Below are 60948 nucleotides of genomic sequence, written 5' to 3' on the forward strand. Positions count from 1 at the left end.
ACATCTACAATAGTATGGGAATTAAATCATTAAATATTTTTTTTTAAAATATAAAAACAATTAGTTATTAAATTAATTAACTTAGATATTATTATAAATATTAAAAAAATTATTATTATATAAAATATTTTTTTATTAATAAATAATTTCTAAATTGATATATAATTAACTACCAACTTTATAATATAAATAATTGTTAGTTAAAACCTTAATAAGTAGTTAAAAATCAATTTAAAAACTATTTATTAATAACAATACTTTAAATATTCTTTTTATTTATTTTTAAAATATTATCTAATTTAATCAATTTAGTGATTAATTATTTTTTATTTTTAATACTAATTTTTATTTAATAATTTTATTATGTTTAATAATTTTTTTCCATAAAATATTATTGTACTCTTTTATAAGTTTTTTTTTTCTAAAAATAAATTTAAGAAATAGTAAAGTTTAACGAGATAATGATTTGGTATTAATTTTATAATTTTTTCTTCTTATTTTTTATACTATTGATATGGAAAATAATATAACATTTTTAAAATTTAAAAATGCGTAGAGAATGATGTAATCATAAAAGTTTTAGATATTTTGGATTTTGTTATCGTAATATCATGTGCTTATTAAAAATTTAAAATAGTTTTTACATTATAATTTTTTTTGCCCTCACTGTATAAAAATTTATCAGCGAGTTATTGGAAGGAGTGAGATTTGACTTAATTTTCTTACATAAGATTTTTGTTCTGTGGAAAATAAAGTAAAAATGAAAGTTGTTTTACAACTTGAATTTCTTTTTATAATATTATATATTATTTCTCACATACGTACACTTTAGTGTAAGTATATCAATTTATGTAAAATAAAGTGGTTTGCTGGAAGAAAACAAGGTGAAAAAAGATTAATTATAGAAAAGAAAAGAAAACTATTTTTAAATAATAATTAATTTAAAAATAAATAAATGTCATTGTAATTATTATTTGTATTTGTATTTTATTTTCATTTTAATTTTTATTAATAATTTTTATTTTAAATATTTTTTATTTCATTGTTTTACTATTGCTATAACGGGAGCATTAAAAGAATTGGGAGATTAAAAAAATGGAAAAAAATATATATATATAACTGATGCATGATTTAATCCATTATCTTATTCATTAACTTATTATCTTTTCATCTCCTTCGAATTAATTTCACTATCTTTTATAGCAATTTTTTTTTATTTCCTTCTCTTCGAAACTATCCATCATTTTTTTTATTTTCATTAGTCTCTTTCCTCTTCTACTATCTCCAACAACAACTATATAGATGTAAGTTTATATGTTGATCAAACTTTTTACAATTGAGTGGATGAAAATTAGAGAATATATTAAGAAAAAATAAGGCAAAAAATTAAATATTTTTTTAAGAAAAAAAAGATGCAATGAACAAGCAAACACTTATCAATGGAGAAGTTGTGGGTGGGTGGGTGGGTCAAAATGAAGCAATATGCATTAGCTTAACCATCCCTAACTACAAGATTTGACTACTAAAAATATTGATTTGGCTTCCCAACCCATTTACACATCCAACTTTTCTAAAACAACCTTTGTGCATTTACACTACTTTATAATTTTTCATTTCATACTTTTTTCAAAAACTTGTCATAGCATATTCAACACTTTAAAATAATTTAAAGACTGAATCAAATGTGCTAAAGCTAAAGAAACACTTGCTTTTGCTTTATGTCTAGATTATAAACTTACTTCCAACATACACCATGGGTGTCCATAGGAATTTCCATGGAAAATGTTGCATTAGATTTAATCATATAATGCTAAATATAGATCTTATAGTGAAGGACATTTTTGTGTATTGGGAACACATTCATACCCACATGAACGAAACTCAAATTCTCCTATCTAAATATGGGAAAGATTATCAAAATCAAGTAATTATCATAAGAGAGTCATGAAACTATTCAACAATTTCACCATCATTCAAGTTATTCCTAAAGTGGAATTTTAAAGAAAATATTGAACCTTGAGAAAACAATTGAATCAATTGGAATAAAATTCCTAACTTTGCTATATGACTTGTTTGACTAAAATCATAGCTTTCCATTAAATAATTGTTATATTCAACAACTGTCATTGGTTGTGTTCTGAACATGTGGTGTACCACAGATGCCATCAAATGCATAATGGTTTAAAAGACTTTTAGTCATACCAGAAGAACATTCACCTTTTTTTCCTTTTGTCGAAATATTAATATATTTTTTTTTATAAAAATTGCATTTATCAAAATATAATGAACTTTTACTTTCACAAATTTCCTTCATTAAGTGTTAATTAACAGCCTAGTTATTGATTTTTCATGAATCCTATGCTACAAGGAAACCCTAGTAGTAGTTGGAATGATTTGTATGGTAATAAAAATAATAATTGTCTTTCTTTTGATTAAAGCTTAAGGTTCTTTTTTTTTCAGTTTTGTTGAGCCTCATTGACAAATAGACTTGCAACTGGTTTGAGAAATTAATAAATATAGTTTTTCAGACAAAACTATGGCATTCATGTGTGTTTTAATAAATTTTAATTTCTTAAATAGTGATAGTTAATATTATTTTTTGTTTCTTTCACTACTTGGTCAATGTATTTGAGCTGTTGTACTATGACCAAATTTATTATGAAAAATATGATTGATGAAATGAGTGTAAGGGCTTTGTGCATATTTCAATCCAAAATTGTTATAAAAAGTTGACTATGAACAACCACGTTGAGTTTGATTATTTGAACAATGATTGTAAAATACTCCATGTTCAACCAATTATACTAAAATGAAATCATAATCAATATCCCTTCTTTCCCTAACACAGTAAAGTAGTGATGAACTTAATGACTACTATACCTTTTATATGAAATATTAATACTAAAGTGGTGAATACAAAGATGATTTCTGTCAAAAAAAAATGTAAATGACAAAAGTTGTGTTTGAAAATACAATTTCTATTACGAAGTCACGTTTTAAATATAAAAAAATTAAGCTACCCATTTTTATAAATTTTGAATTCAATTACCCATTTTGGTAAAGACTTTTGCTTTTTTCTTTTCAATATACCAATTTCGAATCTTCACTCTGTCATAACGGTGAAATGAACGAAATAGTCTCATTAATTTTTTTAAAAAGTGTTAGGGTTGGGCTGTTTCACTTTTGGAAACCTAAATTCATAAGTCAATATTAGAATGTACTTTCTATAATGAAAATTTTCTCTATTTTGGCATGCACTTTTTATAATGCAAAATTATCCTCTTCTGAGATTAAAAGGTTCCCTTCTTCCATAATGTACTTTCTCCCCTTCCAAGATGTAAAAAACAAACTATGCATAAAAATCTTATGGATTGAGTATTTTGGAATTCAGAAGGTCTTTTTGGAACCCAACTTCCAAAGGCCATTCGTCATTTTCATTGCAAATCCATATTTAATTATTCATACATCAATCACGTAACTCAACCTTCCTATATCACAATACTGCTCTTTTATAAAGAAAATTATGTAAATTAATTTTATAACATATGAAATAGATATAGGACTTTGGGTTTGAACACTTTTTTTTTATCGGCAAAGAATTAATTGAATTAAAGGGGATCACTTTAGGGGTGGTCCAACCCGTATATAGAACGGAAACAAAAAAACAACAACAGTTTGCTACCAGAGCATACCTACTGTAGTAGTAACCCACAAACCCTCCAGCCCACTAGAGGTCCACACCAGACCCAAAGGAAGCATAAAAAAGAGAACCAACAGATGTTTGAGGTCCACACCACACCAACAATGCATCCATACATAGGAGAAAAGAACTTGTTGTACTTGATTGCCTCATGCTAGAAGCACCAACCAACAACCCTTTCCCAACCCAGCTTTGGCATCACAACAGGTGCACCATTCGGGGCTCCATGCATAGGCCAACAATCCACTGCAGTTGATTGAAATTTGCTCTGCATCTAACGCACAAATCAGACCAAAAAAGGCCCCTTGAATGATGCATTGAAGGCTAAGCTACAATTTCAAGAGCATAGATGAATCCTCCTACATTTGATGGCCCCTTACTGTAAATCAGTGAGCTTCACCTGCACCCAGCCAACAACTCCATCACACAAAAACCAGCAAACTAGTAAACCAGTACTGGCAGTGCATCAAATGTGAGAAGTGAGGCTCCATACAAAGTAAACCAGCCACTTCGGATTTAAAAACATCACTACAGACAACTGCTCCAGACATCATATTAACATGGGTTTTACTTCCAGAAACCATGTGATTTGAATCTACCCTGCCTCTTCGTGTCAAAAATCAGAAAAAACCTCTCCAGACAACAACATCATCCACAAAATGAGACCTATTTGGAGCTTGTTTCACAGGCCATATAAAACCCATTGAATAAGGTGTTAGTAGCCAAACTAAGGCGCTAACAACAGTGGTCTGCATTGTCGCTGATGTCCCTTGTTAAGGTGGTAAACGTTAGACATTTCCTGCTACCTCAACCATTGAGTTAGACATTCCATGAAAAACTCCATCAACCCTTCTATGGTTGCTGCAGGCCCCATGATAATATTTGAAAAAGTATTCCTTCTTCATTTTCCTTCACATGAGCACTAGAACACCTGCACCTCCTTTTCCTCAGTTCCTTTTACAACTCAGCTCTCCTGACAGATCTACAACAGCACAGACAACACCAACAAATTGGTTTTGCTACAGAGGTCGATAAATTCCCTTACAAATGTTTAGGCATAACTCGTAGACCAAGGTTATTAGTCTTGAACATCAATAACCTACATTCCACCATCCAGTATCCAAGACCAAGCCACATAAGCTATGCATATTGCATATAGCTTTTACACCAAAAGCATATGGATTGCTACATCCAAGACATCTTTGTGCATCCAGTAACCTGCATCAGGTGAACCGCCCCTGCTTACAGATTCTGCAACGGATCTACTACTCCACCCACCTCCTTCACAGACATACCAGTTCTTGCTTCCTTCCTCCTCCAAGGCATAGCAACATTGCCCTCCCTCCTCCTCCAAGGCATCTTGGTTCCAACTAATGCCACTTACTTATACCTACTGTACCGCCCTGGTAGTCGGAAGTGATGACGTGGCACCAAGCTATTGTATAGGCGTGTTGATGGGACGCCTGGCTGGCAGAAGGGAAGGAAGTCGGGGGCTCGTGTAGTCGCCAGTTATTAAGTTGGCGTGCTCCGATCTCCAGCACACCAGAACCGGCAGTCACCGGGTTAAAGATGAAGTCGCCATATATGAATCCAGGCGACCAAGTGATTGGAGATCGCCGAAACAAGGACATCGCCGGAGATGAAGGCAGATAGACATTTCCCAGCTGGCCAGAGGATGAGGTCGGGGGACAGCTTGCTTGAGCATACACGGTGAAACAGGTGGTGCAGATCATGAAGGCGGCCGGCGAGACCACAGGGAAGGTGTGTACGAAGGCACCCTAACTCGCCAATCCAGTAGAGATCGCGCTCCAAGGCAACTATGCACTGAGTAGTATCATGCATAAGTAACTTAGCCAAAAGAGAGTCAGAAGCAGCGCCCAAGTCAAGGAGGCTCCAGATGATGGCACGTGTACAGCTGGATGCGAGCCACGTGTCCAGATGTGTAACTGCCAGGAGAGAGAAAGTGTCCAGGTATATAAGGGTTTCCCAACGAACTTCTGAGGTACGCACGTTCAGATTGTCTTCTTTACGCTTGCGAGTTCTTGAGTATACTGAGAGAGAACTGGTTCACGGTTCCTTGAGAGTTCTTGAGTGTTACTCTTAGTATTTGGTGGTTCAGTCACTGACTTGGGCGTTGGAGTGCGATCGGCCGCAGCGGCGCCGTTCTGTTCTTTTGCAGGTTCTTGAGGTGGATCGCGGTGAAGGACGGAGGTTGACGCGGCGCACACGTCGATCCAAGTTTGACGAGGCAAAGCTCCAACGTTTTGGTCAACAGGCAGGATCACCTACTAATGCAGGACATTGGATTTAAAACCCAATATGCAAAAGAGTAGTTAAAATTATGTGTCTTATGCTTCATCCATAACCACGATTTAAGTTGGGCATTTTGGAACACTTCTTCTGCATATGCAACTCCTTGGTTGAACACAACTGAGTTTCTATATTCCCACATACACTAGACTATAGCTTCCCATACCCCTTTCCAAACCAATTTTTGTTTATTACTAGTCTGAATCAGGTGGAAGCTCTCAAAGTGAGTTATAGATCTTTATGTTGGACAAATAAGATTCCAATCCATTTAAAGCACAAGGACCAAACGCATAAGGCATGTTTGCATTGCAGGAAGAGGTGTTGACAAGACTCTTCCTTGGTCTGACATAAGGCGCAAACAGTAGTGTTCAACATCACCCCTCTCCTACTCAAACACTCTTTTGTTGGCATTCTACCCAATAATACCCTCCAGGCTGTGATCGTCACATTTGGGAACGCCTTAATCTTCCATAGTTACTTGAACACATCAATTTGGGGGGCCCTTTTAGACTTGGCTAGGCATTTATAAGCAGAACTCACCGTAAAGCACCTGGATTCATCACCTCTCCACACCTGGACATCCTTCTCTTCCTTAATTACATTGGCCCTGGAGATGTGCATACCAAGGTCTACCGCTACAATCTGGGGAACAAAGTTTTGAGAGTAGAATTTCCAACCCACACATCCTCCCAAAATCTTGCTTTGTCTCCACTTCCTAGTTTCCAGTCAACTTTTTCTTGAAACCACCCATCTCCTCCTCCCTCTTTACATACCTTCAATAAATCTCTCCACCACCAGGATTGGAGTTTCACTGATGTTTGAGAGGTATCGAGTTCCCTGCCATACTTTGAGTCCAAACACTCCTTCCACCTCCCATTCTCGTTAGAGATACAACGCCATTTCCACTTAGCCAAGAGCGCAACATTAAACTTTCAAATGTCTCTGAGGCCCAACCCTCCTTCCTCTCTTGGTTTACATAAGATTTTCCAACTAACCCATGAAATCGGTCTCTTTTCCTTTCCCCAACCCCACAAAAACCTCATTTGGATACTGATGATGCTTTTGCATACTGACTCCGGAGCTCTAAACAGAGACAGGTAGTAAAGTGGTATGACCGTGATAACAAATTTGATTAAACATATTCTTCCTGCCATAGATAAGAATCTCCCTTTCCACACATTGAGCCTGGATTTCAGCTTGTGCAAACAGGCTCCCAGAAGTTTTTCTTTCTTGGATTTCCCTCAACTTCTAGGCCCAAGTAGGTAAACAGAATACCCATCTGAGCACAGTTCAAGGTCTTTGTATAACAGTCAATATTGATTCTAAGGACATTTATGCCTGCTAGCTTTGACTTATGGAAGTTGATCTTCAGTCCTGAGGATAACTCAAAACCCTTTAGGATAGCTTTCAGTGTCATCACATTGGTAAATGCATCCTCACATAAGAACAAGATATCATTTGCAAACTGTAGGATGCACAGTTCAACCTCATTTCTTCCGAATTTGAGGCTAGATAGTAGATTGGTCTTCACAGCTTGCCTTACTAGCCTGGCAAGGCCTTCGACAACCACTATAAAGAGGAAGGGGGCTAAGGGATTATCTTGTCTCAACCCTCTTGACGGTTTAAATTCCTCTGTAGGGCTCCCATTTGTTGAATCAAGTGTGTTCAAGCTTTGAAGAATCCAAATCCTTTGAGTTTGATGAAAGGCTGGATGTGCTTGCTGTTGCTGAGATGCTTTAGAATAGGATCTGGGATAGATTTTATTTGTAATCCACTCTCTGTTGAATCTAAATCTTAAGTGTTTTCAAATCTTTTAAGATTAAAGTGTTTTTCAAACTAAGTGAAAAACAACTTGTTGTTTTATCGAAACAACCGATTGTTTTATACTTAGGTGTCTTTGAAAAAGTTTGAAAACTGTTTTGGATGGTTGACTTGTGGTCAAACCCAAACAACCGATTGATTCGCTATTTCAATCGATTGTTTGTTTGGAATCCTAACAAAAAACAATTTTGGTTGTTAGAAGAGCTTTAATTGATTTCATAACTGAATACGCTTCTGCTTTAAATGCTTTGACCAAGATTTGAAAACAATAAATAGTTTGTTAATGTTTTATAACAAACAAGAAGACAGAAAAACAAATTTGAGTTTTCAAAGAGTTTTTGAAGCAATTTGAGTTTGAACTTGAGCTTTGGTTATTCAAGAGAGAAGTGGAATAGGATTACTCTGTATTGATTTCAATTCATTCTGTAACAGTGTAATTCGTTCTCAGATTTGTGTACATTCTGGTGTTGTAAAGCCAAGAACAGTTGTGTGCTCTTGAGGTTGTCAAGATCAACATTCTTGGTGGTGTATGTGCTGAGCCAAAGGAAGTGTGTGTCTTGAGGGGATCAATGTCACTTCTTTGGTGGTGTGTGTATGTAATCTGGATTTGATTATCTAGTGGATTCCCCAATGGTTTCTGGGAAACTGGATGTAGCTCTTAGGTTAAGAGTGAACCAATATAAACTGTTTGTGCAATTCTCTCTTCCTTAAACTCTTTAATTTCAGTACTGTTATTTTCTGGTATAAACAACCGATTGTTTTTGCGAAACAACCAATTGTTTTTCTGTTGCTTTTCTGTTTTGAGCTTTGTTCTTGGCAAACTGAATTCCTAAATCTGGTTTCTTGCAGAGAATTTCATTCTATCTTAAAAAGTTTGTGAAAACCCTCTTTAAACCATTCACCCCCCTCTAGTTTAAAGCCATACATTCTAACACCATTGACTAGCACTGACACAGTAGCACTTTCCTGGCATCCTTGAATCCACATAATCCAGTAATTGTGAAACCCCATCCTATGTAGCATATCATAAAGGAACTCCCATCTGACTGAGTCATATGCTTTTTCGAAATCCACTTTTAAGCACAAACTACTCCTCCCACCCCTCCTTAGATCCTCTACCACCTCATTAGCCATAAGCACGCTATCTAGAATCCCTTTGTCCTTTAGGAATGTCGATTGACTGTCATCAATAATTGATGATAGTAATTTCTTAATACTGCCAGCCAACACCTTTGATATGATTTTGTACATAACACCCACTAAAGAAATAGGTCTATATTGCTCAAGCTTAGCAAGGTCCCTTTGGGATACACCCAGTTTCATGAAAGAGAACCATCGCTGCCACAACCTCTTCCTTTATGACATCCCAACTTTACTTAATAAAATTGAAGTTGAATCCATCAGGACTTGGACTCTTTGTACCTTCACAATTCCACACAGCGTCCCTTATTTCTTCCTCAGAAAAGCCAGCTATTAGGCCCAAACTGTCCTCCGATGATAGAGCCTTAAACTCGATCGCATCAAGTCTAACTCCAAAATCTTTCGTTGATTTGAATCTATTTTCAAAGAGCTTATTCCCTTCAACGTGCACTATACTAGGTTCCTCACACCATTGGCCCCCTACCTCAACACCCTTTACTTCATTCCCGAGTCTTCTCCATCTCAAAGACGAATGATAAAATTTGGTACAGGAGTCCCCATTCTTGAACCAGCTTGCTCTAGCTTTTTGGCATATAAGAGAATCTAATATTTTTTCAGCTTCCCTCATACGACTTACCAACTCAATCCTCTTCAACCTATCACTTTCCCAAAGGACGTCATTGCAGGCTTGGTAATCAAGATCCTCTATTTCCTGCAAAATCCTCTTCTTACTGGTATGAATGTTACCAAACACATCCCTGTTCCATACTTTTAGATCACCCTTCAAAAACTTCAACTTCTCTTTGAACCTAAAAAAACCACTCCCCTGAGCGGGATAGGAGTTCCACTTATCCTTCACCATCTCACAAAAGCCCCTCTCCATAAACCAAGCATTGATGGTTCAAAAAGGTTTAGGTCCCCAATCTTTATCCATAGACATCACCACTATAGCACAGTGGTCAGAAACTTCCCTTCGTTGCACGTACTGTTTACACATTGGCCAATTTTCCACTCTTCAGAGATAAACACTCTATCTGATCTACTCTTTTCCGAACCATTTGAATTAAACAAGTGAATTTTTTTACCTACAATAGGGAGGTCTAGAAGTACATTTGCATCGATGAAGCTATTGAAGCCTTTAATCTCGCTTGATTAGTCATCCTTGACCCTAGTTCCTTTCCTGTCACTACGTCTTCTAGTGGCATTAAAGTCACCACAAAAGCACCAAACCAAATCTTGTGATGCCGCTTTAATGTTGGTCAACTCCGCCCAAAGGATCTTCTTATGGAGGCAATGTAGACATTTACCACTGCACATCTGAGATTAAATTTAAGATGTTTACCACAAACAACAATAAACCCATTCCCCATCACATGACTAATGTAACTAAAAGCTTCTTGATGCCACATAGACATCAAACTACCACTTACATTGTCTCCTTCATAATGTAGCCAACCGATCTTATTGTCCCCCCACAAAGAAAAACACTTGGTTTTCGAGAACACCTTTGATTTCGTTTCTTGCAGACATACAAATTTATCTCCCTCACAAGCTATGACTTGTCTCAAGTACTTAGCTTTGGTACTTCCCCCCAACCCTCTTATATTCAAGTTCACACTTAACATTAAAAACCATTTTTGTTACCCTCCTTTGAGCAATTCACAATCTCTGAGTCTCTCTCTTCCATGAATACATATTCTTTGACGACCTCCTCTTCCTCCCTATGATAGGTTAACCCTACTTGCTTTCCAATTTCCCACAAATTCGATGGTTCCACCAAGATACGGGATGCGCTTAAACGAGTATTACAATTGTTAATATCCCTATCAGATATTAAAGCTGATGACATACTGTCTTTGTGCTTAATTTGGGTCTAAACATGATTTAATAAAATTCAAGGTCCATTGATTAATGTAAGAAGTTAAATATATATATATATATATATATATATATATATATATATATATATATATATATATATATATGTTCCGTCTGGTTGACCGGGACGTCTTCGTGCGTGGCCTCAACCGTCAGCTAAGGACTCCTTCCCACTGATTGCCTGCGAATTCCTGCAAAAAAGAGGACAAAGAGGCGCCCTAGCGGCCGTTTGCACTCCGACGCTCAAGTCAGCCAGCAAGAAACACCAAAAAACTGTCCACCCCCGTATCTGAGCACCGCGTGTGGCACTCTGAAGGTGGTAAAAGAACTGTGTATCTGTGTGTGTGTTGTCTCCTTTAGGCAGAAATCTTCTCCGATCACTTGTACGTGACCTTAAAGCACGAGCAAGCAACCAAAGAGTTTTTCGTTAATTTGCCAAAGGTTCCAACCCTTTTTCCGACATTCTCAGCGCTATTTAAACTGCCCCCCAGCATTTAAAGCGCCTTAAAGCGCTTTTAAACTCAAACGTAACGCACTCATTAAAGCGCTTGATTACGAAACGTAGCGCATTTAAGACGTCGAAACGCTTGGGAGCCATAATAGTACCTGAATGCTGAAAAGGGAAACTGTATTGAATATCTTTAATTACCTGGCACCTGACTAGAGGGTGTTTCTATTCCGGCATTGCTGTCATATACGTGGAGGGCCTCACGACGCCTTGACCCCATCTGGGGGCGTTTCTGCCCATCCGGGGACGTTTCTACGTGTGGGTCCTCCTGCTTGGGAGTGCTACTGCGCTAGGGGTGGCTTTTTGGGTGCCAACTCATGCCCCCAAGTATCTAGCCACTTACTCTGAGAGCGTATCTGCCTTCCTCTCACACCCTGCACCCGGTTATCCTGGGCGTGACCTTCCTCTTGGGTCGTATCTGTCCCGAAGGCGTCTCTGGGGCGGCAGGGGTACTTCGCGAGTCAGGCTGCCCTTCACTGGTACTATCACTATGGCCTTGAAGCCACCTTTTCCTTCTCTTTATCACTTTCCCGAGATATCGGGACCTGAGGCTTTCCCACGACGTCGCTCCCTCCATGGTCTTTCCTACCCATGGGTATCGGGGAACCACACCGTGATTGCCTTGCTTTTACACTGTTTGATCTGGCGACGCCCTCGCCTGGGCGACGCCTTCACCTAGGCGACGCCTTCACCTGGGCGACGCCTTCACCTGGGCGACGCCTTCACCTAGGCGACGCCATGCCTTAGTGACGCCTTGTCCTGCCTTGGCGACGCTTCCTCTTGGCGTCTCTACACCTGGGCGACACCTTGAGTTGACTTTGACCTTCCAATCGTTGACTTTGACCTTGACTTAGTCAACGTCCTGATACGGGACGGTACAATTTATATTACCTAATGAAAGCTAACCTGATGGAGATTGAGAAAGAATAGAAATAGGATTTTGTCCCTGCAAAGAAGATTGTCTCATTGTTGACCATCAATAAAGGGTGTGACAAGAACAAAATTGCCAAGAGATAGATTGAGAAAAAGAGATTAAAGACGAAACTGCTCAATAAGAACTCTCATGGATTAAGGTAAGTGTTTTTCTCTATTATAATTGAATATGATGTGTGAGAATCATAATTTGTAAGATCCTTAAGATGATGATGTTCATTACTGTAGGATTTGATTTTACGTGATTTAGAACGCTTTGATTGTACATGTGGTATCAGGGCATGGTTGCTCAAATTTATGATTATCCATGAATGATGTTTTTCCCAATTTTATGAACCCTAATTTTAAAATTATGAAAATTGAAAATAATATCATTTGAGGATAATTTTGATGGTTTAATTTATCCCTTTATTTCTGTTGCATTACAAATCGATTTCAAATTAAAATAATGAAATCTCAAGTCTTTTGCCATATCATAAAAGATAAATTGTAAGGTTTAATTTATCCCTTTATTTATGTTGCATTAGGAATTGATTTCAAATTAAAATAATGAAAAATCTCAAGTCTTTCGTTGCATCATAAATGATGAATTCTTGTTTTATTTTAAATGCAAGATGAAAAGATTATGATAAATAAAACTAAGGATATAAACATATACTTTTATATATTTTTTATGAATGATATTATTTCTGGAATTATCTGTATGATAGATTTGTAATCACCAAAGTGATCAAATCTTTATGTTTTATTTAATTCCAAATTACTGATGAATTTGATTTTAAATAATAATATTATTTTTGGAATTATATAGATTTGTGCCAAAGTGATAAAATCTTTATGTTTTATTTAATTTCAAATTACTCATAAATCTTATTTCAATTAATGATGTTATTTTTGGAATTATTTGTATGATAGATTTGTTAATCACCAAAGTGATCAAATCTTTATGTTTAATTTAATTTCAAATTACTGATGAAATTTATTTCAATTAATGATATTATTTTTTGAATTGTTTGTATGATAGATTTGCTAATCACCATAGTGATCAAATCTTTATGTTTTATTTAATTCCAAATTACTAATGAATTTTATTTTAATTACCTATAGAATGGATGGTAAATTATTTATTTATGGGTAAATTGAAATTCATTATTATAAGGCATTTGTGGATCAACCAAAAGTTGATTAGTTGTCCTTATAATTAATAGATATGATTGTTGGTAGTGAGTATGTGTTATTAGTTTTGTTTGTATATCCAAAGATAACAAGTATTTCTAGTTAATGCATATGTCTTGCCAAATAATGTTAATATTATTAACATCATTATGTTTTGTGTATTAATGTATCACCTAAAGGAGAACATTAATATGCATAAAATGTTTGTTTGTTATCTGAATCTATATTGTATGTTTAGTTTATGACTCGAAGTATTAATGTTAAACATGTGTTAATTAAAGTATTTGTTCTTGTGTCTTTACATTCATATGCTAAGTTTGTTCCAATCTTTAATGGATTGAATTTTCCTAATTAGAAACATGTTGCTTTTTTTGATGCTAGCAACATTGAAGAGATAAAGCTTGTAAAAGGTCAAACAGACTTAGCATGATGTTTATGTTAAGGAACATAACAAGTAATATTAAGTTTGTTCTTCCCAAAACTGATAATACAAAATAATTTATGAAGCTTGTGGAAGAGCGCTCCCAAAATATTGATAAGTCTCTTGCTGGGACATTAATGAGTACCTTAACTACCATGAAATTTGATAGTTCTCGTACTATAAATGAACATGTCATTGAAATGACAAATATTGCAGCAAGACTTAAGTCACTTGGAATGGTAGTGGATAAACTTTTTCTTGTGCAGTTCATCTTGAACTCATTACCGTTTGAGTATGGTCTTTTCCAAATGAACTATAATACCATGAAAGACAAATGGAATGTGCATGAATTGCACAATATGTTAGTTCAGGAAGAGATCAAACTTAAGAATCAAGGAAACTACTCCATTAATTATGTGAACAATTAGGAAGTTGGAAAGAAAGTTTACAAGAAACATGGAAAGGCTAAATGACCATTAAAGATAAACGAGTCCTTTACTAAACTCCAGAAGAAAAATGACAAATGTCATTTATGTGAGCAATCTGGATATTTTCAAAAGGATTAACGTAAGACTTGGTTAAAAAAGAAAGGAAAGCATAATACTTATTATGTATGTTTTGAATCAAACTTAACTAAAGTTCCACATAATTCTTGGTGGATTGATTCTGGATGCACAACTCATGTTTCTAATATGATGCAGGAATTCCTTTCAACCGAACCATAAAACCGAATGAAAAATTTGTCTTTATAAGGAATAGAGTGAAGGTTCTAGTGGAAGTTGTCGAGACTTATCGTTTAATCTTGACATTGGATCTTATTTAGAATTGATGGATATTTTTTGTGTACCTAGTATCTCTAGAAATTTAGTTTCTTTGTCTAAACTTGATGTTGTTGGATACCCTTTTAATTTTGGGAATGGTTGTTTCAGTTTGTATAAGAGTACTTGTTTGATTGGATATGATACTCTTTATGATGGTTTATATAAATTGAATCTTGATAATTTATATGCTGAAACTCTTATGACCTCACATCATATATATATATATATATTACTTAATGAAAGCTAATTTGATGGAGATTGGGAAAGAATAAAAATATGATTTTATCTTTGCAAAGAAGGTTGTATCACTATTGGTCATCAATAAAGGGTGTAACAAGAACATAATTTTCAAGATATAGATTGAGAAAATGAAATTAAAGAAACTGCTCACATAAGAACTCTCATGGATCAAGGTAAGTGTCTATCTCTATTATAATTGAATATGATGTGTAAGAATCATAATTTGTAAGATTCTTAAGATGATGATATTCATTACTGTAGGATTTGATTTTACATGATTTTGAACGCTTTGATTTTACACGACCTCCAAAGTATGAAACTCAGTCTTGCTGATGGCATTCTCATGGAGCTCTTCTTGGATGTTGTGAAAAATGGTGCGGAAGCTATGGATTGAGATGTGCAAGATCCTCCTAGGAGCTATGGTGATCTTGAAGGTGCATGATGTGTATGGAAGAAGGGAGGTTCGGCCAACCCTATGGTAGGTGATGAAGATGAAGATTAGGTCCTAGAAACTAGGCAAAAGCAATGTATGGCACAATGTGGGCAGCATAACATTACTCTCATTAATCTTGCAAATACAAGTGATGGACTTCTCCTTTTATAAGCTAAGGAGGCCGTAAATCCTAAGCTAAGAGAAGATGAAATGCTTCCTAAATGAAATGGAAATTACTCCACATGGAGCACATGGGCACATGGCCGGCCATGTGAGACAAAGTTCTAGAATGTGCACAAAATCTAGGGTAAATCACATATAAGACAAGTTTATGCTTTCTACACTACACTAACTACTAAGCCACCCCTAATGGGCCTCCATGTAGCATGTATAAGTTCTTCTCCCTCCAATCCGTTGCTTGACCCATTTGTGCGTGAAGGTGCTTGGTCATGGACCTAGTGATAGGTCCTAGACGGTCTAGGCTTCCACCTAGACGCTCCCTTTGTAGGACTTCCTTTGAGTTGGAAATCGATCTTTGCGAAGGTGAAGCCAAACTAAGTCTCCTTCCTCAAAAATTATTTCTTTCTTCCCTTTATTGTTGTATTTGGTGTACTTCTCATTTTGTTGTTGTATTTGGATTTTAATCTTCTCATGCATTTTCTTTATAAAATCGGCTTTGATTACTCCTTCCTTATGCACAAATTCTTGTGGATTAGGGAGAGGTAACAAATCCATAGGTGTGAGAGGATTAAATCCATATACTACTTCAAAAGGAGAAGCATTAGTAGTCTTGTGGACTAATCGGTTGTAAGCAAACTCAATGTGGGGAAGATACTCATCCCAAGATTTATGGTTTCCCTTCATGATAGCCCTAAGCATAGTCCCAAGAGATCGGTTGACTACTTCAGTTTGGCCATCCGTTTGAGGATGACAAGAAGTTGAAAATTGTAGTCTTGTTCCAAGTTTGTCCCAAAGAGTTTTCCAAAAGTGGCTTATGAACTTGGGATCTCTATCGGATACTATACTTCTAGGGAGACCATGAAGTCTCACCACTTCTCTAAAGAAGAGTCTAGAAATATTTTGAGCATCATCTACCTTGTGGCAAGGAATAAAATGGGACATTTTGCTAAAACGGGGTGTAGAGTTCATGAGGCATTGTTCTAGACTTTGCTTTTAAACATGATATGCATCTAGAACAATGTCTTTGGACATCTTTTCTCATGTGTGGCCAATAAAATTTTGCTTTCAAAAGGTCTAGAGTTTTATCAACTCTAAAATGGCCCATGAGTCCCCCCTCATGTGATTCCTTGACAAGGAGTTTCCTATGTGTACCTTGGGGAATGCAAAGTTTTCCTTCTTTAAAGAGATATCCCTCGGTCACATAGTAACCTCCTTGCGCTCTATGTTGACATTGGGCATAGATGGATGAAAGTTCTTGATCCTCTTGGTAAAGCTCTCTTATGTGATCAAATCCAAGAATTTGGGCACCCAATTTTGAAAAGAGTGTATGCTGCCTTGAAAGAGCATCGGCCACTATATTGGTGCTTCCTTTCTTGTATTTGATTACATAAGGAAATTGTTCAAGAAACTCCATCTATTTAGCATGTCTCTTGTTGAGCTTGTGTTGGCCCTTTAAATATTTTAAAGACTCGTGATCGCTATGGATGAAAATTCTTTGGACACAAGGTAGTGTTCCCAAGTCTTTAGGGCTCGCACAAGAGCTTAGAGCTCTTTCTCATAGGTGGGATAGTTGAGGGTGGCACCATGGAGTTTTTCACTAAAATATGCAATGGGGTGTCCACCTTGCAACAATACTGCACCTATGCCTACCCCCGATGCATCACATTCTATCTCAAAAGTTGATGTGATTCCAATAGCCTCATAGAGAAAGGTTCTTGACCTTCTTAGGAATCACCTTGAGTTGGACATTATAGAGGCACTTTTCTTAGAGTTGGATCATTGTTCTAAGACAAGAACTCACCAAAAACTAGTACCAAATCCCAAACTCATTTGGATGTTCCAATTATAGTCAAATTGAACCGATTAAAGTGGAAGAAAAATGCAATTGCACCAAACATATTACTTAAGGAATGAATTGAACCGAACAAAAGAGCTAGAAAAACAAAGGAAAAAGATGAATGGACAGAATTATAAAACTGCCGAACCAAAAACTCATAAAAACAGCAAGAACACCAAACCAAAACTCAAGAACACAAGCTAACAAAAACAATTGAAAGAGGAGAAAGGAAGGAGAGAAGAATTGCTCATGAAGATGGAAGGATGATGGATGATCTCGCCACTAGAAGTGTGGAATGCTCCTACATAAGAGTGCTGCCGCCACTTGAGGACTCAATGGATCCATCAAGATAAGACTAGAGAAGAAGGCTCAAAAGCTCTCCAATGATCACTCAAAATTTGAGTAGAGTTTTCTTAGATTAATTCCAATCTGAATTTTACAAAGAGAGCACCTCTATTTATAGCCTAAGGTGCTGAAAATGCAAGCTAAAACAATTCAAATTTCCCTCCTAAAGCTAGCTAAAACCGGCGCCTATTTCAAGCCATGAGGAAGGTGTGACTCCTTCCTTCACTTTGGCACCTCCTATTCTACTTCTACACCTATCTACTAACACCCCCCCCTAAAGCTCCTAACTAAAGCCTAAAAGATGCTATAACAATAGAGGTTTCTAAAGTTTCCCTCTAAGCACCTTCAACTAAAGAAATTACAAAAAGAGAAAATAAATGTCCTCTAGTTCCTAAAGCTTTAAACATGCTTCTTGTAAGCCTTTGAGGTGGACTTTGACCTCCATGGGCGTCTTTCTATTTTTGCCTCCACCTCCTCTTGATCTTGTTGATTGGCCTCCTTGTCCTCTTGAGCTTGATCTCCATCATACTCCCCGAGTTGGAGAGAATTCGACCACGAATTCTGGAGACCTACAGAAAAAGGAGTTAGATCGCTGACATTAAAAGTATGACTACCTAAGAATGTATCAGGCATATCTAACTCATAAGCATTGTCATTAATCCTCTTGAGGACTTGGAAAGGTCCATCCCCTCGAGGCATTAGTTTGGACTTCCTTTGAGTAGGAAAACGATCCTTTCTCAAGTGAAGCCAAACCCAATCGCCCTCATCAAACAACAATGCTTTTCTCCTTTTATTGGCAAGTTCAGCATACTTGCCAACCTTCTTCTCAATTCTCTTCTTGATGTCTTTATGCAAAGTTTTCACAAAAGAAGCCTTTTCATCCCCATCTTTGCACAAGACATCTCCAAGAAGGGGAATAGGAAGAAGATCAAGAGGTGTTAGGGGATTAAACCCATAGACCACCTCAAAAGAAGAATGGGAGGTGGTAGAATTTACTACACGATTATATGCAAACTCAACATGGGGTAGTAAATTCTCCCACACTCTAGGATTCCCCGAAATAAAACATCTCAATAGTTGTCCTAAAGTTCTATTCACCACCTCGGTTTGACCATCAGTTTATGGGTGGCAAGTGGTAGAAAATAAAAGCTTAGTCCCAAGCTTGCCCCACAAGGTCTTCCAAAAGTGACTCAAGAATTTAGGATCTCTATCGGACACTATAGATCTAGGAATCCCATGTAAGCGAACCACTTCTTGGAAGAAGAGGTTTGCAATGTGGCATGCATCATCCACTTTGTGGCAAGGAATAAAGTGAGCCATCTTTGAAAAACGATCCACCACCACAAAAATGGAGTCCTTTCCCTTTGATGTCTTGGGTAAGCCTAAGATGAAATCCATAGATATATCTACCCAAGGCATTGAAGGGATAGGAAGAGGAGTATAAAGACCATGGGGATGCATTTTAGACTTAGCTTTGCGGCAAGCTATGCATTTATCACACAAACTATGAACATGTTTATGCATATGTGGCCAAAAGAAATGTTCATGCAACACATCCAAAGTTTTAGCAACCCCAAAATGTCCCATTAAACCCCCCTCATGAGCTTCTCTAACAAGAGATAATCTAATAGAGCATTGGGGAACACAAAGACGTTTTCCTTTAAAAAGAAAGCCATCTTGAATAAAAAAGTCTTTGTGTCCTCCCTTAAGACACTCTTGATAGATGAGAGAAAAATCAAGGTCATCACGATAAAGTTCCTTAATGTGATCAAAACCAAGATATTGAGAGGTTAAAAGATTTAGCAAGGTCTATCTTCTAGAAAGAGCATCCGCCACAATATTTATTTTGCCTTGCTTGTGTTTGATCACATAAGGAAATTGCTCAATGAATTCCACCCACTTAGCATGCCTCTTGTTAAGTTTGTTTTGGCTTTTCAAATATTTAAGAGATTCATGATCACTATGTATCACAAACTCTTTGGGAAAAAGATAATGTTGCCAAGTAAACAAAGCCCTAACAAGTGCATATAATTCCTTATCATAGGTGGAATAATTGAGATGACTTCCCTTCAATTTCTCACTAAAATAGGCTATGGGGTGGCCCTCTTGAAGGAGAACAACCCCAATACCTATGCTTGAAGCATCACACTCAATCTCAAAGGTCTTAGTGAAATTAGGAAGGGCCAAGATGGGAGCATTAGTCAATTTTTCTTTCAAAGTGTCAAAAGCATTTTGTTGTGCTTCTCCCCAATGAAAGACCACATCCTTTTTCACTGTGTCATTGAGTGGTGCGGCAATGGTACCAAAGTTTGGGACAAATCTTCTATAGAAAGAAGCAAGTCCATGAAAACTTCGGACCTCATTCAAAGATTTCGGTGTAGGCCAATTTTGAATGGCCACCACCTTTGTTTTGTCCACATGGACCCCTTTACAACTCACAACAAACCCTAGGAATTCTATATGATCAAGAGCAAACATACATTTAGCAAGGTTAGCATACAAATGTTCTTTCCTAAGGTTTTCTAAAACTTGCCTAACATGCAACCTATGGTCATTCAAAGATAAGCTATAAATGAGAATGTCATCAAAGTAAACCACAACAAACTTACCAATGAAAGGTCTAAGAACATGATGCATGAGGCGCATGAAGGTACTTGGTGCATTAGTTAAACCAAAAGGCATAACTAACCACTCATATAAACCAAAGTTGGTCTTAAAAGCCGTCTTCCATTCATCACCCGGTTTGATACGGATTTGATTGTAGCCGCTTTTAAGATCAATCTTTGAAAAGATTTTAGAACCATGTAATTCATCCAACAAATCATCTAGTCTAGGTATGGGATGCCTATACTTAATGATTATGTTATTTATGGCCCTACAATCCGAACACATTCGCCATGTACCATCCTTTTTTGGCACTAAGATGATAGGCATAGCACAAGGACTCACGCTATCTTGCACCCACCCTTTCTCAATCAAAGCCTCAACTTGTTGGCGAATTTCCTTGGTTTCACTTGGATTGGTCCTATATGCTGGACGGTTTGGTAAAGAAGAGCCCGGTATCAAATCAATTTGGTGCTCAATCCCTCTCAAAGGTGGAAGTCCATTTGGAGGATCTTGAAACACATCTTGGAACTCTTCTAGAAAATTTTCCAAGCAATGAGGACTATCAACAAGTGATTCTACTCTAAGAGTTCTAGGGATGGCTAAGAAAAGAGGATGATGAGCCACTATTTCCCTTTCAATGTCACGCCTAGACACAAGGAGTGTAGGCTTAGAACTCTTATCTTTTTTTATCTTTTTTATCTTTTTCACTCTCCCTCTTTTTCTTCATGATAACTTGGTCCTCATGGACTTCTCTTAGAGAGAGAGATTTTAAAGTAACCTTGTGACCATGGAATTCAAAAGATAGTTTGTTGGTAAAGCCATCATCTAAAACTTTTCTATCAAATTGCCAAGGCCTTCCCAAAAGAACATGAGTGGCTTCCATGGGCACAACATCACATAATACCTCATCTTTGTATTTTCCAATGGAGAAATGGATGAGGACTTGTTTATTGACAATTATTTCTCCTAGTTCACTAGGCCATTGTAATTTGTAGGGCTTTGTATGAGAGATAGTAGGCAATCCAAGCGTATCTACTACTCTTGTACTAGCCACATTTGCACAACTACCCCCATCCACTATCAAGGAACACATGTTGTTTTGAATAAGACATCTTGTATGGAAAATATTTTCCCTTTGACTTTCATCAAAAGGTTGTGAAACTTGTCCAAGAAGTCTTCTCACAACTAACAAGTCCCCTTCAAGTGGACATTCGCTCTCTTCCTCACTAGATGCATGAGAATGCAATGAATGCTTAGGAGAATCTGAATCATGCTCACTAACTACAATGCCCTCATGCATGTACATACTTCATTTGGAAGGACAATTTGCAGCTATATGACCATAACCCATACATTTAAAGCATTTAGTATTGGATGTTCTAGTGGGAGACTTAGGTCTAGAAGTAGATGGCTTAGTTTCCTTGGGTTTGAAAGAAGAATCTTTGGAAGGATGTTTAGAAAAAGAATTTTTGTTTCTCCAAGACTTGGAGTAGTATCCATCATTGGAAGCATTTTTGAAAGAGTTTTTCTTAGCAAGTTGGGCTTCCACCTTCATTGCAAGATGAACTAAAGAGCCCAATGATGAATACTCTTGTAACTCAACAATGTCTTGAATATCCTTCCTAAGACCACTCACAAACCTAGCAATCATAGCTTCCTCACTTTCTTCTAATTCAATTTTAAGCACAAGCGTCTCAAGCTCCTTATAATATTCATCCACATTTAGCGTGCCTTGTTGAAACCGTTGGAGTCTCAACATGAGATCTTTCCTAAAATGTGGGGGCACAAACCTAGCGCGCATATGATCCTTTAAAGAGTTCCAAGAGTCCACGGGAGGACCCTTGTGATAGATAATGTCCTTTACAATTCCATGCCACCATTTCATGGCATAATCACTAAACTCTAGGGTGGCTAGCTTAAGCTTATGCTCATCTTGGATCTCATGGATCTCAAATATTTGTTCACACTTAGCCTCCCAATCTAAATATACATTAGGATCACTAGAGCCATTAAAACAAGGTAGCTTGACCGAAGGAAGCCTTGACTTTGCATCATGATAGAAGCCATTGTCGTAGTGAGTTCTTTCCCCTTGGTGATGATGTCTTTGTCCATGGACTTGGGGTGGAGGTCTCCTTCTCCTATGCTCATCTTCACGGCCAAAATCATTTGAAGAAGCTCTTGTGGAAGGTCTATGATGCTCATCATGAATTGAAGGAGATGGTCTAGCTTGTTGCACCTCCATCTTTTGCAATTTCTCCTCCAACCGTCTAATGGTTCTTTGAGCTTCATGTAATTCACCAAGGATTGAAGCTTTGGATGGAGAATTCTGCTTGTATGATGCATCACTTGAAAATCCAGCCATTTTGGAAATAAAAAACAGCAAACACAAAAAAACAGCAAACACAAAAAAACAGCAAACAAGTTAAACAACAAAAATTAGCAAAAACAGTGAGTGTGGCCAGCAAGAATGCCGAAGTGAGATGAGGTAGAAAAAGAGGTCTCTCTCAAAGAAATAATGTCCTTGCACCAATCTGATCTTGAGGCCTTGGAATCCTCAAATGAAAGATGTCAAAGCAAGCACACCAATCTCAAAAGCAACCACCACAAAACCAATGAAACAATAAAGACAAACAAGAAAAGGTTTAAGCAAGGAAAGGTAATTGCAAAAGGAAAACTATATGTAAGACAAACTCAAAGAGTAAGAATGAAAGACAATCAAGAAAATAAAGAACTCAATGAGAAAAGTAGGCACACAAAAGAATACTTAAGGAAAAGCACTAGAGTAGATGAAGAAAACAAAAATTTAGCTACTGGAAATTATTTTTTTAATGCAAACTGTGCTTGATATTCACTGATTTAACTGGAATGATGTAGAGCGAACTGGATTATGAAATTTAAACCACAGAAACTTAAAGATGTTATCTCAATAATGGCACTGGAATCAATTAAAAACAGTAAACCAATTAATTGAGATAAATTTTTCAAAATCGCTGCCAGATTACCGTATTCTTTTCGGCAGAATTGTACACTTTTTTTATTTTATTTATCATTTTTTGTGTACTTTGAATTTTTGAATGATTCTTTTTTCTACTCTTTTATAACACTTTGAATATCACAAATCCAGAATTTCAGAATTTTCCAGTGAGTAAATCAATTGCAATAAGGAAAAACAGTAAGCACTTTTTTCAGAAACAGAGGAATCCTAATAGGAATAAAAAACAGAATTATGAACTAGCAAAGACATAATGGAAAATGATGTATTGGAACTTGTATAGGTCTAGAATACAAGTATGAACTCAATTCTAAAAAGAAAATGCACAAAGGATCAATATCAATTCAGAAAAATATATGACACCAAAGCAAGAAAGAATCAAAGCAATAAAAGTACTACTAGAAGTAATGACAATTATGGAATAACATGACTAAGACAAAACTTGACATGATTACAAAATTAAAAGACACATCACAAATTTTAACAACAAGTGAAAGGAAGCTTAAGGTAAACTCTAGGAAGGATAATGCCATTCCAAAAGAGCAACCATACTCATAAGAAGAATGAGTGTCATAAACCTTTTCACAAGCACTTGGTGTAAAAGAAAAACAGCAAGAATACTCAAATAAAAATCTAAAACAGAAACTTAAATTGCAAGAAAATTAAAGAAGCTCTTGAAATAAAGTGCACACAACTCAACAATTAAACAAGAATGAACCTAAGACTCATGATACCACATGATGTGATTCCAATAGCCTCATAGAGAAAGGTTCTTGACCTTCTTAGGAATCACCTTGAGTTGGACATTATAGAGGCACTTTTCTTAGAGTTGGATCATTGTTCTAAGACAAGAACTCACCAAAAACTAGTACCAAATCCCAAACTCATTTGGATGTTCCAATTATAGTCAAATTGAACCGATTAAAGTGGAAGAAAAATGCAATTGCACCAAACATATTACTTAAGGAATGAATTGAACCGAACAAAAGAGCTAGAAAAACAAAGGAAAAAGATGAATGGACAGAATTATAAAACTGCCGAACCAAAAACTCATAAAAACAGCAAGAACACCAAACCAAAACTCAAGAACACAAGCTAACAAAAACAATTGAAAGAGGAGAAAGGAAGGAGAGAAGAATTGCTCATGAAGATGGAAGGATGATGGATGATCTCGCCACTAGAAGTGTGGAATGCTCCTAGATAAGAGTGCTGCCGCCACTTGAGGACTCAATGGATCCATCAAGATAAGACTAGAGAAGAAGGCTCAAAAGCTCTCCAATGATCACTCAAAATTTGAGTAGAGTTTTCTTAGATTAATTCCAATCTGAATTTTACAAAGAGAGCACCTCTATTTATAGCCTAAGGTGCTGAAAATGCAAGCTAAAACAATTCAAATTTCCCTCCTAAAGCTAGCTAAAACCGGCACCTATTTCAAGCCATGAGGAAGGTGTGACTCCTTCCTTCACTTTGGCACCTCCTATTCTACTTCTACACTTATCTACTAACACACCCCCCCTAAAGCTCCTAACTAAAGCCTAAAAGATGCTATAACAATAGAGGTTTCTAAAGTTTCCCTCTAAGCACCTTCAACTAAAGAAATTACAAAAAGAGAAAATAAATGTCCTCTAGTTCCTAAAGCTTTAAACCTGCTTCTAGTAAGCCTTTGAGGTAGACTTCGACCTCCATGGGCGTCTTCTATTTGTGCCTCCACCTCCTCTTGATCTTGTTGATTGGCCTCAATGTCCTCTTGAGCTTGATCTCCATCAAAAGTTTTGGAAAAATTTGGAAGAGATAGAATTGGTGCATTGGTGGGTTGAGCTTTTAGCCTTTGGAAGGCTTGCTCATGCTTTTCATTCCAACAAAATGCAACATCTTTTTTAACAAGTTCATTCAAAGGAGAAGCTAGACTTGAAAAATTAGGCACAAACCTTCTATAGAAGCTAGCTAACTCATGAAAACTCCTTACATCACTTACATTTTGTGGAGTGGGCCACTCTCAGATGGCTTTGATTTTCTCGGGGTCAACATGCACCCCCCTTTTGTTGACTATGAAACCTAAGAAAACTACACTATCTACACAAAAGGTGCACTTATCCCTATTGGCAAAAAGACTATTTTTCCTAAGCACTAGAAGAACTTCCCTAAGGTGACTTAAATGGTCTTCTAGGGTTTTACTATACACTAGGATATCATCAAAATAAATTACTACATATTTACCTATGCATTCTCTCAAGGTATAATTCATGAGCCTCATGAATGTACTAGGGGCATTAGTGAGCCCAAAGGGCATCACCAACCACTCATATAATCCAAATTTGGTCTTAAAAGCGGTTTTCCATTCATCACCCTCTTTGATTCTGATTTGGTGATATCCACTTTTAAGGTCAATTTTAGAGAATATGGTTGACGCATGTAGTTCATCAAGCATATCATCAAGCCTTAGGATTGGATGCCTATACTTGATGGTGATGTTGTTGATTGCTCGACAATCACAACACATGCGCCATTTTCCATCTTTTTTGGGCACCAACAAGACAGGTACAGCACAAGGGCTTAGGCTCTTTTGAACCCAACCCTTCTCCAACAAGTCATGAACTTGTGATTCTATCTCCTTGGTTTCCTCGGGGTTTGTTCTATAAGCGGGCCTATTTGGTAGGCTTGCCCCCGGAATGAAGTCAATTTGATGTTCTATACCTCTAATGGGAGGGAGTCCAATGGGTCCCTCATTAGAGAATATATCTTCAAATTCACTTAAAAAATTTTCTATTTGAGGAGGTAGATTCATGAGTTCATTACTTGTTGCAGTGCATGTAAGTGTTCCTTTACAAAAGACTAGGCTTGGTTGTTCAACAAGAAGCAAATTTTCCAAAACGTTTTCAAAAGGCTTTTCTTGTTGAGCAACCTTGTGGGAAGGAACTGATGTGATTCCACTAGCCATATAGAGAAAGGTTCTTGACCTTCTTAGGAATCACCTTGAGTTGGACATTATAGAGGCACTTTTCTTAGAGTTGGATCATTGTTCTAAGACAAGAACTCACCAAAAACTAGTACCAAATCCCAAACTCATTTGGATGAACCAATTATAATCAAATTGAACCGAACAAATGAGCAAGAAAAGCAAAGGAACAAGATGAATGGACAGAATTATAAAACTGCCGAACCAAAAACTCATAAAAACAGCAAGAACATCTAACCAAAACTCAAGAACACAAGCTAACACAAACAATAGAAAGAGGAGAAAGGAAGGAAAGAAGAAATGCTCATGAAGATGGAAGGAGGATGGATGATCTCGCCACTAGAAGTGTGGAATGCTCCTAGATGAGAGTGATGCCACCACTTGAGGACTCCATTGATCCATCAAGATAAGACTAGAGAAGAAGGCTCAAAGCTCTCCAAAGTTCACTCAAAATTTGAGTAGAGTTTTCTTAGATTAATTCCAATCTGAAAAATACAAAGAGAGCACCTCTATTTATAGCCTAAGGTGCTGAAATATAAGCTACACAAATTCAAAAACTCCCTCCCAAAAAGCTTCTAGAATTTGCGCCTAAAACAAAGCATGAGGAAGGTGTGACCTCTTCCTTCACTTTGGCACCTCCTTTTCTACTCCTACACCTATCTACTAACACACCCCCCCTAAGACTCCTAACTAAAGACTAAAAGATGCTTTAACAATAGAGGTTTCTAATGTTTCCCTCTAAGCACCTTCAACAATATTCTTTATTATTTAATACTTGGCCTTGCCCTTCATAGGATGGACTTGGGTTTGGGCTTGGGCTTTGGGCTTGGGCCTCTCTTTATTTTATGTCTTCTTTTAATTTTTAGAAGACTAGAAGGAAGAACTTCAAGTGTGATGGTGAATTGCCTCTTCCTTCATTAATAAAAACCTCCTTTACTTGACTCTCATCATACTCCCCGAGTTGGAGAGAATTCGTCCACGAATTCTGAATCCCTGCATATAACAAAGTCAGTTTACTTTTACAATCAAAAGTGTAAGAAAAAGGAAGACATGACTTAGCAGATGGAACCAAAGGGATTGCAGAAAAGGATGTCCTATAAATCGACCAAGTTGGAAAAATTTGTTTGGGAATGATGATGTTTTTTGGAAAAAGACCTCTTAAATGGTGAAATCCATTAGGAGGTATGAAAAAATCATCCCTAACATATTTTAACCAAGGTGGTGTTGAAATAGGAACCTTGGGTAATGAAAAAGATAAAGAAGAAGAAGACCTTGGAGGGTCCATTTGAGGTATAGCACGAGTCAACATGATGGATTTAGAGGAGAAAATGGTGTGACTCGGTGTAGTACTTACTTCTTTTTCTTTCTCATTTTCTCTTTTAGTTTTCATTTTTATTTGGTCCTCATGAACCTCTTTGGGAGAGAGGGGTTTTAATATAACCTTGCGCCCTAGGAAGGAAAAAGACATTGTATTGGATAGGCCATCATGTAAAACATGTCTATCATATTGCCAAGGCCTTCCTAAAAGAAGATGAGATGCTTCCATGGGCACAACATCACATAAAACCTCATCTTTATACTTTCCTATTGCAAAGTTAATGAGGACTTGTTTATTCACCATGATTTCACCTACTTCACTAAGCCATTGTAATTTGTAGGGCTTGGTATGAGAGATTGTGGGTAAGGCTAACTTCTCCACAACTCTTGTACTAGCCACATTAGTGCAACTTCCCCCATCAATAATCAAGGAACATAACTTGTTGATAAGACATCGGGTGTGAAAAATATTTTCTCTTTGAGTATCATTCAAAGATTTTGGAATTGTGCCCAACATACGTCTTACCATCAATAAGTCACCTTCACAAGGACTTTCACTCTCATTTTCACTTGATGGTCTAGAAGGTGAAGAATGCCTAGGTGAATTGGAATCATGCTCACTAACTACAATGCCTTCATGCATGTACATACTTCGTTTAGAAGGGCAATTAGCAGCAATGTGACCATATCCCAAACATTTAAAACACTTTTGACTAGACGATTTAATTGGGGATTTAGGCCTAGAAGTAGATGGCGTAGGATCCTTGGGTTTGAAAGAAGAATCTTTGGAAGGATGTTTAGAAAAAGAATTTTTGTTTCTCCAAGACTTGGAGTAGTATCCATCATTGGAAGCATTTTTGAAAGAGTTTTTCTTAGCAAGTTGGGCTTCCACCTTCATTGCAAGATGAAGTAAAGAGCCCAATGATGAATACTCTTGTAACTCAACAATGTCTTGAATATCCTTCCTAAGACCACTCACAAACCTAGCAATCATAGCTTCCTCACTTTCCTCTAATTCAATTTTAAGCACAAGCGTTTCTAGCTCCTTATAATATTCATCCACATTTAGCGTGCCTTGTTGAAACCGTTGGAGTCTCAACATGAGGTCTTTCCTAAAATGTGGGGGCACAAATCTAGCGCGCATTTGATCCTTTAAAGAGTTCCAAGAGTCCACGGGAGGACCCTTGTGATAGATAATGTCCTTTACAATTCCATGCCACCATTTCATGGCATAATCACTAAACTCTAGGGTGGCTAGCTTAAGCTTATGCTCATCTTGGATCTCATGGATCTCAAATATTTGTTCACACTTAGCCTCCCAATCTAAATATACATTAGGATCACTAGAGCCATTAAAACAAGGAAGTTTGACCGAAGGTAGCCTAGCCTTTGCATCTTGGTAGTAACCATTACCGTAGTGATGTCTTTCTCCTTGATGATGAGGTCTTTGTCCATGAAATTGTGGTGGATTCCTCCTTCTCCTATGCTCTTCTTCACGGCCAAAATCATTTGAAGAGGCTCTTGAAGATGGTCTATGAGAATGATGCTCATCATGGATAGAAGGAGATGGTCTAGCTTGTTGGACCTCCATCTTTTGCATTTTCTCTTCCAAGCGTCTAATAGTTTTTTGTGCTTCATGTAATTCACCAAGGATAGAAGCTTTGGAAGGAGAATTCTGCTTGTAGGATGCATCACTTGAAAATCCAGCCATTTGAAATTAAAAACAGCAAACACACAAAACAGCAAACAAGTCAAGAAACAAAATTAGCAAAAACAGTGAGTGTTTTAAGCAAAAATGCCGAAGTGAATTGAGGCAGAAAAAATAGGTCACTCTCAAAGAAATAATGTTCTTGCACCAATCTGATCTTGAGGCCTTGGAATCCTCAAATGAAAGATGTCAAAGCAAGCACACCAATCTCAAAAGCAACCACCACAAAACCAATGAAACAATAAAGACAAACAAGAAAAGGTATAAGCAAGGAAAGGTAATTGCAAAAGGAAAACTATATGTAAGACAAACTCAAAGAGTAAGAATGAAAGAAAATCAAGAAAATAAAGAACTCAATGAGAAAAGTAGGCACACAAAAGAATACTTAAGGAAAAGCACTAGAGTAGATGAAGAAAACAAAAATTTAGCTACTGGAAAAAAAAATTTTAAAATGCAAACTGTGCTTGATATTCACTGATTTAACTGGAAAGATGTAGAGCGAACTGGATTATGAAATTTAAACCACAGAAACTTCAAGATGTTAACTCAATAATGGCACTGGAATCAATTAAAAACAGTAAGCCAATTAATTGAGATAAATGTTTTAAAATCGCTGCCAGATTACCGTATTCTTTTCGGCAGAATTGTACACTTTTTTTATTTTATTTATCATTTTTTGTGTACTTTGAATTTTTGAATGATTCTTTTTTCTACTCTTTTCTAACACTTTGAATATCACAAATCCAGAATTTCAGAATTTTCCAGTGAGTAAATCAATTGCAATAAGGAAAACAGTAAGCACTCTTTTTCAGAAATAGAGGAATCCTAATAGGAATAAAAAACAGAATTATGAACTAGCAAAGACATAATGGAAAATGATGTATTGGAACTTGTATAGGTCTAGAATAGAAGTATGAACTCAATTCTAAAAAGAAAATGCACAAAGGATCAATATCAATTCAGAAAATTATATGACACTAAAGCAAGAAACAATTAAAAACAATAATTTTATTATACACTCTTCTCCCACGCCTTCCTATCCCTAAGGATTTTCTCTTTTTCTAGTGCTCTTTTTTTTTATTTTCCTCATCCCTCTTTTGTTTCATTTGTATTTGGTCTTTCTCCACTTGAGAATGTGGTAAAGGACTAAGTACAAATTTCTTATGCTTGTGGGTGAAGGAAATCTCGTTAGTGAGACCATCATGCAAGGTTTTCTTGTCAAATTGCCATGGTCTCCCTAATAAGATGTGGCAAGCTTCCATAGGCACTACATTACATAAAACTTTGTCTTTGTATATGGAAAACTTGATTTCCACTTGCTTATCTACACTTAGTTCCCCATTTTCATTAAGCCATTGTAGTTTGTAAGGTTTTGGGTGAGGAACTATTTGTAGATTAAGCTTTTCCACCATTCTAGCACTACAACAATTACAACTAGATCCACTATCCACAATGAGGGAACATATGTTTTCTAAAACATTGCATCTTGTATGGAATATGTTCTCTCTTTGTGTTTCTATGGATGTGCTAGGGTGATTGTTGAGGGTTCTCCTAATCATAAGCAATTCTTCCTTTAGTGGAGCTACCCTCTCATCCTCTCCCCCTTCCTCTCTCTCACTAGGCTCATCCTCGCCACTAGTGTATTCATCTACACCCTTTAAAAACAAAGTCCTTTGGTTTGGGCATTGTGCTTGCACATGCCCTCTACCATAGCACTTAAAACACTTAACATCTCTAGCTCGGATGGGTGGGGTGGAGGTGTCTTTGGTTAAGGGTTTGGTAGGTTCTTTTTGTTTTTCTCTTGATGTGCTACCCTCCCTTCTATATTCTTTCTTGGGATAAAAGTTAGAATAGGAACTCACCCTTTGACTTGAAGTTTTGCGCAAAATTTGTTGTTCAACTTTAATGCAAAGTTGAACCAAGTCATTCAAGTCTTGGTAGGGAAGGAGTTCTACCCTATCTCTTATCTCAAGTGAAAGGCCACTAAGGAACCTAGCTATGGTGGTGTCCTCCTCTTCCCTAATGGATGCTCTCATCATGTAGAGCTCCATTTTCTGCCTATACTCTTCCACACTCATGTTCTTTTGTTGGAGTCTTTGGAGCTTGTCCATCAACTCCCTATGGTAGTAGGAAGGTATGTGGCAACGTCTTAGGTCTCCCCTAAGGTCATTCCAATATGTAATGGGAGGTTCCCTATGAAGACGTCTTTCTCTTTCGAGAGAGGTCCACCAATACATGGCGTTCCCTTGGAAGCTAAGGGCGGCTAGGGGTACCTTGCGTTCTTCACTCACCCTATGGCAAGCAAAAAGTTGTTCTACTTTCAATAAAGAAAGGTATTTTATCACCTTTACTGCATGAAAAATCTCAAGTAGTGAATGCCTTGGAAGTTTAGATAAATGAAGTGGAAATGCAATTAGATAGAAAGGTGAAAATTGTCAGGTCAGATAGAGGTGGTGAATATTATGGAAAGTATGACGAAAGTGGACAACACCCTGGTTCATTTGCTAAGTTCCTAGAGAAACGTGGTATTTGTGCTCAATACACAATGCTAGGTACACCAGAACAAAATGGTGTGTAAAAAAGGTGTAATCAAACCTTAGTGGATATGGTTAGGAATATGTTAAGTAATTCATTGGTTATCCAGTCAAAAACGTATGTTTTACTATTCTACCCATAGTATAAAAAATGTTGAAACTGGAAATGCATGGTTCATTGAAAATAATGAAACTAGTGGGAGTGAAGTTTCACAAAATGGGGAGATTAAGGAAGTTAGAGTACAAGTTCCTTTAACTAGTACCTTTACTTCAAGTATTGTTGTTCCTAATGTAGTTGAACCACTCAATAATGACGAAGAACAACAAATTAATGGTCATGAGGTTAACAATGAACCTATATTAGAACAACCACAAGAAATAGTATTAAGAAGATCTCAAAGAGAAAGAAAGTCTGCTATTTCGAATGATTATGTGGTTTATCTACAAGAGTCAGAAAATGACTTAGGCATTGATAATGACCCAGTTTCATTTTCAGAAGCCATCAATGGTGATAATTCTGATAAGTGGTTAGATGCCATGAAAGATGAGCTTAAATCAATGACACATAATGATGTATGTGACCTTATGAAATTGTTAGAAGGATGTAAGAGAGAGTTGGGTGTAAATGGGTCTTTAAGACTAAACGTGACTCTCATGACAATATCGAACGTTATAAGCGATACTAAGAAGTTTCTCTCAAATAACTTTGAAATGAAAGATGAGTGAGGCATACCATGTGACAAGAATAGAAATATTCTATGATTGATTACAAGGATTGTTAGGCTTGTCTCAGAAAGCATATATTCAATAAAATTTTAGACAAATTCAAAATGGATAAATGTTTAGCATCTCCTGTTCCAATACAAAAATGAGACAAATTTAGTCTCATGCAATGTCCAAAGAATTATTTGGAACAAAAACAAACGGAAAATATCTTTTGTGCATCTGTTGTTGGGAGTTTGATGTATACTCAAACATGTAGAAGACCGGATATTAGCTTTGCAATTGGTATGCTTGGCAGATACCAAAGTGATCCAGGATTGGATCTTTGGAAGGCTGCAAAGAAAGTTTTAAGATACTTATAAGAGATAGAGAATCACATGCTTGCCTGAATATGATTTAATAAAATTCAAATGTCCATTGGTTAATGTGAGAAGTGTTATATATATATATATATATATATATATTACTTAATGAAAGCTAATTTGATGGAGATTGGGAAAGAATAAAAATATGATTTTATCTTTGCAAAGAAGGTTGTATCACTATTGGTCATCAATAAAGGGTGTAACAAGAACAAAATTGTCAAGATATAGATTGAGAAAATGAAATTAAAGAAACTGCTCACATAAGAACTCTCATGGATTAAGGTAAGTGTCTATCTCTATTATAATTGAATATGATGTGTAAGAATCATAATTTGTAAGATTCTTAAGATGATGATATTCATTACTGTAGGATTTTATTTTACATGATTTTGAACGCTTTGATTTTACACGACCTCCAAAGTATGAAACTCAGTCTTGCTGATGGCATTCTCATGGAGCTCTTCTTGGATGTTGTGAAAAATGGTGCGGAAGCTATGGATTGAGATGTGCAAGATCCTCCTAGGAGTTATGGTGATCTTGAAGGTGCATGATGTGTATGGAAGAAGGGAGGTTCGGCCAGCCCTATGGTAGGTGATGAAGATGAAGATTAGGTCCTAGAAACTAGGCAAAAGCAATGTATGTCACAATGTGGGCAGCATAACATTACTCTCATTAATCTTGCAAATACAAGTGATGGGCTTCTCCTTTTATAAGCTAAGGAGGCCGTAAATCCTAAGCTAAGAGAAGATGAAATGCTTCCTAAATGAAATGGAAATTACTCCACATGGAGCACATGGGCACATGGCCGGCCATGTGAGGCAAAGTTCTAGAATGTGCACAAAATCTAGGGTAAATCACATATAAGACAAGTTTATGCTTTCTACACTACACTAACTACTAAGCCACCCCTAATGGGCCTCCATGTAGCATGTATAAGTTCTTCTCCCTCCAATCCGTTGCTTGACCCATTTGTGCGTGAAGGTGCTTGGTCATGGACCTAGTGATAGGTCCTAGACGGTCTAGGCTTCCACCTAGACGCTCCCTTTGTAGCCGCCCCTCTTCTTGTGCTAGACGCTCTCCTCTTGAGTCTAGACGCTCTCCTCTTGAGTCTAGACGGTCTAGACTTGGAACTTGACTTTCATAGTGTGGTGAGCTTGGCCCTCCTCCATCACTTGCCTCCACTAATCAACCATTGCCAAAAACCAAACTACACACTTTGTTTTATTTTAAATCAAATTTCCAAGGGTATTTTGGCATTTAAAACTTTTGTACAGTGTAGGTACCAAAATATATATTTCATGAAGCTAAAGCCTATGGTGAAAAATTCAAAAGTAACCTATGTGTCCTATGGTTAGGGAATAAAAAAATCTCTTCTTTTCGCCTTTGTATAAAAGATGGAGACAGTCCATTACTAATTATAAAAAGAGGATTGAAAGTGCTTGCATTTTACCTAGTCAATGAAGGAAAATGATTTCTCAATTATGACCAAGACTAACATAAATATAACTTCACTTGGGACTTTTCACTAAACCCCAATATGAATGTCACGTGACGTGCAAAAGCAGGTATGAAGATCACAATGTTCAGCCAGAAAAAAAAGCAGTAACAATAAAGCAAAGACTTAAACCCCGTTATAATACAATTTTTTAAAACAGCTTTCTGTTTTCTAAAATTTAATTGTCCCTTCTATATTTGGAAGTTTTTGTCCCATAATTCAGTATAATACCAAAGTAAAACGCAAAAAGAAAAAAAATGAGTTCTGTAGAGTGTAAGACCCAGATGTTAAATTTAATGCAACAGTTCACAAAAACAACTAGCCTAGCACAGTTCACAGTTGCTTGTCGTTCCTATCTACACCTGATTCCTGAATCCTTGTATTCACACATCTAAGAAAAACCAAAACTAACTTGTTCTATGTTCTGTTATTTATGAAGATGCTGATTTTAAAGCAGATTAATGATTATCAGAGCAGGAAGAAAGAGAAGGATACACCAAAAACAAAAACAGACAAGACTGACCTGTCACTTATGAAAAAAGGAATACGTGTCTAGACTCAATATAGATGTCATCAATATATTCTAGCTGGAAAATACAAAAACTAACATGTAACTGATACAAGTTATCTATTACCTACAATTTATCAAAAATCTATAAATACGTAAAACTTTTCTTGAACCAACACCTGTATAATTCTTCCATCGTCATAAATTGAGCTACAAAATAGAAACCATTTGTTCACAAATTGAAGATAACACAAACAAAAACAACCAATTGTACGGCATACAGTACAGTGATGAAATATATATCTATTTACGTGTGTATATATCTATTTTATGTATACCAGTATCATCATGGTATCTGGGTGGGATGGAAAACAACCGTAACTAAACTTAAACCACTTATACTTAATTTATATCTTTCTGAATAAATTTAAAATAGTATTAATCACTAATCACCATTAGCACTAGAAGTATCGGAAGACAATCGCTGCTTACGAGCTTGCGCAGTTAAGCCAGCAAACCAAGCAACCCTCATTAACTGCAGACCGAGAATTAGCACCCACCAGCAAACCAGCCCTCTAATTGTATGCATCATCCATGCCGGTGCACTGAGCTCAACCCCAAGCTTTAATCCTCTCATCAGTTGCAAGACACGGTAAGACTCGTAAATTACAGGGGTAACAAGCCAGACTGGTGATTGCCAATACCAAGTCAACATTTCTGTCAGAAACTGTACTGACAACAGAAGAAGATAGGGACCGAGTAGAACTGCAAACGGGATGAAAGTTAGTTGAGGTTGGAGAAAGCCCTTCTGAGATCCAATCATCAACAACAATGGGATAATAAATCCAGTAAGAGTTGCAACAACATTCCAGAACTGGTAACTGAAGGGAGCCTTGCTTTTGCATTCATCTGTTGGATACTTCGGCCGTGAACAAGCATCAGCCATGAGGAGAAAAAGGGTTGCACCAAGGTTAAATAAGCAATCCAGTCCAATTAAGGAAAGAAGGCTGGCTATATTGGGGCCGAGAAAGATCGATGATATTGGTAACCACAATGTTGGGACCATGCCAGTTGCTAGGAGAACAGAAGGGCCCAGAAGCCACAACGGCCATTTGAAAAACTGAAGCTCCTGGCCTGGCTGAGACCTTGTCTCTATAACCCCTTCAGCATTTGCTGTTGATGAGTCAGCTGTTTTACTAGATTCCAAAGTTTCAAATATATTGGCACTCTCGGGCAAATATTTATCACTTTGATTATCAGTAGGAGCAAATGTGACTGATGATGACTCCCATGGGGTTAACTTCGTGCAGCATATGCAGGATAGGTTAATGTGAATACTAGGAAAGGTGGATCCTGGGTGTTGGAATAGTTTTCCAGATTTCAATAATCCTTGGTTTCTAGGATGCACCCTTCTGAACGTGGAAGTCTGTACTTTATAACGGACTTGAGTTAATGAAGCCATTCCTGTGTTCATTCTTGACTGCGGACACTCTAAAGGGTTTTATGGTCTTTGTTCTCTTGCACCTGAAGTTAAGACATAGCAAACACAACACTGTTAACCTCCAAAAATCAAGAAATTGTGGACTGATGTGATAAGAAAGCATACATCGCCAACTTGGATGCCACCTTAAGAAGAGAGTTTGTAAGTCTAAGAATTTAAAAGGAAAAATGAAAAACAAATAAAAGAATTATTCAATAGACCTGAGCAAAGTGAATTGCAGGAACCTTTGCTACCTTAGACTATTCAATTCTCAAAAATGAGATTCGGACACTTTCGATTACACCAGATGTCCCATGATATTCAAGTCTATTTTCAGTTTCACTTACGTTTTCTTTTCTCACCAACTCTTAACAAGGAAAAAGTGGACGATGTACTTCAAGTGTAACAGATGCAACCAAGGTGAAAAACATAAACTTAGGCAGACTTCAGAGTAACAGTCATATAAATTGGTGAAGGTTTTAAGAATTGCACTATTTGCCAAGACAAACTGATAAAGCTGGAAGTGTGGCCTAGACTTACAGAGCAGGCCCGAGATTGGGAGGGTGTATAGGAGGAACCGGGGTGTGGAAAGAGGAGATGAAGTGGCAGTGGGTGTAACTGGATTACCAAATGTGTGAGACAGTATTGGGGCTATATGGGGGATGTTTAGGCAAGAGAATGGCATCTAGAATTTTGGGAGAATTCTATTATGGGCAGAGGGCATTAGCCTCTGCTAGGAGCTCAGCTCCGAGACAGTGGTTTCATTCTGTATTTACTTTTTGTTATGGAATAATACAAACAGTCCCTGATTTGAACCTGCATTATTCCTGACTAGAAAAACAAAGGGAATAGTACAAGAGCAAATAAGGGGCTTTGTGTATTATTCAATAACAGAAAGTAAATACAAAAGAAAACCAATCCTACTGCAACAAATCTGAGCCTTAATGCTATAACATGGTTCACCTAAACTTCTAGATGCCACACTCTATCCTAAACATTCCCTATATACACCAAAATCTGTTTCACACATTTGGCAATTCAGTACACCCACTTCCACAGCCACCTCACCTCTTTTCACACCCGTTTCCTCCTAGCATACACTCTCCAAATCTTAAGCTTGCCCTGTAAGTCTAGGCCCCCACTCCCAGCACAATTGCAAACAGAGAAAACTAAAGAAAAATCTTTTATATGAACTGGGTGTCGGTTTACTAAAATAGCACTGAATCAGATCAATAAGTACAAGCAGTTGGTTGATATATATCTCATTAGGCAATATCAATAGTTATCTAAATTATCTAGTTAGTTTTTTAAAATTTTTAACAAATCACTCAGCTCAAATTACAAATCAGTAAGCTGAAATGCAAAATAAGTCAGCCCAACATGAACTAATAACTAGGCAGCTGTAAATTCTCAGGATTATAATCTAGTTTCTCAGTGATTTTAGTCAGCTGAAAAGAAAATTTAGTTTACTGTGAAATATTTCTATTCACTTAAGATATCAAACTAGTTGAATATTTCCATGAAAAACAGTTCATATCATAAAACATTTTCTTGTCAACAATGGCAAACCAAAACTACAGAGCTTGAAGCACAATATGGCATACTGAGTTTAAGTTAGCTAGAATTATCTGAATTTGAAGATTTCAGACGTTCAAAGTTTCAACTTACTGAGATTTATGCCACCAGTTTAATTCATTTTCAAAATCCGTATTATTTAAGGGTCACTAGGTCCACTTGAAAAAACAAAAGTGACACTAGGTAAAAAAATCTTTCATTCTTAACAACACTACTTTACTGAAAATGAGATTATTTGCAATATTGTTGGATAAAGTGTTTACCAATTAAGAGTCAAGACACAACTCTTTCTACTTAAGAGTATGACAACTCAAAACTCACGATAAATAACTTGAACAATTAGACCTCCGCTCAAGACACAACTCTTTCTACTTAAGAGTATAACTCAAATCTCACTATAAATGACTCAAGCTACTACACCTTTGTTACAAGATAATTGGTGCAACCCACAACAAATATTATTATTGTCCCTAGAATTACTTTTACTTTATTCTATCAAACATTAGAAACTTTTATCCCTATTCCAATTTCCCAACGATATACAAACATTCCTCGTCCCAAAAGCCATATTAGGGCAATCACATAAGGACTAACAATATTATTAAATAGTTCTGACTGATTGTACAACAAACAACAATAAAAGTCTCTTTTGCACAAGTGAACTCGACTGCATAGATCCAATATCAACAAGTAATTCCAATTGCATACTAATAAAAAGAATTGAAAAGTAAATACATTATGCAGAGATACCTAAATGAAAAAAATAAAATTACCAAAAAAATGGACTGTCTTCTTGGCTTCCTAATGCCATCATTTGGATGGTCTAATGCTAATCCAAACACAGTGATATAAATTGTAACAAAGCTAAATACCTAAAGGTCAGTATCCAAAACACAAACGAGTATTAAATGGTCAGAGTATCATGAGAACCAACCAGCCTCCATGGTCTTAGCAACCACTTGAGCTAATTCCAATACACTTTTTAATTGAACTATTACTACAACTATGCTATTTTCGCCATTAAACATTGTAAATAAAGAAATATTATACAGAATTGCCTCGGCTTTATTGATTCACACATATATCCAGAAAAAAAAATTCTAAGAGTGAAAACGAATAGAGGAAAACTTGAAATTTGTTTCTAAACAGTTCAAATTAACTTATACCTAAAATAATTTATAAATAGCTTACAAATAAACTTGTTTCCCCCTTATTTTTCTCTTGTAAATAGAGAAGTTAGTCCGAATAGGCTATAAATTTACAACTTCCAATTCTATTAGAATATGCCGTAATTCTTCAACCTTGGAAACAATGTTCCTTGGTAATAGTCCGAATATGCCGTAACACAAACTGAATATGCCGTAAACAGTTAGCACCTAATCGAGGGATTTATATAACATCAGTAATCTAATTCCAACAAGAGATGAAAAAAAAAACAAAATCTCGACAACCAAACAGGGAAAAACAAAGATACGAAAGAAATTCAATGAAATTCAAAAGGTAAAGTTAAGCAGAAAGAAAGTGAAATTGAAACGTAAGAAAATGGAGAGTGACCTTTTGTTGAACTGAGTGGCTGAAGTAGGGGCTTCGATTCAGAGGGACATTCTGCTCCTGCAGTTGTTGCTTATCAGGTTTTACAATTACTCCACCACGACGTGGATCAAAATAATGCAACCACAAAATAAACCCAGTATTGGTTATATTTTAAAATTTGAATTTAACATTTTTAATTATTGATAATATTTTAAATATATTGTTGGAATTTAGAGAGAGAGAAAATATATTGGGGAGAAGTATCTAAGAATATCCGATATACTTGAGAAATAAAAAGAAAATAACAGTTTAAGGGAATTGGGAGAGAAAAATTGTGGTTAATTAAACAAGTTGGAAAATTACCAAGAAGAAATTATCTTTGTAATTTTAATGATTGGTTTGCTTTATTTATTAATTAATCTACTATTCCCATTAAGTTTATTAGAAGAAAGACGCAGTCTGCAGTCTGTCGTATTCATGTTTTTTATTTTTTTATAATTATATATTTGTATTTTTTTTATATATATCACAATTATATCGTTAATTATTTCTTTTATTTAAAAATTCAAAAACACTCCATTCCTATCTTAATTATAATTATTTTTTAAAATATTCTTATATCTAAATCTAGACATAATTCCTAATGATTATAGTTTAAGATAATTTAGAAAATATAATTAGCATCTTATCAAATCTATAATACAAAGTTAATTTAATTATCATTAACATTCTTAATTAATCTTATCAAATCTATAATACAAAGTTAATTTAATTATCATTAACATTCTTAATTAATGTGAAATTAAGTATAAATTAAATTTTTGTCAAGTATATAAATCATCTACTTTTGTTTTAAAGCATTTTCAATATTTCCACATTTTTTAATATTCAATAATGGATACAATTATGTGTCAATTTTTCCTTATTACTAAAGTTTCACCGCGCTCAACATACTGAACCTTTTTTAGTTTTTATTGTAGTTTGGAAACATGTTGGACACAAATTGGAAAAATGAGAGTTTGTAGTTTTACAACATTCATTCATGATAACATTTTCAGAACTTGTCATAACATCAAGTTGCTTAATGAATAAAGAAAATATTTATAAGCACCAACATATATTACTCTTTAGTATAGGAGTCAAGTAAATTTCCACGACGGATGGAAATCATCCAACTTCGAAACTTTCGGCCAAGAAGATAGACGAAGATCGAGTTTTAATGAAGAGTTTGTAGAGTCTTTTTCCTCTTCTTAGCCTTGTAAAAATTGTATAGAGTAGTTAGGAAGTTTTGGGCCTAGTATTTTAGGCCAAAGTAGAGAAAGACGTAAATAGAAAACAAAGTAAAGTGTAAAATAGAAAAAGACGGATGCAAATAGAAATGTAGGCAAGGAAGGCATGAGGTTCCACATGTCTTCTCCTAAATGGAGAGGATTTGCACCAATAAGGTGGTGACACTTGTCCCCATCTCATTTGAGAATTTTTGAGAGACTTTCTCCTATAAATAAGAGTCTCTTATACATGTATTTTTTTAAACTTGGAATTAGTAATGAAATGCTGTCTATTTTTTACCATTCTACTTGTTCTTAAGTTCTTCCTAGGTTAGTCTCCTTCAAAACTTAGCCTAGACTCTTTCCTAGTGAGTTGGCCTCACCTCTCACTCTCACAAATTCCTAACTCCACTTCAATCCATGGAAACTCCTCTTGAGTTTCTTTAATGCTTCTGCTCCTCATATCTCCTTCATCATCCATCCAAAGAAGAAATTACAAATATCACTAATAGAAGAAGAGCGTTTTTTCCCATCAACTATAGGGTATAATTAAGAGTAGAGACAACTTATAAGTTGCTTGGAAAAAGAAAGCCAAAGCAAATACATATAAACCTAATTGCGTCACAACCTTACAATGGGAAACTAGTCATTTTTCATTGCAAATGACAAAAACAAATAGGTCATAAAATGACAAACCTTAAATCAAGGTACAATTATAATAAAGTAAATGCATGACCTTGTCCATCAAACTTGAGTAATCGTATCTGAAGCACAGTGTTCTCAATTTCTCATGTATCAATTACTCACAAAATATGCAGGCTAATAATTGATATTATAGGCACTTCAAAAACACCATGTTACATGAGTTATAATTATACGAAGAACATGACTATTATTTTAGTCTTTGACCAATAAGGTACGATCTCCAACTGTTTAAGGATAAATAACATAATACTTAACATGGATATCACTAAACATTAATCCTTCAAAACTTACCAATCAAAAGTTGTTTCACTGTAATTAATAAAACTCACTCAATATTTCGTTAGCATGAATTATGTTGAAAGGAAGTAAGCATAGTCCCAAGAAAATTTTCAATTCAGCGTGACCAACCTTAACTAATTCTCTATTTTACGTTATCAAAATTATATACAGTTACATAGAGACAGAGCAAAAACTCCATAAATCTGAATTATGAAATAATGTTTGAGAGTCATATGGCAAAGTAGAGACTTTTACAGTAATAACAAATAAATAATAAAAAATTCTTAATTTAAGAGCCAGAGTCTTGGGACAGTGCCCAAAGAGAGGGAGAGAGAAACAACAATAAATTCCAAAAGTAGAAAAAACCACCAAAAAGGAGTATTCGATCCAGATTACTATAATTATCTAAGTGAAAATACAACAGTCTACTTGCTCTTGAATTAAAATACATTTTTAATTCTTTCTCTTTACAGAAATCAAAAAAAGAAAAATAAATAAATAAGAAGCATGAATGATTAAACAATGGGAATTCAAAATCAACATGATTCATTAGAAGCCTCACTGGTCAATTAGTTATTTTTTTTTTTCATTTCCTTCTTCACAAAATCCTTAATTAGGTTTGTGACAATTCTGCCATTGTTGCAAATTCGACCCTCTACATTGCAAAATCACATAATTGATTAGCTCTACCAATAACACGTTTTGACTTTTTGTGTTATTTCTCAGAACTCACATTTCTAGTAGAATGCACCATATTTATCGCGTTAACCTCAGTCAACGAAACCCCCTTTCCCTCTCCATGACCAACGACATCAACATGCACTGTTTGGTCGGGCACACCTATCATTTCCTCTCTGTCACGCTCTCCAATGACTTTGTCATCTCTGAGGTTGGTGATGGTGGCACGTTGCTGAAGCGTTTTTGCAACGTCTGGCCACGATGGTTACATGAACATGGTGGCGCTTCCTACGAATAGGTTGTTTATTGTGAGTGGTAGCACAGATGAGGTGGTGAAACTGTGGGACATGCGGAAGGAGATGTTAATCTTCATCAAGGCTTGAGTTTTTGTCTCTCTCCAAGTATTGGTTGAGCATTTGCAGAAGAATCATTTTTGCGTTTGAAAGAAAACATTCCTACGAAGAGAAAGAAGGATGCTTCACTTTCTTTAGCCTTTTTTTTATTCTTCAAAAACAATTTCTCTCAAGAACATTAAAATGAGAAGTTAAAGAGAAAATGTGGAGGTTGATGAAGAGGTGGGGAGCGGGAATTTGAAGAAAATATTACATATTACATATGACAAAGACAAAGAATGAATATTCAAAATTGTTGTGCCAATTGTTTTAATAACTGTAAATATCAAAATAATTAAAATAAAATAATAAAATAAAATAATAATAAAAATAAAATATGAATAAATTTATATAAATATCAATGACAGTTATAATGAGAATTTCTTTATATATCGGTATAAATAATAATATTTACTTGTACTGGGCAGGAGCTCAGTCCTCGGTCTTGGACCAACTACTACTCAGTTCTCGGGTAGGGTAGAACTCAGCTTGACCACGAACCTAGAGTCAAGGTAGCGGTGTTGGCCCTGTTTGGTTAATGGGCCTAATTTTCTAATGATGTGCTATGATTTAAATTCAAGTTGTATGTGCTTAAAGATAAAATATAAAGAGATATTTTATAAAGATATAAGATAAAATATAAAGAGATATTTTATCTGTTTGCTGCACGTAAAATACTTTTTTGATAGATGTTGTTAACCCTAAAAAGATAAGAAGGTGTATGTATAACAAAATGTGGCTTGCAGTTTAACACCTAAAGGTCATTGGTGCATGTGGCAGGTGGTTTTCTGTTAGATATAGGATAATGTGCTTATTTTCAGTTAATATTTGTTTATCTCAAGTGCAATTGCTCCATGTGCGGTTATAAAAATGGGTTGAAACCCTAGGTGAAGGTACGCTGTTTTTACACACTACACTGAGAGTTATTGTTGCTTTTGTAAGCGCTTACTGACTTGAGCGTCAGAGTGCAAACGGCCGTAAGGGCGCCCTCTATCTCTACAGGTAAAAGCATTCAAAAACCAAGAGAAGTGCAGATTCCAGAGGAGACCGCCGGAGCTTGAACCAGTCACCAGAGTCAACCGGCGGCCAAGTCAACCGACAAAAACACTACTATTTTTCATTATTGTAAAAAAATATTATTAATACTATAACTATTGGATATATTATACTGTCATTCTATTATTTGTGTTGTTGTAATTATAACTACACTCAATAATACTCATCCCAACTTAGAAAGAAATTGTTTTTACTATATTAATAATTTATATTATAACCATATTTAATATCTGAAACATGTAATTTTATAATACATGTATTAAATCTCTTGAACATACACAAGGAGATATTATCTAATGTAGAAACCTATTACACAAAAACATTGCCGAAAAAAAAAATTACACAAAAGCATTAAACTAGGTGTAGAAAGATTTAAACGTGCGTAGGAAAGAAATTATCTTAAATGATTGATATACAAAATTTTCAAAAAAGAATAATAATTATGGGTGTTTGTTATGCACTTTGGTTCGATTTCTTTTATTTAAAATATATTTGAATTAAATATAGAAAATATATATGTGATTTGATATCAAACGATTTCTTTTAACCAAATGGAATATTTTTTTGCTGTTTGGTTTAAGTTGATTTTTGTAGCTTAATTTTTAATTAGATTTTTTTTTCATTTATTAAATATTTACTCTCTATTTTTTATGTTTAAAATAAAAATAAAATAAAAAATATGTTACTCAAAATCTAATAAATATTAAATAATAAACTAATAAAAACATAAGACTAAATATTTAAAATAATTAAAACGTTAAATCATATATTCACCAACAAATATAAATTAAGATTTAAAATCAAAATTAAACAATATAAAATAATATAACAAATCTAATCAAGCACACTGGATCAATTGTCAAATATATCTATAGTTTCAACTGGTAGAAAATAAAACATCATCACTTAAATTTTAATTGCAACATTTTCTTGTATTTTTTTAAAAAACATATCTTATAAAAATTATCATGTCATATAAAAAATTAATTTGAAGTTACATAACTAATCAAACTCAATATTAGACTAAGGGGAGGATCTATACCAATTCTATGTACAATCAATGCTCCAAAGAACTTTGAGGAAAGAGAACTTCCATGACAAGTAAGCACTTTACCTTTTCTTTATTGACAAAAAGTATTAATAACTAATTAAGCACTTTATAGCAACAATTTGAAAAACAATAGGATATTTGTTAGAGTTCACTTTCCACTTCATCAAGATATCAAAATAATTATCACATTTTTTTCTCCAAATTCTCCATAAGATACAAATCTACTTCATTTTTATTCAGATTCATGTTTAAATTTATATCAATCTCAAATTCCATAACAAATGATAATATGGTGGTTCAAGTTCCTCAATTTCCATATCATAAGAATGTGAATAATTTTCAACATATTTTCCAAGACACACATAAATGTTATACACATTAAACAACTTATATGATTCCTCATTTATCTTTTCACATAAAAATTCAATATCATCCTTCTCATAAAATTTGCCTAAACCCCACTACACAAACTAAAATTTACTTCGAGAATCAAGTACCACAACAACAAAAATCAAAATATATTTATACATTTAATGTTCCCTAATATTTATCATACTTAACTTTCATTTTTTTCAGCCATGTCTCGAAGTAATTTATGAGGACTACCTATCCATTTTTTGAATGCTCATTGAAATATTGAGAAGAAGTTACAAAATTGGTCCCTTGTACCTTTTAAGTGATTTAAAAAAATATTTTCAAAAATTCAACACAATATCTTGTTTTCTTTCAATCTTCATTACTTGGAACACCACCATACAACATGACTTATTCAACACACTTCTCACCCAACATTTTAAACGCATTTTAAATTTTTAATGCACTTTCAAGCATTATGTAGGTTGAGTTTCACCTAGTGGAAACATTCAACTACACAATAGATTTATCTAACTATCTGCATTCCTAATTTATATAATTTGAATGATGTTCCTTCAACCCATCATTCACTATAAGATTTAAAATATGTGTACAACACCTAATATGCATGTGTTCTCTTTTTAAGGGATGTGGTGTTCCAATCCTCCATTCAAATTTTCAAATAAGATATTATAACATCATTTTAGCTAACATTGCCAACTGTGATGGTGAAAACTCTACCTATTAACTTACCTTTCAAGCACTCATCAATTTTTCTACCTTGTTATTCTTAGACAAATTTCACCAATGAAATATTCACTAAAACAAAGATGATTTATATTTTGCACCAAAGTCCAACAATTAGTTGTGAGACTTACACCTTGATTTGAATGAGAGAACATATGTTTCAAAAAATGGTTTTTGTTAAGGTAAATACTCCAACAATCCTAGCAATTGAAATCATTCCCATAATTGAGAATTTAGGTTGTAAGATACTTATAAAATAACAAAATTCCTTTCCCTTAAAAAACTTAAATGGTAGCTCATCCATAATTATCATCCTAGCTAGAGCTGGTCTACATGCATCAAATCAAAATGACTAGATAGAGTAATACTACTTCCTTTCCCATATTTTTTTCATTTTTTGAAAAATAAGGGTTTATTAAGAATGATCAAGTTTTTTTTTTAGAATTGGTAGCATAATCCTTACTACACCAATTACATTTAGCTATCGAGGTTCATTAACTATTGAAAAATGATATCAACACAGAGACCTAGGCCTACAAGGGTTTTTGTTACCTAGATCTTCAATATCATTATTACATGTTGGTTCTTCTATAACATTACTTTTTCTTCATCTCTCAACATTGGAACATCCCTCTTTATTCAAATCTTCATATTCCATCACATTTATTATTCCATTTGAAGCTTTGTCAAATTGAGTGTTTTATAGTTTTAGCATGTAAGATAACAATACCAACCATCTTTCAAAATTCACGAATTAACAACTATACTCTACAATATTAATTATATGTTCTTTTGTTTATAATAATCACAATGAAAAATAATGTAAGTTTGGATCCTCCTTTTCTCAAATAAAGGAAGTATAGTTAGAAATTCATAATATCAAAGAATATGGACATCTCACCCTTCGTCATGTCGAAACGGGTCGTTGATGGGTAGATCGCGCCCCGAATTTAACTGGCTCAATTTGTAGGACTTTGGCTGTCTGGTGGAGAATATATAATATTGTTCCCGCCGGTTGACTTGCTCTGCTGGTTGACCCTAACAATTACTACGACCCTTCAATCTTGCCTGGAAAACGTGGCTTCTTGATCAAGAAGCCTCTCACCTGCAAAGACAAAGGGGCGCCCTAGCGGCCGTTTGCAATCCGACGCTCAAGTTAGTATTAGGGCAAGGAAACACCAAGTGTGTATATTAGCTTCAGTCTTAGAAACTGCGTACCTTACTAGGGTTCTTAGCACCCTTTATATAGGTTGAAACCAGGGGTTACCTTTGTGTTGTTACCCTTATCTAGGGTTCCTTGGAAAATGTCCCTGCGCCGCTATTTAGGTAATCTTAGCGTATCTGGCACATGGAACCTTCCTTAACTGGAGTGCAATGTATAGTCAGAGTGGTCGCTTGGGTACCAACTTGTGCACCTATTCTCTAGCGCCATTTGCTTCGTGGGAGCCCTAAGCGTGCACGTGCCATGCATGCAATTTCCCTGGGAACCCTAACCCTAATGGGTTTTAATGCCTCCCAGGATTATCCTCACGTGTTGCGCCTTCATGCATCATACACACCACATGCATGGATACCTCGTGACTTAGGCTTCCCACATATCTCTTGTCTTTAATTGTTATCTTAGCAAAACTCTAGGGCCCACCTTACGTGGCCCTCTACATTGTCTTGACGACCGATGTCCGATCTTCTCCCTCTACTGGTGAGGTTTGATATCAATCTCCAACATTGGGGTTTAGGATACAAATGTCAAAGACTAACCAATTCTCTGGTAGGTGAGTTTGGGGCCCACCTCACGTTGCCCCATTCCATTACCAAGCGATGGTGCGCGATGTCTGAGGTCAGTTTCTGGGAAGATCACCGAGGGTTGGTCGGGACAAAAGCCCCCCAGTCTCGAGCTGTAACTTGTTTCAGTGAAGAGACTAAGTGATTGCGCAGCGCGACCTGCGTGGCACTGGGTAACAGGCGTGAACAGTACACCGAAGTGACGTCATTCGTTGCCAATCAACATACACGTGTCGGGATTTACGACTGAGACCTGTTGGCGCTCGAACTTCTTCGTGTACTGTTTAAACATTTTAACCTTTATGCTCTCACCACTGTTTCATCACTTTTACTTACGCGAACCTTCACTTGGCATTTGCGGGGAAATGCTCTCTTCTCCTTCTTCCAAAACTTGAACCCTCGAACCTCATCACTCGAAAGGTTTGATTTTTATTTCTCGATCACTTTGCCATTTACGATTTCGCTACTTGTAATATGCTCATAACTGTCTGGGACTGCTTATGATTTCTGCATTTTTCTGCACATTCAATTCTACTGTTCATGCTTCGAGTCTCTATTTTTTGGGTTTCTCTGGTTCTGTCGAGTTAAGCCGCTTTCCACCTCTAAAGTTTCTCTTTTTCTTTTCCGTTTTAGCTTTCTTATCCAATATGACTAAATGAGCCAAAACGAGTTCCTGAACCAGCTTCTCCCTTGGATTCTAACTCGACTTCAACGTCATCCTCTGTTCCATTTTCTTTGCCAGTCCCTCCTCCTCCTACCTCATTCTATAAGTCCCTATATCGCTGGCACCGGTGGACCTTTTAGAGGAAACGTCCACTTTTACGACTCTCGAGAGCATAGCGACTTATGGGAAGAAACAAACCTGCCACCCTTCACGCGTCTTCGGCAAGGACCATGATAAGTTCGTGCAGGTTGTGGCTTGTCGTGAGGGTGAACCAGTGTGTTCAGATGAAACGTCTGATACGGAGGGCCCCTTTTGCTTCATCTATTCCACCATTTTCTGAAGGCTGGGGCTTCGATTAACTCTTACTCCATTCGAACACACCCTTATAACAGAGGTGAATGTAGCTCCTGCCCAACTACATCCCAACAGTTGGGCATTCGGAAGGGCTTTCACCATACTTTGCTACAGCCTTGGCCTTACGCCATCTGTGGACACCTTCCTTTTCTTCTTCTAAGTCAAAGACCCTAGGAAGAAACTGTAGGTTAGCTTCAACGGGGTGGCTGGGAGGGTGCTCTTAACGCTCTTCCTGCAATCATATAAGGGGTTCAAGAAGAACTTCTTCAAAATCAGGAGCAATCGGAGGGACCCTGCCCTTCTTGATGGGTTTCCCTTGTACTGGACAGAGAAGCCCATTCTTCAGAAGCTGCAAAGTCTTGAGGACCTTTCCCCTAAAGAGCGAGGGGTATGCGAGCTCCTTTCTGGACTCTCTGCCCCTTTCAGCACTTTGGAGCTACTCAAGTGTGAGTTTAGCCCAAAGAACCTTAAGATATATATCGGTACTTCCTCGTTCTATGCTTCTTGTCTTAATTCATTTTTGCTCGCATACTTGCATTGTTGCTGCTTTAACTTGTTGTCTTGTGTGCAGATATGGGCTTTAATAACGATAAGAAGAAGAAGTTGGCCGACCTGCTGGCCAAACGAAAGGCGGCGGCTGCCAAGGAGGGAACGCCAACGCCCATTGCCCCCTCGACCTCAGCTACTCCTGCCTGTTGATAGGCCAGAAGGGGTGGTGGTTATCGAAACTGACGACGAGGAGACATGCACCGACCTTGTCTTTAAAAGGTCAAGAGTTGGTGGGGCCGTGGCACCCTCGAATTTTGCATCGGGTGGGCCCCCGACCTTTATGGACCATCCTCCAAGTGCCTCCTCTCCACTCCCCCTTGTTGTTCACAAGGGTGGATGAGAGAGTGCCCCCGAGGGCCAAGAGATGCCCTCCACCTCACCACTTCCCGTGCTGCTCAAACGAATATTCAGTCGCTTCCAAGACAAGGAGGTGGTGGAGGGCTTAAGCGGCAATCTCCTTCAGGATCGCGTGGTCGATGGCCTTGGGGACTTTTTAATTGCCTCCAACCTTGCGCTTAACAGGACCCAAGAGGTCGACGACCTCAAGGTTAGGGTGGCAAAGCTCGAGGAGGAATTGTCCACCAGGACCAAGACCTTCACCAATCGTGAGACCACCATGTACTTGGAGCTGGCAAGCCTTCGCCAATCTGAGAAGGATGCCAATAAGGCCCTTCATGACAAGGGCCAAGAGGCAGTTGAACTAGAAGCGAAAATCTTGCCTCTTCGCACCCATGCGGTCGAGCATGAAGAGCTGGTGGCGGAACTAAAGGGCAAAATGACTAAGTTGGAGGAGAGGGCCATCCAGCGTGAGGTCCTTCTGGGGCAGGTTGATGGCGAATTGGCTGAGAAAATTGAGTCCTTGGCTGAGACGATTGAGTCCTTTAAAAAGACAAAGGAGGAGCTCACAAACGATGCCGCTGACGCTTATGGTAAGGGGTTTCAAGATGCCATTGCTCAGTTTGCCTGTGCGCATCCTGAGGTGGATCTTACCCCTTTTGATGAGTCTAAGTGCGTTGTTGACGGGCAAATCGTGCCACGAGAATGACTTCATTTTGTAACTCTGTCTTTGTTGACAAACAAGCTCTTTTTGCATGTATACCTTTATAAGTATTTATCTTATGTTTAACTGTTGCCTTACTCGCTTTGCTCTACATACAACGACTCTGACTTAGGTTCGCCCTTTAGGTAGCACATTTATCACGTATGTTGTTCGACCCTAGAGTTAATACGCAAGAGGGAACGTATGTCTCCCCCCCTTGGTGTTTCTAACCCGAGTGAAACTACCTCTTTGGCGACTTCATCCTTGTTGTATAAAGACAAGGGACAAATCTGAATAGCTGATCTCAACCTTGCAATAAAAGTCAAGGAGCGAGTCTTTGGCGTTTGAACCATACTATTCTTCGCCTTGGTGATCTTACATGAGAGGGGCTTATGGGGAAGATCAAACTACCTCTGCTCTCCGTGTATCACTTCAAGGAAAAAGTTTCATTTACTTTGGCGAACCATACTATTCTTCACCTTGGTGAACTTACACGAGAGGGGCTTATTGGGAAGACAAGGCAACCTCTGCTCTCTGTGTATCACTTCAAGGAAAGATGTTCATTTACTTTTGCGAACCATACTATTCTTCGCCTTGGTGAACTTACACGAGAGGGACTTATTGGGAAGACCAAGTAATATGATTCCAATAACATGATATGGATATGATATGAACATGTTATGGATTCAATAAGAGTTGGAATATGATTAGGCACTTTTTAAGAATTGGATCAATGTTCTTAATCATTCAAGAACTCACCAAAACACAAGTAACCAAGCCAAACTCACATAGAAACCCATTTTTGGACATTTGAACAGTTTGAAACAAGGAAGAACACAAAAGCACCGATTGAAACTCCAAGAAACATAATTAAAACCATAAGAACAGCAAACTAAAGCAAACTACCGAACAAAAACGCAAACTAAATAAGTTCTACCGATTGAATCAACAAGAAACAACAAAAACATCTTTTAGAGTTTGTTTTGGAATGGAAATGGAAGAAGAAGATGAAAAGGACAAGGAAACTTATGTGGTTGGAGCTCTTGGAAATGTGCACGCCACTTGAAGGATGGTTGGCTTCAAGATGAGTGTTATTACCGCCACTTGATAAGACTAGAAGAGAAGAAGACACAAGTCTCTCTCAATCACTCACCAATTTGGTAGAGGTTCAATACTCACAAAATCAATCTTATTATTTCAAAGACCTAAGCCTTCTTTTTATAATGAGGAGGACCGGTCACAAGTACAAGAGAAGCTTTGAAAGGTTACCTTCTGACTCTTCCTATTCTAGCGCCTAAAGGAGTGTGAAGGGACACCTTTCTAGATCTTTCCTAAAAACTAGCGCCTAAAGGTGCTATACAATGGAGGTGTCTTAGGTTTCCCTCTTTATCACCTTCCTAAACACTACTCTATATGTTTTACAATTTTATATTTAAGTAATTATAAAAAGAGAAAACATTTGAAGTCTACTACCTAAATCCTTAGCTTTGCTCCTTGTAATCCTTTGAGGTATAAAGGATGATGAGCTAATGTGTCTTTGAGAATCTTGAACTTCAACCTCATTCTCTTGTTCTTCTTGATCTCCATCATACTCCCCGAGTTGGAGAGAATTCGACCACGAATTCTGAAGACCTACAGAAAAAGGAGTTAGATCACTGATATTAAAAGTATGACTACCAAGAAACGTATCAGGCATATCTAAATCATAAGCATTATCATTAATCCTCTTTAGGACTTGAAAAGGTCCATCTTCTCGAGGCATAAGTTTGGACTTCCTTTGATTAGGAAAACGATCCCTTCTCAAGTGAAGCCAAACCCAATCACCAACATCAAACAATAATGCCTTTCTCCTTTTGTTGGCATGTTCAACATACTTGCCAACTTTCTTCTCGATTTGTAAGTTGATGTCATTATGCAAATCTTTTATAAAAGAAGCCTTTTCAAAACCATCCTTGCATAATACATCATCAAGTACAGGTATTGGAAGAAGGTCTAGAGGTGTTAAGAGGTTGAACCCATACACAACCTCAAAAGGAGAGTGGGATGTGGTAAGATTTACTACTCTATTATAAGCAAACTCAACATGTGGTAGTAAATTCTCCCAAACCCTTGGATTCCCGGAAATAAAGCATCGCAACATTTGACCCAAAGTTCTATTGACCACCTTAGTTTGACCATCAGTTTGGGGGTGGCAAGTAGTAGAAAATAAAAGTTTTGTGCCAAGTTTCTCCCATAAGGTCCTCCAAATGTGACTTAAGAACTTGGAATCCCTATCGGATACTATACTTCTAGGAAGTCCATGTAAACGAACAACTTCCTTAAAGAAGAGATTTGCAATATGACACGCATCATCCACTTTCTGACATGGAATAAAATGAGCCATATTAGAAAAACAGTCCACTACCACAAAGATGGAATCCTTACCCTTCGATGTCTTGGGAAGTCCTAAGATGAAATCCATAGAAATATCAACCCAAGGCATTGATGGGATAAGAAGAGGGGTATATAAACCATGGGGATGGACTTTAGATTTAGCCTTCCTACATGCTATACATTTATCACAGAAGCTATGTACGGATTTGCGCATGTGAGGCCAAAAGAAATGTTCATGCAAAGTGTCTAAAGTCTTAGTGACCCCAAAATGTCCCATAAGCCCACCCTCATGAGCTTCTCTAACAAGAGATAGTCTTATAGATCCATGGGGAACACAAAGTCGTTTACCTTTAAAAAGAAATCCATCATGTAAGAAAAAATCTTTGTGTCCACCTTTAACACACTCTTGAAAAGATGAGAGAAAAATCCAGATCATCATGATAAAGTTCCTTGATGTGATCAAACCCAAGATATTGGACATCTAAAAGGTTTAACAAGGTATAGCGTCTAGAAAGCGCATCGACAACAACATTAATTTTGCCTTGCTTGTGTTTGATCACATAAGGGAATTGCTCAAGGAATTCCACTCACTTAGCATGCCTCTTATTAAGCTTGTTTTGGCTTTTCAAATATTTAAGAGATTCATGATCACTATGAATCACAAATTCTTTAGCAAAAAGATAATGTTGCCAAGTATATAAAGCTCTAACAAGTGCATATAACTCTTTATCATAAGTGGAATAATTGAGATGACTTCCTTTCAATTTCTCACTAAAATAAGCTATGGGGTGGCCCTCTTGAAGGAGAACAACCCCAATGCCTATACTAGAAGCATCACATTCTAGCTCAAATGTTTTACTAAAATTAGGAAGGGCTAAGATGAGAGCATTAGTTAATTTTTCCTTCAAAATCTCAAAAGCCTTTTGTTGCTCTTCTCCCCATTTAAAAACCACATCCTTTTTTACTATGTCATGGAGAGATGCGGCAATTGTACCAAAGTCTTTCACAAACCTTCTATAAAAAGAAGCAAGGCCATGAAAGCTTCGTACATCGTTCACATTGGTGGGTGTTGGCCAATGTTGAATTGCTACAACTTTTGTTTGATCTACATGCACCCCTTTACTACTTACCACAAACCCAAGGAATACTATACAATCAAGCGCAAACATACATTTAGCAAGGTTAGCATACAAATGTTCTTTCCTAAGGGTTTCCAAAACTTGTCTAACATGCATTTCATGATCACCCAAAGACAAGCTATAATGAGAATGTCATCAAAATATACTACCACAAACTTGCCTATGAATGGTCTTAAAACATGATGCATGAGACACATGAATGTACTTGGTGCATTAGTCAAACCAAATGGAATAACTAACCACTCATACAAGCCAAAGTTGGTCTTAAAAGTGGTTTTCCATTCATCTCCTGGTTTAATACGAATTTGATTATACCCAGTTTTAAGATCAATTTTGGTAAAAATTTGTGATCCATGCAATTCATCCAACAAATCATCTAGCCTAGGAATGTGATGCCTATATTTGATGGTAATGTTGTTTATGGCCCTACAATCCGAACATATCCTCCATGACCCATCCTTTTTAGGGACAAGTATGATAGGCATGGCACAAGGGCTCATACTATCTTGCACCCACCCTTTGGCAATTAACTCCTCAACTTTTTGGCGAATCTCTTTAGTTTCACTTGGTTTGGTCCTATATGCAGGACGATTTGGTAAAGAAACTCCTGAAATTAAATCAATTTGATGTTCAATCCCTCTTAAAGGTGGAAGTCCTTTAGGAGGATCTTGAAATACATCTTGAAATTCCCTTACCAAATTATCCAAACATTGTGGACTATCCTCAACCTTTTCTAACGCAAGAGGCCTAGGAATAGCTAAAAATATAGGCTTGTGAGAGGCTATTACCTTGTTGACCGCATGGCTAGAAAGAAGAAGGTTATTCTTAGAACTTTTTTTATTTTCACTCTCCCTCTTTTTCTTCATAAGAATTTGGTCCTCATGGACTTATCTTGGAGAGAGAGACTTTAATATGACCTTGTGTCCATGGAAGTCAAAAGAAAGTTTATTGGTAAAGCCATCATGAAAAACTTTTCTATCAAATTGCCATGGCCTACCTAAAAGAACATGTGTAGCTCCCATTGGAACAACATCATATAAGACCTCATCTTTGTATTTACCAATAGAGAAAGTAATGAGGACTTGTTTGTTTACAATAATCTCTCCTACCTCACTTAACCATTGTAACTTGTAGGGCTTGGTATGAGAGATAGTAGACAAACCAAGCTTATCTACCACTCTTGTACTAGCCATATTGGCACAACTACCCCCATCCACTATCAAAGAACATATGTTGTTATTAATGAGACATCTTGTATGAAAAATGTTTTCTCTTTGACTTTCGCCAAAAGGTTGTAAAACTTGACCAAGAAGACGTCTCACTACCAACAAGTCCCCTTCTAGTGGACTTTCGCTCTCATGCTCACTTGATGGCCTAGAAGGTGAAGAATGCCTAGATGAATCAGAATCATACTCACTAACTACTAGCCCATTATGCACAAACATATTCCTTTTAGAAGGGCAATTAGAAGCTATATGACCATATCCCAAACATTTAAAACATTTCTTACTAGACCATTTGATTGGTGATTTATGAGTAAAAGTGGAAGGCTTAGACTCCTTAGGTTTGAAAGAAGAAGTTTGAGAAGGAAGCTTTGAAAAGGCTTTTTTATTTTTCCAGGAGTTGTTGTAGTAGCCATCATTGGGAGAGTTTTTGAAAGCATTTTTCTTTGCAAGTTGGGATTCAACCTTCATTGCAAGGTGAACCAAAGATCCCAAAGCTGAATACTCATGAAGTTCAACAACATCTTGTATATCCCTTCTTAGACCACTCACAAACCTAGCTATCTTAGCTTCCACAGTATTATGCATTTCTACTTTGAGTAAAAGCATTTCTAACTCTTTAAAGTAAGCATCCACAATTAGCGTGCCTTGTTGAAGCCTTTGGAGCTTCAACAATAGGTCTTTCCTAAAGTGGGGTGGCACAAATCTAAGGCGCATACACTCATTCAAATCGTCCCAAAAAACCACGGGAGGTCTCTTGTTATATATAATGTCCATTACAAGTCTATGCCACCATTTCATGGCATAATCTAAGAATTCTAAAGAGGCTATTTTCACCTTTCGGTCATCACAAACCCCATGGGCCTAAAAAATTTGTTCACATTTAGCCTTCCCATCTAAATACACATTAGGATCACTATCACCACTAAAGCTAGGTACTTTTACAAAAGATAAATGAGACTTGGCTTCTTGGTGATGTCTATCTTCATGGTAATGTCTATCTCCATGGGAATGATGGTGATGTCTCCTCCTTCTATGGTCTTCTTCATGGCCGTGAGCATTGGAAGAACCTTTGGAAGAATGTCTATGAGAATGGTGGCTTCCATGGATGGAATGGGAGGACTTCTCTTGCTTCAAATTAACTTTTTGTAATTGTCTTTCCAACTTTTTAATAGCTTCATCTTGCAGAGCAAGGGCACGTTTTTCCTTTTTTAATTAATTAATAATGTAAGCTCTATAAGGAGATTGTGGTTTGGAAGAGTCACCACTTGAATATGTAGCCAATAGAAAAAGAAAACAGCAACACAAGAACAAACAGTTTCAAGAAAAAAACAAGGTTAGAAAATGGATCAATTATGGTGATGTAATGAAAATTAAAAGACACTCAAATCACTCCAAGAAAGAATACATCCCTCAACCAATCTACTCTTGAGGTTTTGGTAACTCTTAAATGAAATATGTCAAAGCAAACTACTCTTTCTCAAAGCCAAAACACCACAAAACTTAAAGAACAAGAAAAGACAATCAAGAAAAGGTGTAAACAAGAAAGGCTATAGCAAAAGGAATACAAGATATATGACAAACTCAAAGAATAGTGAAGAAAAGAAAATCAAGAAAAATAAGGTACTCAATTAAAGGATGGCACACAAAAGAAACCAAAAGAAAAGCACTAGAATAGATGAAGAAAACAAAAACAGAACTACTGGAATTTTTTTTGAAAACTGTGCGTGACTTTACAGATTTATCTGGAACGGAAGAAAGCAAACTTGATATGAATCCAATAGCAAAGAAGAGATGATTCTTTGACATTCTATGGACTCAACTTGAGTTGGAGATAGCTTAGGCACTTATATTAGAATTGGATCAAGGTTCTATGTTTCAAGAACTCACCAAGACTTACACCAACACCAAACTCATATGGAGGAGCCATCTTTTGTCAATTGAACCAAACAAACTAAGTAAAAATGCAATTGCACCGATTGAAATGCTCAAAAACAGAAAGGCACCGAACAAATAAGCTATATGAATGATTCTTGACATTCTTAGGAATCACCTTGAGTTGGATATGAGATAGGCACCTTATCATAGAATTGGATCAAGGTTCTATGAATAAGAACTCACCAAGACTAGTACCAAAACCCAAACTCACTTGGAAGTTCCATGTATTGTCAAATTGAACAGATTAAAATGGAACAAAAGGCAAAATTACCGAATAGAAATGCTGGAAACTTAAAAACACCGAACCAAATCAAACAAAAGAAGAACAGCCAGTTGAAAATTGAAAAAGCCGAAACAAAAAAGGCAAAAACACAAGCTAAGACATGAACATAAAAAGAGAAGGAAGGAAGGAGAAGAGAAAGCTCATGAAGATGGAGGAATGGTTGGATGATCACGCCACTTAGAGGATGGTGACTCCAAGATGAGTGTGCAAGCCGCCACTTGAGGTAACCATTGAACTCTCAAGATAAGACTAGTGAAGAAGGCACAAAACTCTCCAATGCTCTCTCAAAAGTTGAGTATAGTTTCTCTAATCAAAATTCAAATCTCCAAAATACAAAGGCAGCACCTTAATTTATAGCCTAGAGGTGCTGAAATGCAAAGCTAAATGAATTCAAAATTCCCCCCAAATACAAATGAAAGTGGCGCCAACTATAGTCATGAAGAAGGTGTGACATTCTCTCTCACTTTGGCACCTCCCTATTTACTCCTACACCTATCTACTAACGCACCCCCCCTAAGACTCCTATTCTAAAGACCTAAATATGCTTTAACAAAAGAGGTTTCTAATGTTTCCCTCTAAGCACCTTCAAACAAAGAAATTACAAAAAGAGAAAATAAACGTCCATTAGCTCCTAAAGCTTTGAACATGATCCTAGTAAGCCTTTGAGGTGGGCTTTGACCTCCATGGGTGTCTTCTATTTGAACCTCATCCTCTTCTTGCTCTTGATGATTGGCCTCCATGTCCACTTGAGCTTGATCTCCATCAGAAAGGCACCAAACAAATAAGCTAGAAATGAAGAAGAAACAACTAAGAACAGCAAAAGAAATAAGAACCGAAACAAAACTAGAAGATAGGCTGAAATGCCGAACCAAAAAGGAAGCTAAGCGTGTTTTAGGAATTGCATATGAATATGGAGATGAAAGAAAGAAGAACTTATGGAGATGGATGCTTTGGTTTGTTGTTCACGCCACTTAGAGGATGAAGACTCCAAGATGAGTGAGCTAATGCCGCCACTTGAGAGAACGAAACACACTCAAGATAAGACAAGGTGAAGGAGAAGCAAGCTCTCACAAATTCTCTCTCAAATTGAGTAGAGTTTCTCTAATAATAATTTCCAATATGAATTTTACAAAGGCAAGCACCTTTATTTATAGCCTAAGAGGTGCTGAAATGAAAAGCTAATTAAATTTAAAATTCCCCCCAAATGACATAAAAGTGACGCCAACTTAGAGTATGAGGAAGGTGTGACTTCCTTTCTTAGTTTGGCACCTCCCTATTACGTCTACACTCCTTTACTAAGCTCACACCCCCCAAGCTTCCTATAATTTTCCTAAACTAAAGCCTAAAGATGCTTTTACAAAAGAGGTGTCTAATGTTTCCCTCTAAGCACCTTTCTAAACAATATTCTCTATTATTTACAATTTAAAAGAAACTAAAGAGAGATATTTAATTTGAAGCCCATTCTTGAAAGCTTGTAGACTTCTTTGGCGTTAGGCTTTATCCTCTCTTTATGTCTTGTTTTAATTTTGAGAAGACTAGAAGGAAGAACTTCAAATGTGATGGTGAATGCCCTCTTCCTTCATTAATAAAAGCCTCCTTTATTTGATTCTCATCATACTCCTCGAGTTGGAGAGAATTCGTCCACGAATTCTGAATCCCTGCATATAACAAAGTCAGTTTATTTTTACACTTAAAAGTGAAAGAAAAAGGTAAACATGACTTAGCATTTGGAAACAAAGGAATTTCATAAAAGGAGGTTCTAGAAATTGACCAAGTTGGAAAAATTTGTTTGGGAATGATGATATGTTTTGGAAAAAGACCTCTTAAATGGTGAAAACCATTAGGAGGTATGAAATCATCCCTAACATTTTTTAACCAAGATGGTGTGGAAATAGGAACCTTGTGTAATGAAAAAGATAAGGAAGGAAAACACCTTGGAGGTGAAAGGATAAGACTCATGTCAACTTGGCCTTCTTTGTCTTTTTCATTTTTACGTGAGGTAGGTGGGTGAGTTAGGTCTTGTTTTACCTTGTTTGTCATTAAGGTTTTTTGTGGACAATGAAGAGCAAAGTGCCCAAAACCTAAACATTTAAAACATTTTATAGTTGAAGTTTCGGTAGGTGACTTAGGAGGAGAAGGATTTGTAGTAGAAACGTTTTTTGGAGAAGTGGTTTTCAAAAGATATAATTCCACCTTGATGGCTATGCGAAACACTTGCTTTAAAGAAGAGTAGTCATTTAATTCTACAATTTCTCTAATATCTCTTCTTAAACCACGTACAAACCATTTTATCTTTGACTTTTCATTAGCATGCATATTCATTTTAGTCAAAGTTGTTTCAAAAGCTTTAAAGTATTCATCTACCATCCTATGTCCTTGAGGAAGCCTTTGGAACTTCAACAAGTGTTCCTTCCTAGAAGGAGGAACAAACCTCGCGCGCATACACTCTTTCAAATCATTCCAAGAAACCACGGGAGGTCTCTTGCGATATATAATGTCCATTACAAGTTTATGCCACCATTCTTTGGCAAAATCTAAAAATTCTAAAGTGGCTAGCTTATATTTGTGCTCATCTATGATCTTATGGAGGTAAAAAATCTGTTCACATTTAGCCTCCCAATCTAGATACACATTAGGATCACTATCCCCGTTGAAACTAGGAATGTTGACCGAAGGGAGCTTGGCTTTTGCATCACGGTAGTAGCCATCTTCACGTTTATCTTCATGAGCATGATGGTGATGCCTCCTTCTTCTATGTTCCTCTTCACGGCCATGATCATTGGAAGGACCTCTAGAAGAAGGTGTATGAGAATGATGTTCTCCATTGAGTGATTTAGAGGACCTAGTTTGCTTCATTTCAAGGCTTTGCAATCTTTCCTCCAACCGTCTAATAACTTCAGCTTGTTGTGTAATAGCTTCATCTTTTTTTGTAATGGCTCGCTTGGCCTCCTTTAATTCACCAAGGACAGAAGCTTTGCTAGGATAATACTGATTGTAACACTCATCACCAGAATAAGCAGCCATTTGGAAAAGAAAACAGCAAACAACAAAACAGCAAACAAAGTTAAGAAAACAAAGTTAGCTAAAAAATTGTGGAACCAATTGCCGAAGTGAAGTGGTCACTGAAAATCACTCTCAAAGAAAGAATCCTCTCTGCACCAAGCTTATCTTGAGGCCTTAGTAATCCTCAAATGAAAGATGCCAAAGTAAGAGCACACAATCTTCAAAGCACTTCACCACAAAACCAAAGAATAATGAAAGACAAGCAAGAAAAGGTATAAGCAATAAAAGGCTATAACAAAAGGAATACTAGATGTATGCCAAACTCAAAGATTAATGAACAAAAGACAAGCAAGAAAATAAAGTACTCAATGAAAAAGAAGGCACACACAAAAGATACCTAAAGAAAAGTACTAGAGTAGATGAAGAAAACAAAAACAAGCTACTGGAATTTTTTTTTTTTTTTTATGCAAACTGTGCTTGATGTTCACTGATTTAACTGGAATGATATAAAGCGAACTGGATTATGAAATTTTAA

General features: G+C 36.5%; 3 protein-coding genes across 3 annotated transcripts; all 3 read right to left on the reverse strand.

Annotated features, from left to right (window-relative positions):
* Positions 1-9203: 9203 nt before the first annotated feature.
* LOC137817544 (uncharacterized) lies at positions 9204-9833 on the reverse strand. Its single transcript, XM_068620836.1, has one exon. The coding sequence runs from the start codon at positions 9831-9833 to the stop codon at positions 9204-9206; it is 630 nt and encodes a 209-aa protein (XP_068476937.1).
* Positions 9834-35110: 25277 nt separating this feature from the next.
* On the reverse strand, positions 35111-39750 carry LOC137818651 (uncharacterized). The gene is made up of 2 exons (XM_068622195.1): positions 39558-39750; positions 35111-36472 (listed from the first exon to the last, which is right to left on the reverse strand). Exon 2 carries the CDS (start codon positions 36420-36422, stop codon positions 35394-35396), a length of 1029 nt encoding a protein of 342 aa, XP_068478296.1. The 5' UTR covers positions 36423-36472; positions 39558-39750; the 3' UTR covers positions 35111-35393.
* A 12177-nt stretch (positions 39751-51927) lies between these two features.
* On the reverse strand, positions 51928-60434 carry LOC137817554 (uncharacterized). Its single transcript, XM_068620842.1, has 7 exons — positions 59916-60434; positions 55292-56053; positions 54207-54754; positions 53640-54084; positions 52741-52813; positions 52271-52446; positions 51928-52086 (listed from the first exon to the last, which is right to left on the reverse strand). The coding sequence occupies exons 1-7, from the start codon at positions 60432-60434 to the stop codon at positions 51928-51930; spliced, it is 2682 nt and encodes an 893-aa protein (XP_068476943.1).
* Between the last annotated feature and the right edge of the window lie 514 nt (positions 60435-60948).

The sequence above is a fragment of the Phaseolus vulgaris genome, chromosome 10 (assembly GCF_000499845.2).
Source record: "Phaseolus vulgaris cultivar G19833 chromosome 10, P. vulgaris v2.0, whole genome shotgun sequence".
Taxonomy (NCBI): domain Eukaryota; kingdom Viridiplantae; phylum Streptophyta; class Magnoliopsida; order Fabales; family Fabaceae; genus Phaseolus; species Phaseolus vulgaris.

What these genes read in the sequence shown, in the direction of transcription:
- LOC137817544 (XM_068620836.1), bottom strand. Translation starts at nt 9,833, where the DNA reads ATGGTGAAGGATAAGTGGAACTCCTATCCCGCTCAGGGGAGTGGTTTT.
- LOC137818651 (XM_068622195.1), bottom strand. Translation starts at nt 36,422, where the DNA reads ATGAACACAGGAATGGCTTCATTAACTCAAGTCCGTTATAAAGTACAG.
- LOC137817554 (XM_068620842.1), bottom strand. Translation starts at nt 60,434, where the DNA reads ATGGCTGCTTATTCTGGTGATGAGTGTTACAATCAGTATTATCCTAGC. An exon ending in CACTAGAAGGGGACTTGTTG is followed by an intron (nt 54,755 to 55,291) that starts GTAGTGAGACGT and finishes GCGGTCAACAAG; the next exon opens with GTAATAGCCTCTCACAAGCC. An exon ending in TTTACATGGACTTCCTAGAA is followed by an intron (nt 52,447 to 52,740) that starts GTATAGTATCCG and finishes TAACACCTCTAG; the next exon opens with ACCTTCTTCCAATACCTGTA.